This window comes from Amblyomma maculatum, chromosome 6, assembly GCF_055883805.1.
Source record: "Amblyomma maculatum isolate TAMU_Amacu chromosome 6, ASM5588380v1, whole genome shotgun sequence".
Classification (NCBI taxonomy): Eukaryota; Metazoa; Arthropoda; class Arachnida; order Ixodida; family Ixodidae; genus Amblyomma; species Amblyomma maculatum.
This window is the reverse complement of record NC_139349.1, coordinates 151,419,716-151,490,985: the sequence shown is the minus strand read 5'-3', so window position 1 is coordinate 151,490,985 and position 71,270 is coordinate 151,419,716. Positions and strand designations below refer to the sequence as shown.

The 71,270-nt window shown below is 46.9% G+C and overlaps 2 protein-coding genes and 3 long non-coding RNA genes across 13 annotated transcripts; 4 read left to right on the top strand and 1 right to left on the bottom strand.

Annotated features, from left to right (window-relative positions):
• The first annotated feature begins 19,630 nt into the window (after window positions 1–19,630).
• On the top strand, window positions 19,631–25,558 carry LOC146187059 (uncharacterized). The gene is made up of 9 exons (XM_084608171.1): window positions 19,631–19,866; window positions 23,044–23,242; window positions 23,917–23,991; window positions 24,053–24,173; window positions 24,231–24,259; window positions 24,795–24,830; window positions 24,905–24,952; window positions 25,050–25,082; window positions 25,515–25,558. The coding sequence occupies exons 2-9, from the start codon at window positions 23,047–23,049 to the stop codon at window positions 25,556–25,558; spliced, it is 582 nt and encodes a 193-aa protein (XP_084464297.1). The 5' UTR covers window positions 19,631–19,866; window positions 23,044–23,046.
• Window positions 25,559–25,617: 59 nt separating this feature from the next.
• LOC146187058 (uncharacterized) lies at window positions 25,618–26,391 on the top strand. The gene is made up of 4 exons (XR_014707899.1): window positions 25,618–25,646; window positions 26,041–26,085; window positions 26,196–26,228; window positions 26,349–26,391. It is a non-coding gene; the product is annotated as an uncharacterized LOC146187058 (long non-coding RNA).
• Window positions 26,392–33,083: 6,692 nt separating this feature from the next.
• LOC146187057 (uncharacterized) lies at window positions 33,084–35,582 on the top strand. Its single transcript, XR_014708223.1, has 6 exons — window positions 33,084–33,196; window positions 34,314–34,386; window positions 34,704–34,747; window positions 34,812–34,868; window positions 34,964–34,998; window positions 35,542–35,582. It is a non-coding gene; the product is annotated as an uncharacterized LOC146187057 (long non-coding RNA).
• Window positions 35,583–35,617: 35 nt separating this feature from the next.
• LOC146187056 (uncharacterized) lies at window positions 35,618–37,079 on the top strand. 9 transcript variants are annotated; one of them, XR_014708218.1, is made up of 7 exons: window positions 35,618–35,817; window positions 35,913–36,422; window positions 36,491–36,530; window positions 36,604–36,645; window positions 36,727–36,782; window positions 36,863–36,900; window positions 36,963–37,079. It is a non-coding gene; the product is annotated as an uncharacterized LOC146187056 (long non-coding RNA). The 9 variants fall into 9 exon arrangements; XR_014708214.1 differs by lacking the exon at window positions 36,491–36,530 and having other exon boundaries at window positions 35,913–35,947; window positions 36,016–36,055; window positions 36,604–36,782; XR_014708219.1 differs by having other exon boundaries at window positions 35,913–35,947; window positions 36,016–36,645.
• A 24,257-nt stretch (window positions 37,080–61,336) lies between these two features.
• On the bottom strand, window positions 61,337–62,860 carry LOC146187055 (uncharacterized). The gene has a single exon (XM_084605753.1). The coding sequence runs from the start codon at window positions 62,720–62,722 to the stop codon at window positions 61,463–61,465; it is 1,260 nt and encodes a 419-aa protein (XP_084461879.1). The 5' UTR covers window positions 62,723–62,860; the 3' UTR covers window positions 61,337–61,462.
• Window positions 62,861–71,270: the final 8,410 nt, after the last annotated feature.

Below are 71,270 nucleotides of genomic sequence, written 5' to 3'. Positions count from 1 at the left end.
AACAAAGGTAATAGGACGTTTTCTGAAAAGTTTGTAAGTTCGGCATTAATGAGATCGTAGTAAGCTCTGTTATAATCACGTATCTGTTTTCGCGTAACGCCAGTGAATGGAAGCGGAATATTAAGTGTTACTTGGAGTAACTTATGATCGCTAAGCCCATCGAAATAAGCAATGTTATAAACTGTATCAGGGGTGGTAGTAAAGATGAGGTCTAATATATTGGGACCGCGGGTGGGTTGGGTAACTACTTGAAATAGGTTGAAATCTAAAGCTAAGTTTATGAAGCTTGTTGAAGCAGAACAAGGGGATGAGAGCGCTTCCCAGTTAATTTGCGGAAAATTAAAATCGCCGAGTAAATAAGTGACGTCAGGATGGAAGAGCTCAAATGCCCTCGTAATGCTTTCACGCAGTTTATCTGAAAAAGAGTGGTCGGAGTTTGGCGCGCGGTAACAATTGCATATCGATAGTTTTGTGGAAGATGCAATGACTGGACAATATCTAGAAAAACAAATTTTCGCTGCGTGGTTATTACTTCATTGTTAGTATAGCTCTTATATTGGTATATAACTGTTTTATTCAATGACTTGCCCCGCCGCGGTGGCTCACGCGTTAGGAACTGTTGGTCATGGCAACGCGGGTTTGATCACGGCCGCCGCTCGCTGGAGGCATACTGCAAAGAGGCCTTTAGAAATATACGTTCCCGTTAAATAACCACGGAAGTGTGTGTGTGTGTGTGGGGGGGGGGGGGGGGGGGGGGGATTTTTACAGGTCTCCAATATAGCGCCCCTCGTAGCCTTGTCGCGCTGAGGTGTACGTTAAACACTACCAAACTAAACGAACATGTTCACTCAAATGTATCCTTGCTTACAGATCATTTTATATATCCTGCCTTGGAGCTTCAGTGTCTGCTTTCTAAAGAAGAAACAATTTGCGTCTGAGCATGAGTTGCGAGGCAGCATATCCTTGTTCTCTTTTGTTAGTTTTGCTCCTTATGTCGTGGGTTCGAAATGAACCAAACGGCCCGTCTCTGTTATGTGACATATTTCTTTGCAGCTAGCGTGGACATACCCTGAAAAGCGCCAGCTTGCGATTTCCCGTGCTAAGTGTACCTGCATGACAGGAATTCAGGGGCGCTGCAAGCATGTTGCTGCTGTGTGCCGTTTCATAAACTACCATGAAGATGACTCCTGCACAAGCCAGGTGCAACAATGGGGCAAAACCCAGCGGCAAAAATCCGAAGCTCCCTGCATCTGGGCCTTAATGAAATGGGTATAATAAAAATGAAATACTTGCCTCAAATCCCACGTCGTACACGATGTGGTCGCTCACCTGCGACACACACAAAGCCTTCACGATAACAGCGTTGTATCCTACAATTTGCTCAACAGAATGCACATGGCTGACTAACAGCTCTCCCTTTTTGACGTTTGCGCTGCGAAAATAGCCACCGCTGTCGACTATTTTCTGAAAACCCTATCGAAGCGTGTAAATTGCTGCACGCTCGCTTCAAACACCACTTCGTCCAAGCGCGAGTTTGAAAAGTAGAAGCAGAAGCGCGCGCGCGCAATACAGCTTTCTTTCAGCACGGAAATCCAAGCGCGCGCAAAGCGAGTAGACTGCGGTCAGGGCGCGCGCAAGCAGCTTTCAACAACGCGAGCGACAAAGAACGCGAGCTGCTTCCGCGTGCAGAAGCCGCAAAGACACAAAATTCTACAGGCGAGCTGTTGCGACAGCCAGAAACACAATAATACACTTCCCCACATTTCGATCGTCGCGGAACCACTCCTGCCATATTTTAAACTCAGCTGTGACACCTGTTTGCATGCCTGCGAAGCCACGGCGGCGGGCCGGTGCGAGAACTCAAACAGGGAGGTAACGCGAGCGACGAGGGCAGCACACGAAGCCGCCAGAACACGTTCGGTCAAGCTAAAACCCCTTGATACTTTGAAAGTTACGCCAACGATTGAACTTTGCCGCCGCCGCGCTACCTCCTCGCCTCCCCCTCGCCCCTTGCGCGCCCCTTCGCTGAAGGCCGGCTCTCCGCCCGATTTCCTGAGCGACGATTGGTCTCCCTGCCGTTGCCCTTGGAAACCGACGCGCGTCCGGCGTTTTCCTTGTGTTTTCTTTTTCCTTGGCGCCATTTTTCTTCTAGTCTCGGCGAGCGAATATTGCGCGCTGTGCTTTTATTGCAGCGTGCAAGCTCTATGCCGTGCTGTTGCGCGTACAACTGCAGCAAGCGGCCTGAAGATGGTTATGCGGTAATCATGATATCTCAAGGCAAGCGTGACGGCTTGCGCACGAGTCAATTGATTCACAAGATTAGTCGAAAGACGTTTATTCTTAGAAAGAACAGATTTGTTTGCGACGAAATGTGCCTTTCTCACTCCCCGTAATAACGCGTCACCTGACGCTGCGTTTTTTATTCCTGCTTGCTCCTCAATATTTTTGCGCCGGCAACATGTTCATTGTATAAAAATAAGATTGTCCTCTGCAGCATGCTGAATATTTTGCGAGGCTCCAAGGCTCCATCATTTACCACGCTTCGACTTCTGTACAGTCAGAAATAGGGCGCTATAATCTGCTTTTTGCTGTCAGAGATAACTGGAAAATTACAGTCTCTCGATTGCATTTGTCGCGATTATGCTAGGATCCCTGGCCTCCTTCACAAAAAATCAAAATTCGGGCTTGTAGAGGAGCTAGCCTTTCCAGCTTGTACATGCAGTGTGCGTCAGTTACTCGGGAGCAATGAATGCTGGCCCTGAGAAACTCTTTGGCAAGTAAACCCGGGGTATTGCGGGTAATCTGCACTAGTTTAGTTATGTCGTACGGCATGTTTTTTTTTCAATTCTTGAATGTGTCTTGCCATGCTTCGACGCACGCGTGGGTTAAAAAGTATGCGTTCGTTTTATCAGGGATACGGCCAATGTACAGGAGGTGTTCACATGATCACACACGCTTCACTTTGACCATGACTACTAGGCGTTGGCAGGCTACCTTCGCTTTGAAAGCTGGAGCTCTAAAACCGCGATTCCGCGTATTCATTTACTGCGAGAAAAGTTTTCCCATCGATTTCAAATCAGCCGGAATCATTGCATCAATTTTCTGTATATACGAAACTTAAACAATCAATAATGATTATAGTCATGATTGAAAAATAGGGGAACATTTTGCGAGCAACAATTCGTAGCACTGTGACATATTACTCATTTCAATTTTACGCAAGATTTTTTTTTCACCTAGCCTGAGTGATTAACTCATCGCTCAATGTTCTAGCTACGTTTCACTGAAGACCAGTTTGAGCCGCCAATATTACACGAACTCGAAAAAAAAACAGGCCCAACGCAGTTCCATCAATTTTCTCTCACCGACCTGTCCTGAAGTAGAGGAAGCCTCCTCGACAGAGACATGAACCTCGCGCTGATAGTAGTATGTTATTTTTATTGCTTGCTCTTTTCCCACCTCCATTTATGAAAAACAAGAAAGTATAAGAATTAAAAGTCAATGTATAGTTGTCTCGTCAGATATTATAATAGAGATATGACAGACAACGTAAGTCAATGAATGTACAATTAACCAATAATCCAATCTCATGGTTGATCACGTGACATATACTATGCTTAGAGAGATTGCTTGGCAGTAGCGAAATAGACTAGGTCCTGCTTTGGCCTTCTCTGATCTTGAAGTTCAAAGCACCAGCCTGGATCGTTTTCCGAAGTTTTACCGCGGTGACAGATTTCACGCTCTAAAAAAAAACACAGTCAGAGGCAGTACTAGATTAGGTGCACAAAGTAAAACCTTAATATGTGACTTAAAAAGTGCCTGTAGCACTGAACTCGCCTGAAAGCTTTGTTTATCAGTATTCCCCATTCAAACAGTTCTAAGAAGAAACCAATCAATTCATGAACTTTACTTTCGGCATTCTCAATGCTTTTCTCGCAATTTTTCAAAAATTTTGTGCACTCCTGGAGCGCAGACCTGGCCCAAAAGCTCGCGCTTCACTCACTGCTGCGGCCGGCCGGCGGGCGTCAAGGAGAAAAAGCGTGTCGTGCGCAGCGCTCGTCACCGCCGCGCGAGGAGAATCGAGGAGGAAAGCGCGGCGCGGAGGAGAGTGTCGCTACTTTCAAATTATCAAGGGAGGGGTTTTAGGTCAAGCGCCGCATCAGCGCCGCGCCCAACCAATGCTTCAAAATTTTGCCGCTTGGGGAGGAGCGCGCGCTGCAGTCGCGCAGCCAAACTTGAGGTTGGGTTCCGTATTAGAGCTGGTAGCCTCACTCTTTTTGGTATTAAGATGCATACGCTTAGAAAACCTGCAGTAGGGACAATTGCGAGCGAGCCATCTTTTATTACACTATAAATAAAATGAACGGGAGCAAGGAATGCGAAGTTGAGGCAAATACCTTTTATTTTCACTTCGTTGAAGTTATGCTCATTGCGTTTTATCTGACAGCGATAGTAATGGTAATAGTATATATATATATATATATATATATATATATATATATATATATATATATATATATATATATATATATATTGCCATCTGGTGCCCCTATGGTCTTGTGCCTGGAAGAAAAGGACACTGAAGTCGGCTCGCGCTCTGTGTTCGGAATGCTGCCAGCTCCTACAGCTTAGCCCTGTCGTTCACGTCTTGCCCTGTTGTCCGCGACATATTTTGGTGGAGGTGCTGGGTGTCGATCCCAGTATATGTCCCGCACTCCTCCGCACTCCCAGGATTCAGGTCATGTGCCAGTCGACACTCCTGTGCATCGCTCTAGCCGGAGGAACCTAGGCCTACCACCGGAGCACGGCCGTTGGAATTCACCACCGCAACCGCCCCTCGACCTGTCATGCAAGCTCCAACTTATTACACGCTACAGAACCCACGACTGCTTAAGCATTTCCACGGCAGTCAAAATGAAGACGTTTGAACATACTTCTATTTCACTGTGGTTTGAACGGAGGAGGAGGAATATGAGGAGGAAAGGCAGGAGGGCTAACCGGTAAAAGAAACCGGTTTGCTACCTTGCACTGGGGGAAAGGGGTGAGTGGATATAAAAGTTGTAAGAAAGGGATGGGTGAAGTTAGTGCAGTCACATCACAGACATATCACACCACATCACTTCACAGTCATATCACGGAACATAACAGCAAATTCAGTCTTTAGATTAGGCCTGTGCTTTTCATAAAGCGGAGCAGTGCCTGGGAGGCCTTCACCGCAGAAGATCGCCGTGGCCAGGGACCTAAAATCTTAATGTCAGTCAATGGGCGTCCATCTAGACGCTCCAGCGCATGGCATAGACACTGTCTTTCCTCACTGTATATATAGGGCACTTTCAAAGAATGTGGCCTATAGACTCGTCGCATCCACAGTTTGCACATGCAGGGCTGTTTGCCATGCCTATCATAAAAGAATACGAGTTTGTGAATGCTACACCAACCCACAGGCGGCACAGCAAAGTTTCTTCGCGTCGGGTTAGGCCAGGTGAAAGCCGGAGCTTCAGGTCAGGGTCCAGGGATTTTAAGCGGCAGTTCACAAACTGGCCAGAATTCCACAAGGAGAGTGTGTGTTTCCGCGCAAGTGCGCGAAGCCTGCCCGCTGCGTCTGCCCTGGAAAAGGGAATCAACACACAATCGCCGTCGTGGTGGGCTGTTCGTGCGACCTCGTCCGCCCGAAGATTGCCCGCTATGCCGCTGTGTCCTGAAAGCGATTGGAAGATAATGTTATGTCGTCCATTAATTGCACAGTTATGAATTTGCCGTATTTCTGCAACAAGTTGTTCATGGGCTCCACGGCGAAGAGCCGCTTTTAAGGCTTGCAGCTAGGGCTGCTTTTGAATCTGTGAAAATAGACCACCGCTGAGGGCTCTGCTGACTGATATGCCTAATTGCGACACAAAGAGCGGTTAGCTCTGCAGCTGTTGAAGAAGTCTGGTGAATTGTCCCAACTTTTATTTCTGTATTAATTGAGGGTATGACCATGGAGCCTGAAGAACTCACGGCATTCACTGAATCATCGGTGTAGACGTGCAAACGATTTGCATGGTGCTCATGGAAGTATTCGAGAGTTACTTGTTTTAGGTCTGTCGTCGATAGCTCGACTTTCTTCCTGATGCCGGGTATTGAAAGAAGCACGTGTGGTTTATGCAGGCTCCATAGTGGAGAGGACGGTCTAGATGCGGGTATAAACTGGGACGGCAAAATAGCGCGCGATGCGCATCAGCGGTCTCTGTAAACGATGTAAGCGGCCTGGTAATAGGAAGACTGGCTGGGTCGCCTCGTTTAATCAGTGGGACGACACCGCGAAGCTCAGGAACGTCTTCTTCAGCTTGGAAGATGGCGCTCGTACTTGGTACGAGAATCGCGAAGGCGCGCCCTAACATCGTGGCCCGATTTCTTCTGCTGCATCCTGCACACCTACGCCAGCCCGGATCGCCGCGAACGAGCGGAAAGGGCTTTGCACTCTCGCATGCAGATGCCCAACGAGACTATAACTATGTACGTGGAGAACATGGCCAGGCTGTTCCGACGATCTGACCCGGCCATGCCCGAAGAGAAAAAAGGTGCGCCATCTCATGCGCGGCGCTAGGGAGCCACTGTTCGCTAGCCTCGTGCGCAATCCGCCGACCACGATTGCCGAGTTTCTTACGGAGGTAATCACAATGGAAAGGGTGCTCCAGCAGCGGTCTATACGACCACATCAGGCCGGTACCCGCCGCTTCGCTCACAGAGCCGCTTTCGGCCTTCGGGGCTACTCCGGATATTCTTTGCGACATCATCCGTTCCATTTTGCGAGAAGATGCTTCAGACGTTTTTCGGTGCTTCCCAGCCGACGGTCGGCTTTGTCGCTAGTATTGTCCGAGAAGAGCTCCAGCAAGCATTTCGGCCTTCGGTACCATCTGCTAACCTGCCATCCTTTTCCACCGAGTCCTGTCGGCCAATGCATGCGGTAATAGTATACATACATACATACATACATACATACATACATACATACATACATACATACATACATACATACATACATACATACATACATACATACATACATACATACATACATACATACATACATACATACATACATACATACATACATACATGCATACATACATACATACATACATACATACATACATACATACATACATACATACATACATACATACATACATACATACATACATACATACATATATAGTTAGGCACCGCCACGACTGACTGAAGCGTAGTTTTCAGTATAAAAGCGAGAGGTAATAAAGGATATTTTCGGCTGTAAAATTTGAGACCGATACCTTGGCTAGCTTGGATAGACGATAAAAATGAAACGGCAGGTTAACTGTGGCCATTGGTGCTTTGAATTAAACGTTAGGCATGCGCTTAAACAGGCCAGAAATGTAATAAGAGAAAACATAACCAAGCACCTAGAAATAAGCAGCAGAAATAGATCGTCAACTTGAACTAATTTTGAGAGACCATGCAATTTTCAGCGTGGTAATGCTACATATTATGTCAGCGATATCCATTTGTGCTAATTTTGGGGCGGGCCATTGTAGATGCAAATGAGCAGGACCTATTACCACCGGGCCCCTCTATTATAGCGGTGTGTGGTGATGCAAACGACATCGCCGAATCAGTTTGGGTGCTTCTGAACTCGCGGCTTTTTTTTTTTCTCTCTTCTCACCTTCACTCTCACTTTCCTTCCTTCCCTTTTGGGGTAGGTCAGGCGTCCACAGAACAAGTGTGACAAATAGCCGCGCCTTTCCTTTCCTGTGAACCAACTATCGTTATCGTTATCGGCGGGAGCTTCGCGAGCCTTCTGCTCACTGGCATTCTTAACAAAGGCCGCTTTCGAGCAGAAAAAAAATTGATGAGCTGGAGGAAATGTGACGGCAAAAAGAGAAAATACAACTGTGCTAGCAAGGCGCTTTTACACTTCAGAGACTGGCGGCTACGGATGGTGCACGTGGCGTATGCACAGCTTCCGACACTACGGCGCAGTTTCGACGCGAGGCGCACCCTCAGAAACATTAAACAATGAACTGCTCAACCTAAGGAGACTATAAAAGTGTCTTTTACCTACCCCTACGCCGCCACGGCATGTAGGCGCCCGTGGTGCACAATGCGGGTGCATGCGTGGTGGCGTGCGCTTTTCACTTCTTATTGGGTTGATTTGTCGCTGGGCTTAGCCAGCTCCTCATACGCCAGTTTGCAAATTGCGAGCCAAGTTTGACAGGTGTGGTCGTAATGTGTCCGTGTTTTCATTGGTGATAACGGCTTATTAAAAAAATTGGAGGACGCTTAAGTTGAAAAAAAAAAAAAAAAAATTGGAGGACGCTTAAGCTTCGCACCCCGCCGGGGTGGCGCAGTGGTTACGGTGCTCGACTACTGTTCCCAAGGATGCGGGATCGAATCCCGGCCTCGGCGGCCGCTTTTCGATGGAGGCGAAAAGCAAAAGCGCCCGTGTGCTGTGCGATGTCAGTGCACGTTAAAGAACCCCAGGTGGTCGAAATTTCCGGAGTCCTCCACTACGGCGTCTCTCATAGCCTGAGTTGCTTTGGGACGTTAAACCCCACAAACCAACCAACCAACCTTAAGCTTCGCCTTCAAGAGTGGAACGCAATAGCGTTATTGCACCTCGTTCGCACCGCCCACTCATTCGCTCGGTATGCTCTTGAGTGATCTAAAGAAAGGAAGGACGCTTGATTCTACAACCTGTGAGGGTGCACGGCGAAACGTCAGTGGCGAGTGGCGCGCCACGTGTCGGGGCAGCGCCGCACATTGCGAGGAGGGGTTCTTCTGTGTTTGCCGCAAGATGGCTCTGCATGTGCGCAGAGCGCAGAAGAAATGTAGCGGAAACGTACTTCGCTACTCGTGTAACTGCGACTTCTGTAAGTAACATGCTCATAATTACCGATATACACCGCAGTATAAAGTTTTACGGCACGTTTCTAAGGCAACACCGCATTCACTAGAAGCGCTTTTGTACCGCTTTCAAGCATCGAACTCGTGGCTGAGTGCAGATTGTGGCTCGGGAAAACATCGACAATTGCCTTCCTTGCCACGCGTCAGCCTTTTCTATCTTTTGTATCTAAGATCTGGTATGTAATGAATGTGTTGGGTGCCATGAGGCTCAGTGTACAAAAAATTCATCGTGTTTTTGCTGTGGTCATTTGGGCTTCGACATGGGAGAGAACAAGTCGAACCAATCTTTTCCTTCCTGCCAAGAAGGGAGGACTAGGGCTTGTGCATTTATTTATGCTCCAGGTTGTATCGCGTTTTATTTATCTACGCGACCAAAACAATCCATTTCTCCGGACAGTGATTCAAGTCAGGCTCAGCAGACTCCTTCCAGGGTTCGTGGTGTCGTCATGTCAAAATATGTGCGGTGCCGTGACTGGATATCTGCGTGAAGTTATGCTTGCTTATAGGTTGTTAAATGTGCGTTTCTCTCATGAATATCTGTGCAATGTCACCAAGAAGAAACTCTATAGAGACCTCACTGACATCATGCTTCCCCCGCCATTGTACCGTTTGCCATACCGTGAAGGCCCCGAACAAGACGTTCTTAAAAGAGTTAAAAGAATGCCGGTAATATCTTCAGTCAAAACTATTTTCTTTAAATTGCACACTAACACGCTACCCGTTAAGACATGGATGGCTTCATAGCAAAGGCATCTTCATACCCTGGACTACCAATTGTTTTTTATGAAAAAAAACCTGAAACAATAGAGCATGTTTTTCTTGACTGCTGGGACCCAATATTTCACTGGGATGTTTTACAGCGCACGCTTAGAAACAGTTACCACTCGATCCATATGGAATAAGGTTCTTGCCGATAGAAACATCACAGGATATACCATATGATTTGATTATGCTTCTGGGCCTGCACTCAATATGGAAAACGAGGAAGCAATTTGAACATGCTGATCTTGTCGTGCGTCCTGTTCGGGAGCATTTTGTTGAAAGTGTCGTTTCACTAAGAGAGTGTTACCGAGCCCTCCCTGATCCACCAGAATGGATTACCTTGCTTGATGTTTTGGTGTCGCTGACAGAATTTTAATCCGTGTTTGCCGAAGCCTGGCTTATACGTTTTATGCACTGCATTTCTGATTTCACTTTCAAATGTCAAAGTCAGCAATAAAGAAAAAAAAAACTCGTGGCTGAGTGGTAGCCTCTCCGTCTCACACTCCGGAGACCCTGGTTCGATTCCCACCCAGCCCATCTTGGAAGTTGCGTTTTATTTATGAAGTGCATGCCGGGATTTATTGCTCACGGCCAACGCCGCCGACGACACCGGCTTTTCTGCGACACGAGCTCCTTAACGCTACCGCGTTAAAATGATAACAAATAAAGCAAAAAAAAATGCTGTCGGCCGCAGCAATTGCTATATAATATCTTAAGCACGCGAGCTCCGGCCGTCGGGAAGGGACGGGAAGGGGATAGCGAGCAGTAGAGATGAACGATGGCAACAAAGGACAGGGAGAGTAAGATTGCTGCAGTTACCAGATTTAATTGTTATAACCGATAATGCTCTATGAGAGCATCGTTACAAGCGGTATACAAAACAATACAAAGCTGACGATGCCGCGGAAGTCTATTGCTACCTCTGATATATTGTCAGGCATGCGAACAGAAGAGAACAAAGTGCAAAAAGAGGCTCTCCGGGATAGAAGTGGAAGAAGAGGAAGCTCACCATCTGTTGGTTAGCACAACAACAACAACACATCAGGCTAAGGTGCAGAACCATTCTGTAAATAAACCTTAACAGTGTGGTGGAAGGTGCTGAAAGATCACCACGGATACCTCTCTACCTCGTTCGAGCCGACGACTCGCTGGGCTCCCCCCTTTGACACCCACAATGATTCAAGACAGCGATGCACGGCAGCCAGGTCCAGCGGCACCCGCATGGCAGCATTATCTGGCATTACCGTGAGCCGCGGACCTTTTCTGGCAAGGCTGGCGAAGACGTGGACGACTGGCTCACCAATTACCAGCGGGTGAGCAAGTACAATCGCTGGGATGCCACTGTAATGCTGGCAAATGTTGTTTTTTTTCTTGGACTCCACAGCCCTGACATGGTTTGAGAACTATGAAGCGTCCTTAACGAGCTGGGAGCGTTTTCAAGAGGAGATTCGAAATTGTTTCGGGGATACCACGGCAAAACGGAAATGCGCTGAGCAGACTTTATTCCAGCGAGCCCAAGGGCCTGGTGAAACATGCACAATGTACACAGAAGAGGTCCTAAAACTCTGCAAAGCGGTGGATCCGAGCATGTCCGACGAAGACAGAGTTGGCCACCTCTTAAAGGGCATCGCGGTGGACGTATACAACTTTTTAATTACAAAAGAAAACTTGGATTCCCCACGGCCGTGATCAAGCACTGTCGTACATTCGAAACTTTAAAGCTGCGTCGCATAACCCCGAAATTCGGCCGTCTGCCTAACGTGACCACTGTTGCAAGCGTGGATTCTCACGAGCATTCACATGAGCCCCCGCATTTGGCCGACATGATTCGCCAAATTGTCCGTGATGAGCTCTCCCGCCATCATGATGTGAACTGCAGTGCAATCCCCTGCGATAGCTGCTCCCTGCAGGCAGCTCCCATCCAGCGCTCTTCTTGGCGTTCTACCGCTCCTCCTCTCGTCCGTAACCACCCAAACGACTCATATGGCCCTGCTCCCCCACCTCGTACCCACTACAGGGCGCCACCTCCTCCGCAACAACCCCAGCGGCTGGACTTTGTTGATCGCTTCGATCCTGTTACCGAGGACTATTATTTGGACCGTGCTCGTGAACCACCCGTCTGTTACCGCTGTGGTATGCTTGGCCACATATCCAGATTCTGCCGCCGCCGGAACCCGCCACCACGCTACCAGCGCCAATGGTGGAATCGCCGTTCTACCGTGAGTCCAGAAGTCCGTGACCCGACCTATCCCCCTCCTTCGGGTTCCTACCGTTACGTACCACCACGCAACGACTCACCAGTTTCTGATCGCAGCCTGACTTCTCCTGCCCGCCGCTCTCGACAATCGCCTTCTCCCCGCCGTTCTTCTCCGCCACCGGGAAACTAGCGTGTGCGGCCGATGGAGGTGCGGTCGCCAGGTCATCGATATTGCCAATTCCTCTACCGGTCTTTATGTTGAAGAACCGCTTGGAAGTGTTAGTGGATGGTGTTTGTGTTATGGCCTTACTGGATACGGGTGCTGCAGTTTCCGTGATGACCTTAGATTTTAAGAACCGTCTCGGCCGCAAAATTATGTTTGGTTGGGATAGAACTGTCATATTTCGAGGTGTAGGGGGAGAATCGTTGGTTCCACTTGGTATTTGTTATGTAAATGTAGCGATGGCTGGACACGAGTTTAGAACTGAATTTACGGTGCTCCCTCGCTCTACGCACGACGTTATTCTAGGAGTTGACTTTTTACAGCAGTGTGGCGCAACTCTCGACTTCAACAGTGGCGAGATATCAATAAGCCCCAGCCTTCGATCGGCCCTCATAGAAGACTCGCCGCGGGCTGTCCAAGTGTTTTCTGTCTTCGAGGATACCGTCGTTCCGGCGATGTCCGCCATCTTTGTCCCAGTTGTGTCTTCGGGCGCGGTTCCCAATGCCTTCGACGCTATGGTGAAACCCGCTTCCCTTTCCGGTGCTAAAAAGAGTGTGTTGGTGCTCCGCAGCGTTGTTCGAGTGAACGAGGGTCGTGCCACGCTTTGGACTGTCAACCATACCAATGAACCTGCCGTATTGCCGCGTGGCTTGAAACTCGCCGACTTTGAAGAACGCCTTTCTATGCATATCGCCGCGTTCAGTGACGGCGTTGCTCGTTCAACTAGACGTCCAGATCATGCTGATTCCCGGTTTCAGTCCATGATAAATCAATCGCTACCCACCAACGATCGTTGAATATTGATGGAGGTTCTTATGAAACATGCGGACGTGTTCGACTTTGCTCGAGATCAGCCACCACCGATTCCGCCTTCCCGCACCCATCACATGATCGACACTGGATCTGCACACCCGATTAGACAGACACCATACCGTGTTTCACCTTCAGAACGTAAGATAATTGACGAACAGGTCCGTGATATGATGCAAAGAGGAATCATTCAGGAATCATCTAGCCCATGGGCCGCCCCTGTGATTCTCGTGAAAAAGAAAGATGGCACCTGGCGATTTTGTGTCGACTATCGCCGCCTCAATACTGTCACCAAGAAGGATGTTTACCCGCTCCCGCGTGTTGATGATGCCATTGACTGCCTCCATTCAGCTTCCTACTTTTCATCTGTTGATTTACGGTCCGGATATTGGCAGATACCGATGCATCCGAAAGACAAGGAGAAGACGGCATTCGTGACTCCTGATGGGTTGTATGAATTTAACGTGATGCCTTTCGGCCTATGCAATGCTCCGGCTACCTTCGAAAGATTTATGGACACTCTTTTGCGTGGACTGAAGTGGCAAATTTGCATGTGTTACCTAGATGACGTAGTGATCTTCGGGAGGACCTTCGCCGAGCTGTGGTCCTTAACTGCATGGAGGAAGCGGGTCTTGTGCTGAACTCTAAGAAGTGCCGCTTCGGTGAACGACAGATCGTTGTGCTTGGGCATTTGGTTGACAAAGACGGTGTTAGGCCTGACCCACAGAAGATTGAAGCTGTCAGTTGCGTCAAAGAGCCCAAGTCTGTGAAAAAACTCAGGAGCTTCCTGGGACTTTGCTCTTACTTTCGACGCTTCACCCCTAAGTTTGCTGAAGTAGCCTACCCCCTCACACGCCTCTTGCAGAAGGATATTCCTTTCAAATGGACTCCTGAATGTGATTCTGCGTTTCGCCAGCTCAAGTTTCTTCTTACCTCACGGCCCATACTGCGTCATTTCAGCCCGACAGCTCCCACTGAACTCCACACTGACGCAAGTGGCATCGGCGTGGGTGCTGTGCTCATACAACGGCATGACGGAAACCAACACGTCGCTTACGCAAGTCGCACCCTTAGCAAGTCTGAACGCAACTATACCGTGACGGAGCAAGAGTGCCTTGCCGTCGTTTTTGGCGTACAGCGGTTTCGCTCGTATTATGGACGTTCCTTTAGAGTCATCACCGATCACCATTCGCTTTGCTGGCTGGTGAATCTACGCGACCCCTGCGGTCGGCTGGCCCGCTGGGCATTACGCCTTCAGGAGTTCAACTTTACAGTGTCTTACAAAAGTGGCCGCCAACACGCTGACGCTGACTGCCTCTCGCGGCTGCCTCTCGCAACTACCCTCTGCGATGACAACTTTGACGACTATCTTGCCGCCGTTTCAGTACAATTTCCGGATCTTGCCACTTTCCAGCGAGAACAACGAAAAGATCAAGACTTGGTATCACTTTTTGAAAAAGCTCATGATCCGGCACCTGCGAACCCTTTCTGCATTCGCGATGGTTTGCTGTATCGAAAAAATTACTCGTCTGGCGGTGCACGCTTTCTGCTAGTCGTTCCGGCTAGCCTCTACTCCTCTGTTCTACACTCTATGCACGATGACGTTACAGCTGGGCACGTGGGGTTTGCCAGGACTCTTACGCGCATTAAGGAACGTTTCTACTGGCCAAATATGCGTCGAACGACTCAGCGTTACGTGAACTCCTGCGTGCAGTGCCAGCGGTTCAAGCTTCCCACCACTTCTCCGCCGGGCCACTTACATCCGGTGACACCACCGACCACACCATATGAGCAAGTAGGTGTTGACCTCATAGGCCCGTTTCCCCGCTCATCCAAAGGCAATCGCTGGGTCATCGTGTGCGTTGATCATCTCACACGTTACTGTGAAACTGCCGCCATCCCTTCCGCCACCGCCGCTGACGTCTCGTTCTTTCTTCTTCACGCTGTCGTCCTCCGTCATGGGCCTCCTCGTGTAATTATCAGTGACCGAGGCCGCCAGTTTCGGCAGATGTTGTGGAACAGCTTCTGCGCTATTGTACTTGCCAGTTGCGTCACTCTACGCCGTACCATCCTCAGACAAATGGCCTCGTCGAACGTACAAACCGGACACTGACGAACATGCTTGCGATGTATGTTGACTCGCGGCACAAGAACTGGGATGACGTGCTTCCTTAACACCTCGAAGCATGAGACAACTTCCTATAGTCCATTTTTCCTCCTCTACGCCCGTCCGCCTCGACGTTCTCTTGACACCATTTTGCCGTTCTCGCTCGACACTGAGCCGTCTGTTTCGAGCACCCTCTGCCGCGCTGAAGAGGCTCGTCGGGTAGCCCGATTACGCACTCTGGCCTCGCAGGACCGCTCTAAGCAGCGCTACGATCGTCGGCATCAAGATGTCTCCTATCTTCCCGGCGACTTAGTGTGGCTCTGGACACCTCTCCGCAAGCGTGGTTTGTCCCAGAAGCTGTTGTCGCACTACACAGGCCCATTTATTGTGCTCAAACGCATCAATGACTTGAACTACGTCGTGTCTCGCCAATGTTCCCAAGGTCGCCCCTCTCGGAAAACACAGGTAGTTCATGTCGCAAGAATGAAGCGCTGCCACTCTCGCTCGGGACTCTGACTGACAGCCCAGGGGCTTCGCCTGCGAAGGGGGAAATGTCAGGCATGCGAACAGAAGAGAACAAAGTGCAAAGAGAGGCTCTCCGGGATAGAAGTGGAAGAAGAGGAAGCTCACCATCTGTTGGTTAGCACATCAGGCTAAGGTGCAGAACCATTCTGTAAATAAACCTTCACAATATTATTCTAACTGATACTGTTGTGAGTTTGACTGTATTTCGGTTTTCTGCATGTCCGTAATCTATAGGGCCTTAAGGGTTCCGTTCCGCGAAAAAAAAAAACAGTATTGTTGTGACAATCGGCGTTGTCGGAAAAAATTATTTGTCGAGAGGTTCGTGAGCGCCACGTCATGTGACGCTAATCGATTAAAACACTAAATAAAGTGTGATTACAAGGTAGCAACACGACTTACACGTCATTATAACATGTAAGAGCGTAAATTGATTGCGCTGAAAAGAAAGCTTGAGAAAGATGGGAACTGAACATGTGACCCTTGAGTAACAAGTCAGAAAAGTTCCTTCTAGACCAGGGGTTTTCAAACTGGGTTCTGCGGTCCGGGGGCTGCTTCTGTAGGTTCCTTGAGCTCCCACGAAACTGCCTCATTTTTTTTTTTTTCAAGTGTTCATCGTAACACCCGTATATGCAGATCCTCCTTTAGTACGCTCGTTGTACGCAGTTTGTTTTCAAAAACGTTCCACATTGGTTTCTGTGGCCGCCTGGACGGTGCGAGCACATACATGAAAAAAAAAAAAAAGAAAGAGAGATTTTACTACGCATCATCAGATTATAGGTTATATCTTCGTAAAAGCGTCATCCAGTGTACCACACGCACTTAAATGAGATGTCCAAGACATTTCAAGTTGCTCATTTCCCTTTCCATGGAAACATATCAGTGGGCTTTCGCAAAGCACAGGCTTTTCCATGTGTCCAAAAATGTCCCGTGGTCTCACTTTTCCTTTCAATAGCGATGCTCTCAGACTTCTAAGTTACTGAGCAACTTTTACCCTATGTCGAAGGGTCATGAATTCCTGAGCTAAATTTCTGCTTCAGGGGATATGTTTGCTCTGGTTTTGCTATTTTCGACTACTTTTAAACCTTGGTGGTAATACTTAACTGTTTTCCTAGATAATTCTGCTATTTTTGTACCGCTCTTTTTAGGTTAAGGCCTGCAACTCTGTCCGCAGCCTCTGGCGGTTATCTCAGAGTCACAACAACGCAGTTTTGTTGTTTGCCTGTGGAGGATCTGCATTGCTTTACCCAAGCACACATGAGAATGCTGTATAATCGCAGCTTATTCTGAGGCACGGACCTCGTTGTGACGTGGTAATGTTCAAACTCCGTCGGCCTTCACTTCTGCCGAATAAAAAGGGTTACGCTAAGCTATATCGCCAAAAATACGCAAGTCGTATCATTTTCGCGGAGCTCAGCAACTTTCGTTATCGCACCTGATCATTTAGAGCAATAATTGAAAAGTTTATTCAATGCAGACTTTTTATTCAAGAAGAATTTATACCAACAAGTATTTTTCATGACTCTCAACCACAATCACTTGATCTCAATTCGGAAGAACGCTGTTTTTATAAACCTTGGTTTATCCCGATTCAGACACCCGTGTCTGTGTAAGCATGCACATAGATAATGGATGTATGATATCTACAGCACATACTGTTAGCGGCTGACTTATTGCGCCGGGAATTCCCGACACCGACCAGCAGTGCGCGGTGCGTCGACAATGAGAGCGGGCGCGTGAGTGAGTGAAAAAACTTTATTGAATTAAGACAAAAACAAAGGTAACGCGTGAAGAATTTGCGAAGGAGTTAGCGGTGCGTCAGCACCGAGAGCGGACGTTTGAAAACTGTGTGCGAACGTGCGTGTGCGAAACGAAAAAGTGTATTTGTAATCCAGTTGTTAATTGTTAATATACCCATTTTACTTTTCCGTATTTTATTTGTGTGCCAAGTCTTTTCTTTCACATCTTTTTTTTTTCTCGTTCTAATGCTAACAATACACAATATGTATAGGTATAAGTATAGCTACAACGCACTTGTAAACGCTATTCTGCGTACTTTGAAAACGATGTAGTCAAATTTGCGCTTATCTGAAACGATAACTTTCTGAAACTTGTAATTCGCGCCCAAATCTGAAATCACTTTCTATTTGATTGAACGCAAATTTGTCTAACCACCAGCATTTTGTATGTACGAATGACTTCAGGCGTTGTGCAAGATACTATTTTAGGGACGCTGTTTAATCTAATTTAACGATCACCCGTATATCCTATTTTTACTGTTATTTCACTCTGTGGCGACTGCGTCATCTATTTCAGTATCACAATAATACGGACTCGAAACATTTTTAGTGTGCCTTAGATCTTGTGGAAAATCGGGTGGCGAATGTATTTCAACGGTAATAAAAACTTTTATCGTCGAAAGCACATCCTACTCCCACCTTGGAATCTTGAACCACCCATGTTAAGAACTCAAGCAACGAAGCTAAGCGTGTTCTTGGTTATTCGTAACCTACTATTCCAAAGGCACAGAGCGCAAAAGACAGAACCACAGCACGAGGTTCACTCCGACTGCATTGATTTGTAACAGCACAAGGACGCATTTGCGTTTGCGGTCGTGATTTGAACCCGTTTCCTCGGGATCACCAGCCGAACGCCGTCACCGAGGGGCGAGGCAGTTACTGTCGCCCGTCGTGGAACTTGCTTTCTACGCTGACCGTGGCTTGTGTCTTGCAAGCATCCAAGCCGCCCCTTCGACGACTGCCTGGCGCCCGATGGCGGGAGAAGCGGGGGAACTGCTTCCAGGTACGAAGCATGGCGCTGCGTGTCCCGAAAACTAGGGCTGTAGCGTTGCTGGGAAAACAATTGGCCGCAGGGGACGGCATCCGTGGGTTGCGGAGGCTGAGCGCTGGAACATAACACGAGAAGTGGCGTTCAGTAGGCTACCCACCCCTCCCGTTCTTCGCCAGAGCAGAAGAAACGCATACACGAACAAGCGCCTCTATGGCGCTGGGCACAAGGCACGGGAACGAAATGAGATGTGCGTATCTGTTTTCCATTTTTTTTTTCACGCTCATCTTCCCCGAGCAAAACAGCGCAAACTTCACAATGGACAGAGAAGGGCAGACGAGACACAGACCACGAAACACAAAACGTCTTAATGACATCTTGACACAGCTCCAAACGTCCACCAATGTCTTGTGCTAGATGAATACGTTGTAAAAACGTCTCCGGGAAGAAGTTTATTAAAAAACTTTTAAACGACGTCTCCAACAAGAAGTCAGTTCAGAAACGTTGAAGGGACATTTCGAGCAAGATGCATGCTCATAAATATATATATTTCAGTATAATGATAGTCAGAACGAGGTGTAGAAAATCCCATTGCATGTTCACGTACCATACCTCAACACCGGCATTAGAGAGCTATTTAACGCGCGGAATGAACGCGATCACGACAAGCATTATTTAGTAACCTTTAAAATTGCTGTCATTGTTTTGAACATGCAGGTACATACGTATACTCGTGCGCTTAATTCTGTGCGAAGGGGTGATATACCGAGCACGATTGACATCCGTCCGACTGTACAATGCATGCTTGCTATGCTCCTTTCTTCCGATGCCTCTTTCATCTCACAGTTGTTCAAAGCGGGGTGGAATTAAGCTACGCGAACGCAAGGCAACGACTACTGAAAGTAATGTTCCCACGCGCTCGCGATCCAACAATTAAGCCCAATATCCGTCACTTCGTGCTCGCAATTCCGCTCCACAGTAAACGATTAACGAGATGCTTTTAACTCACATCTAACGACGCGTTTTCGAAGTTAAATCTTCAACCAAGCTTGTATATTGCATCAATGCAAAAGTTCGTATGCCTCTATTCTGCATAAATGCCAAAAGTTGAAACTATAAACGCCTAGCAGCATCATAAACAAAGCAGCATCTTGGCAGCCATGTTGGCAGCATACTGTGCCTTGACTTGGCTGCATATGGCTGCCTAAGTCGAGTATCTTTTTCTAAATCCTCCTCACACAAAGTTTGAAAATAAAATGCCTATCTACAAGTGTTTTAATTAAAACCAACTATTCGAAAGTTTTTTTGAAGTTTAATTTGTTAACAATTGTTTTTTAGCAATTTTGTCACTTGCCAGTTTACCGGTTTACCCGCATAGCGGTGTTGCTATCGCGTTGTTGGATTTGGCGCCTTTTGTATGCCTTTTGTTCTGGTTGTCTGGCTGGCTAGCCTCGCTTTGGCAACACCTGCTGCTATCGTCTGAAAACGGCGAAAACGGGAAGTGTAGTGCCGTATGGGAACCGTCATCCTGCAAAAGTAAGTGCTGTTATACTTGACTTGCTTTTGTGAGGCCATGAAAATACGGCGATGGAAAGAAAGAAGAAAGCCCTAAGCGCCCTGTCACGCCGGCAAAAGCACCGACGACTAGATGCAGCTGTAGAGCCACTAATGCGCAGCATAGAAGGAGAGAGTGCTCTACAAAACGAACCGTGTTTCAGTGCATCAACTGAACAAAGCCTGGTAGGTTGTGGCCGACCCTCAGCGAGTGACATCGGCCGTGCAGCGTCAACTGAACAATGTGTAGTTGATATTCGCGGTTGCGAACCTTCAACTAGTGGCTTCGGCCATACTGGCGCAGAAAGCACCTCTCGTGGTTCTTTTGAGAGCACATCAAATGAGCAGAACATTGGTGTTAATTTTATTTCCGCGGTGGGTGATGTCGGCGAGCATAATATGGAAGACATAGGTTCCACAATTATGCCTTCATTCTCAGCTACTCATGAATCGGAGCTAGCAATTGGTGACTACAGCGAACGAAGTGTTAGTGACCCTAGCTCTGAGAGCTCGGTTGGTTGTTTAGATGATCTGCTCCAAATAGCCCAGAAACTAGCGAACTGGGCGTGCGCGGAAAACGTTTCACTAAAGGCGCTTTCTTCGCTGCTCAAGTTGTTGAAGACGCACACGTGCTTCGCAGAGCTGCCTTCCGATGCACGAACTCTGCTTAAAACGCCGCGTTCTGCTGAGATAAAAAGTTGTGCTGGGGAATCGTACGTCCACTTCGAAATCGCGGAGAGCTTGAAAAGCATCTTGGGTAAATTGCCTGACAGAGCATTACTCCCGCAGAGCATCGGACTAATGTTTTTTATTGATGGCCTTCCACTCGCTAAAAGCTCCCAAAGTCAGTTTTGGCCGATCCTTGCCAGAGCAGATGACCTCCCAGGTACTGGTGTTTTCCTTGTAGGATGCTATCATGGCTACAAGAAACCTGCATCCTTAAATGATTACCTTGGCCCATTAGTCTCTGACTTACTAGAACTTTTGAATGAAGGCATTCAAGTTGGCGACAGGACATATTCAGTAACTATCAAGGGATTTTTGTGTGACGCCCCAGCGCGAGCTTTCATTTTAGGCACTAAGCTACACTCAGGTTATTATGGCTGTGGGAAGTGCCAGCAGAAAGGGGAGTATGTGGATGGGAGAGTGGTGTTCCTAGAGACAGAGGCGCCATTGCGTACTGACAGTGACTTTGCCCAAAAAAATCAGGAAGAACACCACGTTGCAGATACCCCTCTCTCTGCATTGCCAATTGGCTTAGTTTCACAATTTCCATTGGACTACATGCATTTGGTTTGTATTGGAGTGACAAAAAAATTGATATTAATGTGGATGCGAGGTTCATTGGCACATCGTTTGCCTTCTTCTTCAGTTGACAAAATCTCACAACAGCTGCTTGTGCTGGCAGGCACCCAGTGCGAGGAGTTTGCTCGTAAAGCACGATCCTTAAGGGATATTGACAGGTGGAAAGCAACTGAATTGCGTTGCTTTCTTCTCTACTTTGGCCCTTCAGTACTCCATGATGTGTTGCCCAGAAAGCTGTACTCTCATTTCCTAATTTTACATGTTTCAATAACTATTCTTTCATGCACTGACATGTGTCGTCAGTATTGTAACTATGCAAAAGACCTCCTTGTTTGCTTTGTTACGCAATTCAAGGCATTGTATGGAAAGCAGAACCTTTCATACAATGTTCATTCATTGGTGCATTTGTGTGATGATGTTGTCAACTATGGTGCACTTGACAATTTTAGTGCATTTCCTGCCGAGGATTACATGCGTCACCTGAAGAAGTTAGTTAAACACTCTAAGAGGCCACAAGAGCAGCTTGGTAATCGCATTGCTGAACGTATGGCTACTGGAACCTTCTTTAGTGTAAAGGAGCAATCTCAGCAAGAAGTAAAATACTCTCAGACACACAGCAACGGCCCACTGGTAGAACACTGCTTTGGTCCACAGTTTCATGTTGCAACTCTGCCAGACTTCACTTTGAGGACATCACTGGGCAACAACATTTGCATTGTGGCTGATTCAACTGTGGTCATGATCGTAAACTTTGCTCATGATGATCATGGGCACAAAGTGATAATTGGAAAGAAGCTGAAGGTTCTTGGTGATTTGTACACAATTCCCTGTGCATCATCCAAATTGGGAATTTTCATTGTCAGAGAAACTGACAGGCCTCTTCAGTCATGGAAGGTCACTGACATCAAAACAAAGTGTGTCCTGATACCTTTTGGAGAGTCTAAGTCTGACTATGCCATTTTTCCACTTATTCATTTAATCAGCACTTGAATGGATCCTACAAGCACTGAATGGGCAGTTGTTTACTTTGAGTGTAATTGTGCATGAAACTGCTTTACTCTTTCAGATCTTGATATTATGTGCCTGTGATGTAGGTGCATTTAATTTGATATTTGCCTTGTGTGCATGCGGCAGGCTGTATGTCTCCTTTATCAAAAACCTTTGTGAATGTTCACCTGTTGGCATGGTGTGAATTATGTGCTGCTGCTTTGTAGAATGCTTGCCATCCTGTTACCTTGTATTGCTACATGTGGCAAATTATTTGTACTGTGGTCTGCCTACTGCATTGACATGTTTTTTTGTGTGTGTGTATGTGTGTGTGTGTGTCCATGTGCCTTTAAATGGCACTAGTAGGACCCCTCTCAATGCAGTGTATGTACACATGTGGAATGGTTAGATGTGAAATGTACATAAATTAACAGAAATGCTGTTCTGGTATGTGTAGGCAGTTCATTTCAGTGGTTATTATGTAAGTCTTTTATCTGTACATTTGTGATGTTGGCACACATCTAAGATATGTGCCTATGTGTTGTACATATTCTGTGGCATCTTTTTGTGTGTTCATTTATGGTTGCTGGTATACCAGACTGAAGTCGGTTGTATCTCATTTAATTGTGTTTTTGCTCAGCTTGCAAGGATATAAGGGTATCTGTGACATTTTACTTGTGACTTTTCCTCCTGTTCCTAGTGCAGTGACAGCACACAGACATATCCATGTGCTATGTGATCTTGTGATGTTAGTGCATGTTCTGCGCCAGAATTTTTAATTTCATCTCTGGGTGTGAAAAGTGCCCTTTCTTCAGGAAGCCAACTTGATTAGCAGTAATTTTGTTTGATGTATCTATCTCTTAATAGGATATGTATGCTATAGTGCATTTTGTGGAAGGAAACAGTGTGGCTGTGGTGGCATCCAACTGGCTTGTAGAAAATGGCACAAAATGCCTTTGGCCCACAACAAAAAATACTGCACTTATCCAAAAGCTCGTGAAGACACGACTGGAGCTTGACGTCAATTCTTCTGAAGTGTATGATGTCAAGGCGATCAGGAAAACAGGTACGACACAGACAGCATTGAAAACTAATCTTCGTAAATTGTGACCTTCTATTGTTCTTGAATACGTGAAGTTATAGCAAATGTAATGTGCCATTGGGACTATATAATTAGGACTTCCTTCCTCCTCATGGTTTTGCAGAATATTCTTGTTCTTAAGACTGATATGCTATAGTTTGATACAACTCAAGAAAAAAAAGTGGCAGGTGCCACTCAAAGGAGGCCGTTCAGCAATGACGTGTACTGGTTTTTTGAAATTGTTACGGTTAATCCTTCGATTGTCTTGTACTGAGCTCTTGTTTTCCTCAATTGGCTGTTGTCCTCAACTGCTTGGCACTGTGTGTTACTGCACTCCAAGGCAGACAAAGGTCCGCCTCCTTCCCTTTCACTTCTAGCCTTTGCTGTGGAGCCATAAAAGCTGTCTATGAATATAACACCTCTAAGTGGAGCCTTGTTTAATGATTTTAGGAGCAAGACCCAGTGTTTTCTTGAGTTATATCTGACTATGCAGTTGAACAATTTGTTAGTAAATGTATGCCATAAATTTAATTGTTGCAATTCTTTATACTTCTACAAATAGCATAAAAATATAAAATTACATTAATGAGGAAAGCAGCACATATTTGACATTGCCAAGCTTTGGCTTTATTATTTATAAGTGTCACTCTCTATTTCAGCATCGTATGATGAAGCAAGGCGAAAACTGCCAAGAGCAGAATACACTGATGATGAGAGTGCAACAACGGATCAAGGTGAGTGTGTCTTTAATTGTGCTAAAGATACCTTTGTCTAACATTTTAATGGTTTTCACAGAGAAAGGAAGAGGCAAGCGGCGAAGGATAATTTTGAAACCATACTCATCTGACGAGTCGGATCAGTCAGAAGTGGGAGCAGAGGAACTTGATGTACCAGAGGCACCACTTCAGTTGCGAAGGTAGTCAGTTATGTATAATGTAATGTGGCTGATTTTTACATTTGGTATCTTTAACAGGAATGCTCTGATAAGAGAGGAGAAGAATGGTAAGTTTATTTGCATTTGACATACGTTGCTACTTTGTTGGAGGCAAGTCTGAAACTTGAGACTCATAAGTAGGGAATAATTTGAATGTTCTGTGTTAACAGAGGAGGGCTATTAAAGTGTTCTAGACCTTTGGTTTTGCTTAGATATGTTACCTCAGTATTCACAAACTTTAAAGCCTTTAAACTTCAGGATTGGATACCACGGTACGGTGACCTTTGGCACATTTTTTTTTCCAAACTCATGCAAACATGTTTACTTTCCTCCATTACTCTTCAAATAGTGTTCATTTGCTTTTCAAGGTTAGTAGTGAAAGGCTTGCTGGGCTGCAGTGCACGCAGACATGGATGAAAGACAGAAGCCCACATAAATAAGTATTTTCCTTTAGTTCTCGTCCATGTACACTGCAGTGTAAGAATGAAGCCACACTGTCTTGCCCTCTGAGCATCCTCTTGAAACTTCATTTGCTTATGGACAATGATGGAACTGACAACCAAACTATATACACGTCTTTTGGTTTCCCAATACCCAATATAGGAAACAAGCTATGTGCAGCATCTTCCTCTAATCCTGGTAAGAAGTTAACTGCAGGTACTGTTTTGAGAGGCCTCATAATCAAGATATACATTTTATGTCAAAATGTGCAGGAGAAAGTCATTTAGCATTGGCTGCATCACCTGAGCCACACCGTACTGGTGAGGGATGCCCATTTTGCATAATACTGTTTGGTAGATATTGTAAATATTGGTAATTTTTTTACTTCAAGCTTTTTCTTGTTTTATTTTCTTGCAGATTCACTACAGCATGCAGCATTTCATTTTGAAGGTAATAGAAAATGGTCTCGTGGCATACTTTTTGACTGATACTGGTGATATGGGCATCTCTTTTTATGCTTTCGACATGATAGTGAAGAAAGCTACTTGCATGCTATTCTTTTGTCTGAGCCTTGCCATAAAGGTAAAATATTAATTTTGCGTGACGCTGTCTTAAACTGTTGTATACGTGTAATTTCATATATTATTTTTGTTTTCATGCGAATTAGTTGCTGCAGCTTGTGTATGACTGTTTCAATGGCTATAAGTGATGTCTGCAATATGCTGCTGAGCTGTCTTTGTTCGAATTATATCTTTTGTTCATAGTGTATCTGATTTATGAAGTAATTAGATAGTTAACCTGTAGGGTGTTATATAGTAGTAATAGAGGCATCACAAACACTAATCAGTGTTTGTAACTGTATTTGCTTTTCTTGCTTCTCAGGTACAAGCACATTTGTGAGCGGCATTTTGAGGTTCTGCTGCTGACTTATTTTTTTTTTCCTTTGTCATCTCTTTTTTTTCTTTTGTTTGTTCCTCACAGACTCGCCACAAGGACTTCGGTTCAGTCGACAAGGTGAGCAATAGGCTGTCATGCATCCTCAGATATATGTGTAATAGTGCCTCTCTAGGTGGCTGCCAATAACTACTTGCTTGCAGATTCACCCGTATATTGATGAAGGCCAGTAGCACAAATTTAGTGTCCTTCAGTGTAATGTGCCTCACAGCAAGCAGTGCAGATTTTGTAATTGAAATTCATTTATCATCTGTTTAACCAGATATTGCTACTGATCCTCATAAAGAGCATTGCAATAATAGCACCAAATTTGCTTGCCGATAACTGAACCAAATATCTTTCAATATCAGCAAATAATACTGCAGTCAGATTTGATGCACTAATTTCATGCTCTTTGAACTGGCAGTAGTCATCATAACTATCTGTGGACTGAAGTATGAGTTTGTTCTTTCAGGTGAAATGAGCAGAGCTCGATCAGTCAACCTCACACGGGAAGAAGGTATCTGAGAGGAATCTTATGTTCATTTCTTTCTGAAATCTTGCAAACATTAATTTTTTTTCATGAAAGGTCTTATCAGTAGTACATAAAGCATAAATATTTTTGTGCAGAGCCTTGGGTGTCACAAACAGAAAGTTGCCGTGGTGAGTCAGAACGGCTCATACTTGCATGCTGCAGCTTGCATGTATGCATTCTGTATGCAAAAGGACTGAGCCACTACGCAAAGACTGCAAGTAACATTAATTTTTGCTTTTAACATTTAGGAAATGAAGAAAGTTCGGAGTCCTTTGGGAAAAGGGAGATGGCTTGTAAGTGCTCTTGAAATGATGCTTGTTTTCTGCTTATTTTGTGCCAAATTTTGCATATAAATGTAGTACTGTGTTTGTGTCTGTTGAACCATTATTTAGCTCTATTTGCTTCCTGCTTTATTTTTGCTCTCGCCCAGTGCATAATTTTTTCAGCTTTATTTTATTTCACTCGTTTAACCTGGTGGCATCTGCAAAAACACCAGCAGTTTTACAGTTTTCCATCTGGCCAGCTTTTGCTTTATATTCATTGTTAGGGAAACAATGCCAATTGGTATATGAAAGAATGAAGAAATATTTACAGGACAGCTTTTCATGCATTGTGTGCATACTTATTTTTAGTACAGTCACTTTGTATCCTTTCCCCGCAGGGGGCACCTGTTAAAGCAGGTGTTTGTGTGTTTTGTGCGACACCACGGACCCCGAGCACCCACGTTTAGCCATGCGTGGCATCGTCGTGTCTGGGGAAAAGGGGATCCTGGTGGTTGAGCCGATGCCGAGTGTTTGGACCTTTAAGGCCCCTCGGCGGAGGCAACACACCACTTTGGCCCACGCTTCCCATAGACGGCACCTCCGGGCTGACCCACCCGGGGGGAACCGGCAGTCGCCTTTTCCTATCCTCCCCTCCATCTTTCACTTTCCTATCTTCTATCCTACAGCTCTCCTGTCTTCTTCTCTCTTCTTGGATTCTTCCTTCTTCCGGGCGGCTAGGGTTAACCGTGTGTGGTGTAACTACCCTGGGTTACCCATATTAGGTTATAGTTACTGTGTACAGCTGGCGAGGGTAGGACTTATTTAACTCCTGCCCCGTCCCCTTGTTGGGCTCGATGGTGGGTGGCTGGCACTGTGACCGAACAGCATACTTACTTTATGGCTTCTTCAAGACAAAATGATCGCCAAACAAAGAAAAGGCGGACCGAAGTAACCTCTCAATTCTTTAATGAAAAACTAGAAATATTCCCCAAGTTCCACGTTATCCACAGTGAAAAACCAGAAAAGCCAGCCCGCATGGTGTCTCCCTTCATCGTGTCCAAGTCTCTCACACAAGCCCTGGGTCCAGGATACAAAGTATCCAAGCTGGGCAGTGGGGACCTCCTGCTTGAAGTCAAAGACAAAACTCAATATGACAACATTCCAAAGCTTGAGTCGTTTGGGGACATCCCAATTGTAGTGTCTATGCACACATCATTGAATACTGTCCGTGGCGTGATATCTGAGAGCGATTTCTTGAACCTCACAGAAGAAGAAATGCTTGAGGGGCTTAAAGAACAGCATGTAACCAATGTCCACAGAATAAAAATAAGAAAAGATGACAAAGAAATACCCACTAAGCACCTTGTCCTAACTTTTGCCACCTCCACACTCCCCGAATCTATTGAAGTAGGATATATCAAAGTGACTGTGCGACATTATATCCCCAACCCCAGACGCTGTTTCAATTGTCAACGCTTCGGTCATGGCTCACAGAGCTGCCGTGGCCGTCCAAAATGTGCAAGATGTGCTGGAAATGACCACACCTCTGAAAACTGTGCAGCTGTGCCACGTTGCGCCAACTGCGATGGGGAGCACCCTGCCTACTCCAGATCATGCCAAACTTGGAAAAATGAAAAGGAAATCATAGCCATAAAAACAATAGAAAACATCAGCTTCAAAGAAGCGCGCGAAAAACTGAAAAAGAAAAACCCATTCGTTTTTACAGCGAAGGCAGACTACTCCAAGGTGGCGCGTGGGGGCGACACGCCACGCTTTAATCTGGCTCCTGTCCAGGCAATGCCTCAGACAGGACCACCCCCGCCCCAGGCAGGGACAGCGAAAGCTTCCTTGCCATCTGCAAAACAGGGCCTACCGGTCTCACAACCGCCAGCCCAAAAGGCTTCCCTTCAGAAGAAGCCTGAAACACAAGCACCCGCAGCTGACCAGCGGACGTCCAGCGCCTCCGAGGAAGCGATGGACACTAGTCTTAGTTCGCCGCCGCTTCTGCGCCGGCACAACTCCCTTGAAAAGAAAAAAAGGGACAAACCCCGAATAACGGGCCCTGAGAGACCCGAAACCTAAATTTTTAACTCTCAACAAAATCCACCTAATATGGCGTTCCTCATTCACTGGAACTGTCGAGGTCTAATTAACAACTATAGTGATGTAAAAGATCTCTTAAACACGTTCTCTCCATTCGTCATCTGTTTACAAGAAACAAACCTAGGACCTGAATATAAAAACATCCTAAAAAATTATAAAGTCTTTCGTGGTGACCGGGAGCAGTCTGGTAGATTATCAGGAGGTGTCGCTATTGTTATCCAGAGTGGTGTCGCAACCAGACAAATCAAGCTCAAAACTAAATACGAAGCCGTAGCTGTTACCACTTTGCTTTTTAAAACGATAACGATATGCTGCTTATATCTTCAACCTCATTCACCAGTAAACCTCCATGACTTAGAGGAGCTTTTAGACCAGCTGCCAGAGCCTTATCTGGTAGTTGGTGATTTTAATGCCCATTCATCTTTTTGGGGCAGTGAATTAACAGATACTAGAGGCCGCATATTAGATTTTATATTATGTAACAACATATGTTTGCTGAACACCGGAAAGCAAACATACTGCTCACCAAGGTCTGGAAAAATGAGCTGTTTAGATCTATCCCTCTGCTCGCCATCGATTTTTAATTATTTTAAATGGGACGTGATAGACATGCCCGTATGGAAGTGATCATCTACCTGTTTTTATTGAGCTTTTATCTTCTCCATCAATCATCCCTTCTAAACCACGTCGCTGGAAGCTTCACCTAGCCGACTGGTCATTGTTGAAATCAGAAGCCAATTTAGAAAACATTTTTTCAGACAGCCTCAGTGCAGATGAATTAAATGAGCTTTTCACGACCCGTATCCTTGCTGCTGCTCACCTTGCTATCCCCCAGTCCTCGGGCAAAATACAACCAAATCATAAAATGTGGTACACACAGGAATGTAAGGAAGCAAAAAAACAACAAAATAAAGCCTGGGGTGTCTTTCGCAGGTACCCAACGCACGAGAACCTATTGAACTTTAAGAAAGCAAGAGCAAAAGCAAGATATATTCGTCGCAGCGCAGAGAAAACATCTTGGAAAAACTATGTTTCATCTATAAACAGTTCCATCACATCCAAAAGGGTATGGGAACAAGTTCGCAAACTAGATGGTACCTACTCCCCCTACACAGTCCCTCTCCTAACCCCTACAGGTGTGCAAACTAGCTTGCAGGAGCAGGCAGATATACTCGGTGAGCATTTCTGCAGAGTGTCTAGCTCTAACCACTACACAGAATCATTCTTAAGATATAAAATCACAGATGAAAAACAGAAACTCCCAACTAGCGGTGGCAGCAACGAACTGATTAACAGTTTAATCACATTACAAGAAATTCATAGAGTTCTATCTACTGGCAAAAAGACTGCCCCAGGCCCCGACGAGATACATTATGAAATGTTGTCCCACCTCTCTGAGCCATCTGTAGAAGCCCTTCTAAAGTTTTTCAACAAGATATGGGTAGTAGGACAGATACCGGAGGCGTGGAAAAAAGCTCTTGTTGTACCGTTTTTGAAGCATGGCAAACCACCAACTTCGTCCAGCAGTTATAGGCCAATATCATTAACTAGCTGTCTAGCAAAATCATTTGAGAGTATTCTTAATATTAGATTAATGTTTATCCTAGAATCCCAAGAGCTTCTCGATATTCATCAGTGTGGTTTTAAGAAGGCATGTTGTACAACTGACCATCTTGTCCGTCTGGAAAATACCGTCAGAGAAGCATTCATACACAGACAGCACTGTCTAGCGGTCTTCTTCGATCTTGAAAAGGCATACGACACAACATGGAGGTTCGGAATATTGCGTGACCTTGCAGACTTGGGCATCCGTGGGAGAATGCTAAACATCTTGCGTGATTTCCTCTCTAACCGCTCATTTAAGGTTCGTCTAGGCACAACTATGTCAAAAACATTTATCCAAGAGAATGGCGTACCACAGGGATGTATTTTAAGTACTACATTGTTTGTTGTAAAAATGAATAGTATAAGTAAAGCAATCCCAGAGTCTGTTATGTATTCACTCTACGTTGATGATTTGCAAATTGCCTGTACATCATCCAACATATCATCCTGTGAGAGGCAAATACAGATAACATTGAATAAGTTAGCTACATGGGCAGACAGGAATGGGTTTAAATTCTCCCCTCAAAAAACAGTAGCTGTTCTTTTTTCACTGAAGAGAGGCCTACAGACAGATCCAACTTTATACCTAAATGAAGCTGTACTGCCAGTAAAAAATAAACACAAATTTTTAGGTATAACTTTTGATAAAAAATTAACATTCCTGCCTCACATAACTAACCTTAAGAAGAAAGCTTCTAAGTCCCTCAACATACTCAAAGTTCTCTCAAAGAAGCACTGGGGATCCGATCGAACATGCCTTTTACACATTTACCGCTCTCTTGTACGCTCCAGTTTAGATTACGGTTGTATTGTGTATGGCTCCGCGAGGTCATCATATCTAAAGCGATTAGACCCAATACATAACCTCGGCTTACGTCTTTCTAGTGGTGCATACAGAACATCCCCCATTAAAAGCATCTATGTAGAAACAAATGAACCACCCCTTGCCGACAGGAGGAGCATGCTTACATGTGAATACATACTCAGGATAAGATCTTTACCAAAACATCTCTGTTTCCCCTTAGTTACAAAGTGCCCTTCCAGAACACTGTTCATAAACAAACCCCATGCTATCAGGCCTTTACTACTCCGCTTTGAAGAAATATGCAAAGATTTAGGAATACTGGATGCACTTCCAACTGTAGCCCAGAGACAGTATCCATTTCCGCCCTGGTACAGCCTTCCCTCTACATGTGACCTCACACTGACAGCCTTCCGAAAAAATCAAACAGCACACGAACACATATTACAGGAATACCTAGCACTACGAGAGAAGTATATGAACTTCACAGAATTTTTCACAGATGGATCAAAAACAGCAAATTATGTTGGATGTGCTGTCGTGCAAGGCAACAGAGAAAAAGTTGTAAGGCTACCTAACAGTGCCTCAATATTTACTGCAGAATGTTACGCTGTCTATGTAGCTGTAAATAAAATTATGCAACAGGACTGTGAAAAGAGCATGACCTATACCGATTCTTTAAGTGTGCTTACGGCATTACATTCCAAAAATGCAGTTGAGCCTAGAGTAGGGAACATCATTCACGGCATAGAAAAAATCACAACGCAAGGCCAAACCATAATCTTTTGCTGGGTTCCTAGCCATGTTGGGATAGATGGTAACGAAGTAGCCGACTCATGTGCTGCACAAGCTCGAACTAAGAAAATAAAGAAAATACCAATTCCCTACAAGGATTGTATTAAGTTAGTAAAAAGAAGCCTGATAGATAAATGGCAGAAAAAATGGAATAACGAAGAGCAAAATAAACTACACACAGTAAAACCCATAGTAGGAGAATGGAAATCATGTACACAGAACAAACGCTTCAGTGAGGTGATTTTGTGCCGTCTTCGAATCGGACATACACACTTGACACACAATTTCTTACTGAGAAAAGAGCAAAAACCATTATGCAAAGAATGTGGAGGTGAGCTCACCGTGAACCACATTTTGATCACGTGCACAGAACTTGAACAGTTAAGGAAAAAATATTTTACTCCATTCTATAATGAACGCATCCCATTCCACCCCTGTTTACTATTAGGAGACAACCCGCTTGTTGAAATTTCATCTGTTTTTAGTTTTCTTAACGAGTTAGGGATCCTAAATCAGCTGTAATTTTCTAAACTTTTCATTTTCACTGATAAAGAAGCTCAGCAACCTAGTGTTTGGCGCATGATGGCCATAGTAGCCTATGTGCCAAAAAACCCAACCCAACCCAACCCAACTTTGTATCCTTCGTCAGTGGTTGCTTTATCATATTGCTTTGTTACATTCAGTGCTTTACTTTTCATGTTTCAGTGACTACAAAGACCAAACTGAAAGAACTCGCATTTATCGAAGAACAGAATAACCAGATTCTGAAAGCTCTGTGCCAGCGGCGCGTAGACACTGAGATTGGGGAGCCACTGCTCGAACGTGTTTTTCCTTTGGTCGCTCTCGTTGGCGTGGATGAACTTGAAGACAACATCAAAAACTCGCGGCTAGCTCGCAAGGAACTGGTGAGTGCTTTTAATTTATAGTCGGCTAACCATAATTTGTGCCGATTTTTTAATAGTGCAAGAAACTATCCCTTATTGGTGGTACCACGACGGCAAACATTATGAAATACCTGTTTCATGACTGCGTTGGTATCCTGTTCAGTCTTTATGGACAGAAGGGGAAGAGGCGTCTGCTTGACACTGAGCTGTATCAAGTAATAGTGGGTAAGTGAATCCTGCATTTGTGTTTTGCATTTATTAGGCTTTGCCCTAGTAGTCTGCCTGCTATCAATTCACTTGTTTATTTTAGATTTTTAAATAAACATTTGAAACATAATACCACATAGCCCAGTATGGTAGTTCATTGATGAGGTAAAAATTGAAGACTACTGGCACCAAGTTTTGTGCATGCCAAAGTGTGTTGTTACATTTTGGACAACTTAGCTGTGTGCTTGCACTTCTGTGAATACTTCAGTTATCAGTAGAATTTACTCGGTGCTGTTTATCACCCCGCTTGACTTGTGTTCTACAGAGTCTATTCGAAAACATCCCACTACTTCTTTGGCATCTGACACAGACATTCGTGCTGGGATAATGGCCTGGCTAAAAAACTGCCAGGCTCGCCTGAACACTGCAGAAAAAAGGTGCGCATTTTTGTATATATTGTTTGAAGATGACTTTTTGTTCTGTGCAGCTTTTTTGCCTACAGCAAAGTGGACATGTGCAATATAGAGCTTAATGATTAGATAAATGATTATCTAAAAGCTATTAGTGAACATTGCTGATTACTTATTACCATGTCATTTCTCACAAGCTTTTTCTGCAGAGATAGCATTGTCGGTGCCTATAAATTGGAAATTAAACTTTCGTATAGCTAGTTTATGATCAGACGTGAAAATCTGCAATATTCTAATTCTGTACTTGTCATATAGCACATCTTTTAGTTTCAAAAGGTGCTGTAAATATTTCATTGAGTAATGTGCTGTAATTAATATTTTACAGTCGCCGACTGCAACACCGCATGTTTCACTGCAACATGCTTCATACAACTAATGTATATGAACTCCTGAAATTTCGGTTGCATCATCGCAACAGATTGCTCGATTTTTCATACTTCATTCGCATTCCCTGCGGCACCACTGCTAATTGCCATGCCTCCATATAATATGTATTGTGGAGGGTCATTATTCCAGGCTTCAAGGGGGTCAAAAATGTGATTATATAAAAAAAGTTTTAAGCTAGAAATATGGGGCCCTGTATGCAGTGTGACGCAGTAGCTGCACATATCGGCTCAACGAACCGGCAGTGGCAGGTTTGTTTTCATGTCTAGACTGTCTAAGCCACCGTGTTGGCCCTCGAGGTGCCGACAGCAGTACAGCCATCGAATGCTGGTTACCGCCTGTCTGTGTAAGCATTGTGCAGCATGACCGTCAAGCATCAGACTGGGCTTGTGACCCGTTCCTCCATCATAGTGGAAATCAGAAGCTTATGTTAAGTGATTTCTTATACAAAATTTCATTTTTTGTTCGTTTCGACATGCCCTACAGAGGCCGAAAAGTCGGATTGACGACCATATATTATTATTATTTAGGGCCTATTTTCAGCACTTTACTGAAACATGGAGGAAATACTTCATTTTATGTAACATAAGCATGTAAGGGAACTCATTTGTAATGTGACTTGTGACTGCTTTAAGTTGTTTTATGCCATTTTGTACTGTTTTGCTTCCTTGAGCTTGTCTGAACATCTATTCTGCATCAGGTCTGGTGCCATTCCAAACAGTGAATGATGTGTTCGAAAATGCCTTAGTGTGGCTGAGCTTGTCACGTTTATGGTAAGTTTATGCATTGGCATTTGCGCATTCTGCTAAATGTTTCAGTTCAGTGCAGACTTTATTGCATCTACGGTTAGCTGTAAGCCATTTTTTTATGCAGGACTACCCGTGTGGATGGTTCTGTTTGCATGTACGGTATGCCAGTGCATTTTGATTAGGCGTCGGTGGCCTCGGCTCTCATAAAGGCTTTTTTTGCTTGTGCAGGTTGATTTAAATTTGCTTTCAAAGCACTCTGGAAGACTTAAGTTGTCGCACAGAGCTTAGACTCCAAACTTCGTGATGCAAGTTGCCAAATTTTTTTTTTTTTTTTCATGCAGGACCAATTGTGCGGAATAGCTTTTTTGGATTTACTGAGTTGATGGTAGGTCGGTGCGTTTTAAAGTGATGCCAGTCACCTGAACTCATTATTTTTTTTATCTCTGCAGGTCAATTAATATTTTTGTCTCCAACGCCGCCAGGGAAGGCAGCTCTTAATGTTTATGGTACGTCAGTGCACTTAGCTCAAATGCCACTACTTGCAGCTCACTTCATAATTTTGTGTATCTTTGCAAGCCGTGGAATTTTTTTTTTCTTGCAGGACCCCCTGTGTGGATGGTTCTGTTCGCATTTATGGTAAGCCCGTGCATTTTGATTAGGCGTCTGTGGCCTCGGCTCTCTTAAAGGTTGTTTTGTTTGTGCAGGTTAAATTGAAATTTATTTTCAAAGCACTCTGGAAGATGTGGTAAGTCGTCGCACACAGCTTAGACTGCACACTTCATGATGCAAGTAGCCAAAAATGTTTTCTTTCCATGCAGGACCAATTGTGCGGAATAGCTTTTTTGGATTTACTGAGTTGATGGTAGGTCGGTGCATTTTAAAGTGATGCCAGTCACCTGAACTCATTATTTTGTATCTGTGCAGGTCAAATAATATTTTTGTCTCCAACGCCACCAGGGAAGGGAGCTCGTAATGTTTATGGTAAGTCAGTGCACTTATCTCAAATGCCACTACTTGCAGCTCACTTCATAATTTTGTGTATCTTTGCAAGCCGTGGAATTTTTTTTTTCTTGCAGGACCGCCTGTGTGGATGGTTCTGTTTGCATTTATGGTAAGCCCGTGCATTTTGATTAGGCGTCTGTGGCCTCGGCTCTCTTAAAGTTTGTTTTGTTTGTGCAGGTTGATTGAAATTTGTTTTCAAAGCACTCTGGAAGACGTGGTAAGTCGTCGCACACAGCTTAGACTGCACACTTCATGATGCAAGTTGCCAAAAATGTCTTCTTTCCATGCAGGACCAATTGTGTGGAATAGCTTTTTTGGATTTACTGAGTTGATGGTAGGTCGGTGCGTTTTAAATTGATACCAGTCACCTGAACTCATTATTTTGTATCTGTGCAGGTCAAATAATATTTTTGTCTCCAACGCCGTCAGGGAAGACAGCTCTTAATGTTTATGGTAAGTCAGTGCACTTAGCTCAAATGCCACTACTTGCAGCTCACTTCATAATTTTGTATATCTTTGCAAGCCGTGGAATTTTTTTTTTCTTGCAGGACCCCCTGTGTGGATGGTTCTGTTCGCATTTATGGTAAGCCCGTGCATTTTGATTAGGCGTCTGTGGCCTCGGCTCTCTTAAGGTTTGTTTTGTTTGTGCAGGTTGATTGAAATTTGTTTTCAAAGCACTCTGGAAGACGTGGTAAGTCATCGCACACAGCTTAGACTGCACACTTCATGATGCAAGTAGCCAAAAATGTTTTCTTTCCATGCAGGACCAATTGTGTGGAATAGCTTTTTTGGATTTACTGAGTTGATGGTAGGTCGGTGCGTTTTAAATTGATGCCAGTCACCTGAACTCAGTATTTTGTACCTGTGCAGGTCAATTAATATTTTTGTCTCCAACGCCGCCAGGGAAAGGAGCTCGTAATGTTTATGGTAAGTCAGTGCACTTATCTCAAATGCCACTACTTGCAGCTTACTTCATAATTTTGTGTATCGTTGCAAGCTGTGAAATTTTTTTTCTTCTTGCAGGACCCCCTGTGTGGATGGTTCTGTTTGCATTTATGGTAAGCCCGTGCATTTTGATTAGGCGTCGTTGGCCTCGGCTCTCTTAAAGGTTGTTTTGTTTGTGCAGGTTGATTGAAATTTGTTTTCAAAGCACTCTGGAAGACGTGGTAAGTCGTCGCACACAGCTTAGACTCCACACTTCGTGGTACAAGCTGCAAAAATTATTTTCTTTTCATGCAGGACCCATCGTGTGGAGTGGCTTTCGGCTTTACTGAGTTGACGGTGGGTCGCTGTGTTTTACCGTCGGTGTATTTTAAACTGATGCCAATCGCCTCAACTTATTTTGATATTTTCAATCTGCAGGTCAATTAAAATTTTGTTTCCAGGACCACCAGGAAAGGCAGGTACTAATGTTTACGGTAAGCTTAGCTACCACTACCTTCAGCTCACTTCATAGTTGTGTATCTCTGCAAGTTGCGGGAGTTTTGTTTTCATGCAGGACCTCCTCAGTGGACGGGTCTGATTGATTTTACTCCGGTAAGCCAGCGCACTGTGCAGAGATGCCTATGACCTGAAGTTTCTTTTTTGTGCCTGTGCAGGTCATTTGGCTTTTTTGCTTCTGCAGAAGATGCTCAGCTGCTGCAAGAGTCTATATAGTGTTAATTGATTTGACAGTTGCTTTTTGTACATTCAGTACAATAAAAAAGTTATGCAGATTGAAGAAGCATGTGTTCTTGGTGCACTAGCATGTGTGTTCACATTGAGTGTAGAATTGTAGCCCTCAGTTCCTCATGTGAAGTCACATGTACAGCGCATTGCTTGACGAACAAGTTTTTTCTCAATTTATTTTAAAGTATTTAAGCTACAAAAATTGGAAAAATATGGGTGAATTGCTAAAGGTTTGAATCTTGAGCAGCGGACAGGCACAGCAGGAGATGGCACAATATCGATAGATGGTATAGACGCACCAATAAAATTTGCAAGATTATTTAAAGACGTCTACTAGCACAGCTATAGTATAGCTAGAGCTAGAAGCAATGAAACAGGTATAGAAAATTTCTAGGTGAGAAGTTCTCCAGACTTCTACTAGCGTAGCGTTAGCACAGCTATTCCGGAGCTACAGGAAGGCTTGTAGCCTTGGGGTCTAAAGAACGTCTCAACTGGAACTTCTTTTAGAAGTGCCCATTTCTTGGCTTAGACATTTACTAGATGTCAATTAGCCCCTTTTGTGTTTCGTGGGAGGCGCTGACTAACAACTGAAGGTTTATTGTTCTGACACCTCGGTATATATACAGCAAGCATCAAAAACAAGAACAACAAAGCCTGATAGACACTCATCTCAGCCAGACATCAAGCAGGAGCACCAAGATCATCCAACACCCGATAAGAAAAGCAACTCCTTATCTAGAAGGGTTATGGAGGGAATGCTTACACAGCTGTCTTTTAGGTTTGCAATTTTTTCGGCCTCGATTATTTCTCGCGTGTTCTTGTCACCGCACCTGCGCAGCACGCTCGTGTTACGCAAATCAAGTGTGCATTTACAATCTCGGCAGTGCACACCCAGATGGCCCGAGATCCGCTCTGTCACATTGTAGTTGTGCTCCAATAATCTTTTATTAAGACATCTGCCGGTTTGGCCTACGTACGCATGGCCACAAGACAAAGGGATCGAATAAACGATGCCTTCCGCACACGAGACAAATCGGTCGCGGTGGTTTGTGGTGCAGCCGATGTGTTTTCTACCCATCCCATTCACTCGCTTGCAAAGACTTGACAAGCGGTCCGGAGCCGAAAAAACATCTACTCCAACCCTTCTTCCTATCTTTCTCAAGTTATGTGAAATCCCGTGCGCGTAGGGAATGACTGCAATCTTCTTATCCCTGTCTCTACTGACTGTTTCTTTAGTTTTTAACATAGCCTCCGCTACTGAGGATAATAGCGCCGGTGGATAACCAGCCTGAACTAGTCGGCGCGTCTGGTTTAAAAAGCTATCTTCCAGCTTGTGGTTGCACGATTTCATGACTGAATTGTAGAAGCAAGAATTGATGATGCTGCGCTTAACCAAATTCGAGTGCGCTGAAGTAAATGGCAGAAGGGGTTTGTTGGCGCGAGGCTCAAAGGCCCAGCACACATGATTGGGGTTGAAATATAGTCCTAGTTCTAAAAACCGTATGAACCCATTAGTAGGCAGTTCGTGCGTGACAATTAAAGGGCTCAGAATGCTTGAAAAACTACGAACATTGGCAGCTTCGGACAAGAGGGCGTCCTGTTCGCACTCTAGGAACACGATAATCGTCGACAGCTTTTTAAACCAGACGCGCCGACTAGTTCAGGCTGGTTATCCACCGGCGCTATTATCCTCAGTAGCGGAAACTAAAGAAACAGTCAGTAGAGACAGGGATAAGAAGATTGCAGTCATTCCCTACGTGCACGGGATTTCACATAACTTGAGAAAGATAGGAAGAAGGGTTGGAGTAGATGTTGTTTTTTCGGCTCCGGACCGCTTGTCAAGTCTTTGCAAGCGAGTGAATGGGATGGGTAGAAAACACATCGGCTGCACCACAAACCATCGCGACCGATTTGTCTCGTGTGCGGAAGGCATCGTTTATTCGATCCCTTTGTCTTGTGGCCATGCGTACGAAGGCCAAACCGGCAGATGTCTTAATAAAAGATTATTGGAGCACAACTACAATGTGACAGAGCGGATCTCGCGCCATCTGGGTGTGCACTGCCGAGATTATTAATGCACACCTGATTTGCGTAACACGAGCGTGCTGCGCAGGTGCGGTGACAAGACCACGCGAGAAATAATCGAGGCCGAAAAAATTGCAAACCTAAAAGACAGCTGTGTAAGCATTCCCTCCATAACCCTTCTAGATAAGGAGTTGCTTTTCCTATCGGGTGTTGGATGATCTTGGTGCTCCTGCTTGATGTCTGGCTAAGATGAGTGTCTATCAGGCTTTGTTGTTGTTCTTGTTTTTGATGCTTGCTGTATATATACCGAGGTGTCAGAACAATAAACCTTCAGTTGTTAGTCAGCGCCTGTGTCTCGTCTGCCCTTCTCTGTCCATTGTGAAGTTTGCGCTGTTTTGCTCTGTGATGAACCTACTAGCTCGAGATGTTTTCTTCAAGCTCATCTTCCCCACCGCTTCTCCCGTATCGCCCGCCTTTCCACTTGCGTCGCATTGCTGAGCCATGGCTTCCTTATCCGGCCTTGAATGAGGTCTTTCTTTCTTTCTTTCTTTCTTTCTTTCTTTCTTTCTTTCTTTCTTTCTTTCTTTCTTTCTTTCTTTCTTTCTTTCTTTCTTTCTTTCCATGTGTTTAGCGGCGCCCGAAACGAAACACTAGTGAGAGAGCGTGTATCGCCGTTTTCGCGCTCGTTTTGCCCGTCACTTGTGATCAGTTCGATCCTCGTACTCTATTGAGACCATACTCATGTGTCGACGGTCTCGAGGCCAGGAAGCGGCCACGAGTAGGTAAGTCTCCATAAACTTCTTTTCACGATTAGGGTGTTTTTGAATGTAACGGTTTGAGGCGTGTTGAAAAGAAGTGAGTGCGTTTCATCCCCCCGTATTCTTTGGTTGCTTAGCTCGAAATCGCTTTGAATGTGTTATTACGCAGACGTTTTAGACAATTTCTGCGAAAAAATATTTTAACGCGTTCTTTTTTTTTCGCGTATTGTTAGCACCACGATAGCACTCAATACATCTGCAAATCTTCCACCAGCATGATTTTGCTATTAATTTTCAAAGAAACTTGCCACATTCGTTTTTTTTATGGAAATGGGACATTTGTTCTCAGCGCAAGATGGACTTCAGAAGCAAAATTGAGGAGCGCATCGGAAGCTTAGATAGTTATGTATGAAGTATATTATCACAATTCCAGGCTCGCCCTAAAGGAACTAAAAAAAAAAGCAGCCCATTGAATGTCTGACAGTTTTAACTACGTGCCGCGAGTATACTGGAGAATCTGGGAAGCTTAGAACCCTCCCCCCCCCCCTTTTTTTTGCACGAAATGTTCGCGCCTAAAAAAATACAGGCATGCGACACAGAGCAAAAGGTGCGCCAGTTATTTTGTAGCGCAGTGCTTACAGCGCGAGGATATTACCATAGGTGTTTGCAGTGCTAAGCGTCATTTCCCTACCGTGATTGCTCAAGCATCCAAGCTGCATATTAACATTGACTCGCATCTAACTCGAACATGTGGAATTCATTTTCGTACCATATAAAAAGTTTGGAGCGTGTATATTCTACCGTAAGCCATGATTATCGGCTGAAATTCTCCCGGCCTTGGTCTCTGATTATACATTTCAGGTGCCGTACGTGAGAACAGTTTTTCTGTCTTTTTCACGGGTCCGATTCTACCGGCACAGTTCACTTTCAGCCCTGCTGGGAGGCTTGCGCATCACATACGCTTTCCTGCTGGCAGCTAGACCTCGAAAGATATTTTTCGTTGCTGCTTGACTGATAAAAATTCTCTGGTATCATTTAGCTTGTTGAAATATAAATGTTTCTGGTAATTAGTTACGCCAGCGTATACAAAAATACTTATACTGGGTATAAAATTCGTTCTAATAATGCGGTCTCAATTTCACTTCCGCATCCTTTCCAAATTTAAGCTCTCTGCTCACATTAGCTCGAATACTTTGCATGTACAGGGTCGTCCACTTCTAGCTAGAACACGGTCACTGCTTTTAAAGCAACATTGTATCTGACGCAGGCAGATATCGATGCAAAGCGATGCAAGCACACAGAGACACGGATGTGCTGCTACACATGGCCAGCCACTTTAGATTACTGCGTGGCCGGGTCGGATGCAATGACACCTTGAAAGCAGTGACCGTGTTCTAGCTAGAAGTGGACGAGGCTGTACAACCGGCGATAAAATAAGTCTGGGCACGCAACAGGAGGCAAATATATCTGTATCGCCGCGCCGTCTGACGTTGCACTTCTGGTGTCAAGACATACTGCAGTGCGCATGCGCACCTTTTCATGCTCGCAGCCGTGTGTTTTCGCGAGCTGATTACGTACAGCGTTGACGCTTTGTTTTATTCACTATGCCATGCACGCATTTCGGCGCAGGATGGCGAAGCGTGCCCTGATAAGAGAGTGCGCATTGCTGCGATGTTTCTCTGCTTGTTTTTTGAGCATGCTATTCTTTTTCGCCTCTGGCACGGGGCATTGTTATTTTCTGTAACCATCGTGGGCGTTGTTATTGCCTGTAAAAACAAAGAACTCAACAAAATTTCGCAATTCGTAAATGGGGATAAATAAATGCAACGAAGGGAAGAAATTCTGCGCGCTTGTTTGTCACCGAGACAATATGTTAGCTGTCTTATCAGGGCCAAACGAGCAGCGAAGGCTTCACCCTCTCTGTGCCCCGCTAAACATCGCGCGCGGCATGTAGTGAAAAAAGAACGCGATCGACCCCTGGCACAAAGCACTGCTAGTAATAAGCTCGTATGCTGCAGGTCAGGAAAAAGAGAAGGCCGAGAAAACGAAAGGACACGCATGCGCACTGTTATGTCTTGACACCAGAAGTACAACGTCAGACGGCACGTTGGGGCAGTTTCATTAGATCTTTGCCGCCTAGCTGTCGCGTGCATCGACTTGTTTTGCCGCTGGTTGTACAACCAGTAGAGCAAGCTTTTTCTGAGGTTGAACTTTATAACCCAACTGCAATTTTCTTTATTTTATTTCAGATATACTTTCAGATCTAGACCGCGAAATATAAGCAGATTCCATAGAGATTAGGTGGAACATTGCCTAGGCTGCGCTTTGAACTAAATGTCGCATGGTTTTCGCTCTCAAGTTAGGTATGCAAGACAGGTGTATACAAGATGTCCCAGGTAATTTTAGCCACGATTAAAAAATAAAACATTTCTGGTAAACCAGGTAAACTATGCACTTGCAAGAGTTCCCACAAGTTCTGACCGCCTCAGTCAAGTTTTTGTTGTACAGTTAATGAATATAATCAAGATATTTATTTTCTAAATTACTCAACGTTCACTTTACATAATGAATGTGGTTTGCAGAGTTGGAAAGCACCTTCCAAAACCGCCATTCTATTTATTTTCAATGAAGACAGCATCATATACGTGTGTTGTTTTTGCAAGCTCTAAAGAAAGGCCGCGAAGTACAAAAATAAAATATACCACGCCACCATAGTGCTGCTCTCAGCCTGGATTTCAGTGAACGAAATCAGCTGCGGCCTTGGCTCCACGACCCCGTTGCAGCGGTAGGACGATATGTCTGCGGTGGTTTCTTAATTCGCTCGCTTCAGGCAGTCTGCGCACGTGGCGGTGCAAGCTGCAGCGAGCGCGGCCAGCTCGCTGCAACCATCACCAACATATTTGCGTACCGCTGGAACTGTGCCGACGAGTAACGGCTGCAGCTGATTTCGTGCGCTCAAATCACGATTACGAGTAGCACAATCATCGCATGCGAATGCGCAAGTCACGTGATTATATATATATATATATATATATAATTTTGTTTTTTGTAATTCGCGGGTTTTCTTTGGTGCCCGGAGAAAGGCACACGTGAGGAATTCTGAAAGTGTTCTCCAACTTTGAAAATAACATTTACTGTCTGAAGTCAATGCTTCGTAATGTAGAAAAAAATTATCTTAATTACTGATTCATTAATCTCAAAACAAGAAAGTGTCTTTAGTGCGTAAGATGGCTGGCAGTTGTATGCAAGCGGTTTTCCTAGCTCACCTCACACGTTCAATTTTTTTAATCATTGCCTAAAGCTATAGCTTGGAAACTCTGTATACCTTTTGCCCATAATGAAGGTTGATGCCTTCTCTATATCTTCCTTAAACTCTCATACTACTATAGTCAATCAAAAATGCGACTTCGTAGACGCCTCATTAAAATTGGTATATTTGACCCAAACTGGGGCACAAGGGTGCAGATTGAACTACTTCTTATTCCAGATTAATATTACATAAAATTTATTAAAACAAAGTATCTGAGTTGATTTCTGTAGCATGCTTGCATAAACTGACCCGCAATTACTTTGTTTGCAGAATGGCAGTGTCCCCATCCCCAGACACACCCAGGTAAAGTGCCATGGAGAAATTCCTGAAGTTCAAACGCCGTCGTGAGCTTAGGCTTCTAAAAAGTACTACATGCCAGTGCTCTTTGGAAGTTGCAGAAAATTCCAGGACAGACACAAACGTATTTTGCTAGGACTGTTTACGTGCCATCTGCGGGTACTAGTTCACCAGTGGTCAGCGAGGATGCTGAAGTTTCTATTGCTTGCCAAGAAAGCACGAACCCTATGCATACAGCCATCCGCCCCAACCAGGAAAACATCAGTTATGAGCATTCCCAATCTTGAGTATTTACCAATGAGCATTCTATCAGGCACTTCTTGTAGGCTTGGGCAGTTCGGAACAACATGAAAAAATCTGCTCTTGATAGTCTGCTTGAGATCCTAAAGCCTTATTTCCCAGAGCTCCCAAGAAGCCATCAAACGTTGCTTCAAACTCCAGATAAAGCTCCAATAGTTTCAATGAACGGCGGGGAATATGTGCATTTTGGATTACAGAGTGGTTTGCTTCGGGCACTAGATGCATGGCAGAATATCGATGGTGAAGCTGTCCTTCAATATCGATGGCCTCCCTCTGTTCAAGAGTAGCCTCCAACAAGTTTGGCCAGTCCTTGCCCAAGCTCATCATCCCGGCGACAAAAAGTTAGGGTATTTTCTGTAGGAATATACCGCGGCACATCTAAGCAACATTCTTTAGATGAGTATCTTGAGCCATTCCTTCGAGAAACCATGCCCTTGCTCAAGGATGGATTCACTTACCGTAACAGGCACTACAGCGTAATGATTAAAGCTGTGCTGTCTGACGCGCCAGCCAAAACTTTTGTCAAAGCTACGAAGTCTTTTTCTGGTTACTACGGCTGTAACAAATGTTGTGCTAGAGGAAAATACCTTGGGCGAATGATATTTCAAGATATGGACAGCACTCTACGAACAGACGAGTCGTTCAGATCCCCAGGCAGCACAAGACAGCGGCCCAATATTAGAGGTGCACTGGCAATCAGTGGTCCAACAAAGGCCCTGCATTCCCGGCGTCCTCCCAACATAGGCTAGGCCTATCAGTAACACATCCAACAATGGACCAAGCTGACCAATGGTTTCCCGATGTAGGTGGAGCCATTCTCTAACGATGGCTACATAGGACCAATATATCCGGCTGCTCGCCCATATTGGTTAGACCATTACTGACGGCCTCCTACATTGGACCAATCTGTCATAGCGGTACACCAATATTGGCCGCTCCAGTCGTTAACGTGCCCTACATTGGCCCACTATAGCTCGTTATGACCCAATATTGGGCACACCAGTCTTAAGAACTAGCTATGTTGGACCAATCCAACCTAGTGGTTCTCCAATATTAAATAAGCCATCCGTTAAATTGGCCAACATTGGACTAATTTCTCTTACATTCTCCCAATATTGTTCATGCCATTCTGGAAAACCAACTACATGGGACCAGTCTAACATATTGGCTCTCCAATATTACATGTGCCAGTTCTGAGAATTGGCTAGCATGGACCAATATAACCTAGTGGCCCTCCAATATTGGGCGCGCCATATCTGAAAACTACCTGGATTGGACCACTCTAACCTAGTGGCCCACCTTTAATGGGCGCGCTGTTTTTGAAAACTGGCTATATTGGATTAATTTTCTTCTGTTCTCCCAATACTGGATGAGCCATGGTTGATAACAAATTTTGTTGGACCTATCTAACCTAATGGTCTTCCAATATCAGATGCACCGTTTCTGAAACCTGGCTACATTGGACCAATTTGTAGTGTGTTCTTCCACTATTGGACCCGCCATTGTTAAAGCTGCCCATGTTGGACCAAGTTGTCTTGTTTTTCCCAGTATCAGTGATGCAATTTTTTACAACTGGATGCATTGGACCAATTTGTCTTGTTTTCTTCCAATATTCTTCCCGCCATATTTTAAAATTGGCTGCAATGGAACTACTGATGGGGGATCAGTTGCTCCATTCCAAAGAGGGGGCTCTTTCCATATTGACAACACTGCATTTAAAGCATGGCTACAGTTCTTTGGAAAATCACAATCTTGCATTGGTTATGCAGATATATAGACAGCTTTTCCATATTGTTACCGGGAAACGCGAGACCAAAGTGATGTGCTCACTGACAAAGACGACGATCAAGGAACGCAGGCACGACGAAGCGTTGAAAAAGGGAACGACGCTGAGAGAGCGGATTCTGCACGGCTACCGAAGTCGCGTCCAGTTCAGCCCATCGCAGTGCCGTCACATTAAGTACATCCCCGTAACATCTTGGTGGAGGTCGCGGGTTCGACACAATCTGACGCTGGATCTCCGCAGTGGCCGTCACATCGGAACCGTTACGATGACAACCGACGCGGCTCCATCAACCTCCGCAACTCCAACTGTCGTCGTAGCCCACCCCCGTGACCCTGGCACATTCTGCGGTACAGATGAGGTAGACGTCGAGGACTGGCTTTCGCTTTATGAGCGTGTTAGCCAGCACAACAGGTGGGACGCCACGCTGATGCTGGCCAATGCCATCTTCTACCTTACCGGAACGGCACGCGTGTGGTTCGAAACACACGAAGCAGATATACCCTCTTGGGATGTTTGCAAACAAAAACTCCGTGACCTGTTCGGAAAACCGGTTGGCCGTCAATTCGCCGCCAAGAGGAACCTCGCCACACGTGCCCAGACATCTACCGAGCCTTATATTACGTATATACAAGACGTTCTGGCCCTCTGCAGAAAAGTCGACAAAGACATGACAGAACCTGATAAGGTGGGGCACATCCTCAAAGGCATAGCCGACGATGCCTTCAATCTTCTACTCTGTCGGGACTGCTCTATGGTTGACTCCTTTCTGCAAGTTTGTCGACATTTCGAGCAGGCCAAACACAAACGCATTGCACATCGCTTCAATCGGCTCCCCAACACTGCCCCTAGCTCCACGTGCGAGGATCTGCCGACCCTAAGGCAGCCTTCCAACACTGAAAATGTGACCCGCATCGTGCGTCGTGAACTGGAAGCGCTCGCTCCTGCTGCATCCAACCCGCCCTCTTCGGACAGTAACCTAGCGACGATATCCCTCATTCAAGCCGTCGTTCGTCAAGAGGTTGCTAACTTGGGCGTCCCCTATAGCCACAACGTGGAACCCCCCAGTTCCCATCCCCCCATCCCTCCCATGGTCGCCCACGCTGCGCCCCGCAACACCTACACGCCACGCTACCGATACCGCAATCCTGAGGAGTGGCGCACCCCTGACGACAGGCCGATCTGTTTCACGTGCTCACGTGTTGGCCACATCTCTCGCCACTGCCGCAGCCGCTGGACATCACCACCTCGACATTTCCCTTACGTTGACCGCTACTCCGATTACGGTCACCGCCGTTTCACGCCTCGTTATGAGCCGCCCCGCACCGATAACACTCCGCCTCCTCCTGTGTCCAGTCGCTCTCCTTCGCCGCCAGCCCGCCGTTCCCGTTCACCTCTTCCTAACCGCAGTTCCTCGCCGTCCTCTGCCGGCCGCTTCACGGGAAACGAGCCGATGCAGCTCCCGGAGGTGACGCTGCATTGGTACCCCGACCTGGAAATCCTCTGCCCATTTCTTCGCCCTGTAACCTCCTCTCCCTGCTCGTGGATGGTGTTCCCGTCTCTGCCCTCATTGACACTGGTGCCCAAGTCTCGATCATGAGCTCATCATTTTGCCGCCGCCTCAAGAAAGTCAGACCCCCGCCGCTTCGCCCACCGTTCGTGTTGCCGATGGCAGTACTGCTGCCGTCACTGGGCTGTGCACTGCCCGAGTCAGCCTTGCCGGTCATCACATCCCTGTTTTGTTCACCGTCCTCAACCAGTGCCCTCACAATGTGATCCTCGGCCTTGACTTTTTAACGGCCCACTCTGCCCTTATCGACTGTTCCAGCGGCATTCTTCGTTTGGACTTACCTGTCTGCTCAGAACATCCTCCATCTACACCCCGCCTTCGCTCCACCGAGTTCGCTCGCCTGCCCCCTGACTCTGCTGTTTACCTACCTCTGTCACCTTTCCCGCCTGTGCCTGACGGTGGCTATGTTGCTTGCCCTATCACCGAGGTCTTTCTTGACCGCAACGTCGTTCTTCCTCATCTCATCGTACGCGTTACACAGAACAACACCTACCTTCCTATCCTGAACTTCAGTCTGTCACCCCAAGTTCTCCCCGAAGGAATATCCCTTGCTACCTTGTCTCCTCTCACAGACTGCACCATTTGTGCACTCCCTCCTGGCCCACATTCAAGCGTCCTTCCAACACCCGTACTCCCCACCACAATTACCGACCCTATTTCCGCAATGATTGCCTCTGACCTCAGCCCCGAACGCGCTCAGGACCTGCACAACCTTTTGTTATCCTTCTCCGACATTTTTGACTTTGCTGCCGGTTCTCTGGGCCAAACATCAGTTGTGACTCACCGCATTGACACCGGCGATTCAAAACCTGTACATCGGAGGCCTTATCGTGTGTCCATTTCTGAGCGCCAAGTCATCCAGCAGGAGGTCGACAAGATGTTGGCCAACGATATCATCGAACCTTCGAACAGCCCCTGGGCTTCTCCTGTCGTGCTCGTTAGAAAAAAAGACAACAGTTGGCGCTTTTGCGTCGACTATCGACATCTGAACACGATTACAAGGAAAGATGTTTACCCGCTGCCGCGAATAGACGATGCCTTGGACTGTTTACATGGAGCCCGCTACTTTTCCTCTATCGACCTTCGTAGCGGCTACTGGCAGATTTCTGTTGACGAACAAGACCGCGAGAAGACAGCTTTTGTCACACCCGATGGTCTTTACCAATTTAAGGTTATGCCTTTCGGACTTTGCAACGCCCCTGCTACGTTTGAACGAATGATGGACTCCTTACTCCGCGGCTTCAAATGGACGACTTGTCTATGTTACTTGGATGACGTCATGGTCTTCTCGCCCTCGTTCGAAAGCCATCTTCGTCGCCTTTCTTCCATCTTGGCACTTTTCCGCCGTGCCGGACTTCAACTGAACTCAAAGAAGTGCAGTTTTGGTCGCCGCGAACTTAAAGTGCTTGGCCATTTGGTGAATTCCACCGGCGTGCAACCCGATCCTGACAAAATTCGTGCTGTCAGTGCTTTTCCATCTCCCCGTTCACCCCGTGATGTCCGCAGCTTTATAGGACTGTGCTCTTATTTTCGCCGGTTCGTTCCAAACTTTGCCGCTGTTGCTCGTCCTCTCACCAATCTCCTGAAGAAAGGCGTTCCTTTCTCATGGGGACCAGAGCAGGCTAACGCATTCTCCACCCTCATCGCTGTTCTCACCAATCCTCCTGTGTTGGCCCATTTCGACCCGTCTGCCCCGACGGAACTTCGCACCGACGCCAGTGGCCACGGGATTGGTGCCATTCTTGCACAGCGACAACGCGGCCAACACTGCGTGATTGCCTACGCCAGTCGTCTCCTGTCATCAGCGGAACAGAACTATTCGATTACGGAACGGGAGTGCCTGGCTCTCGTCTGGGCCGTTGGAAAATTCAGACCCTACTTGTTTGGCCGACCATTCACTGTAATTACCGATCACCACGCCCTATGTTGGCTCTCTTCCCTCAAGGATCCTGCTGGCCGCCTCGGCCGCTGGGCACTGCGCTTGCAGGAGTATACCTTTTCCGTTGTATACAAATCAGGCCGGCTCCACCAGGATGCAGACTGTCTGTCCCGTTATCCCGTCGATCCCCCTTCCTCTACTGACCACGAGTCGGACCCCTGTGTGTTCTCTATATCGGACCTTTCTCACATAGCCGACGAACAGCGCTTGGACCCAACCCTCAGTTCTCTTATCGACCGCCTCCGCACACACAGCCGTGACTCTTCCCTCGCCCTGTTCTTCCTTCATGGGAATACGCTATACCGCCGCAACATGCGACCTGATGGTGCTGAGCACTTGCTCGTCGTTCCCCAACACCTACGCTCTGCCGTTCTAGAACAAATGCACGACGCCCCTACAGCTGGTCATCTTGGCCTCTCACGCACATACGATCGCGTGCGCCGGCGTTTCTTCTGGCCTGGACTCTACCGCTCTGTCCAACGTTATGTAGCCGCTTGCGACCTCTGTCAACGCCGGAAGAAACCCCCTGTGCTGCCACCTGGACACCTGCAGCCGATTGCTATCCCGACTGAGCCATTTTCTCGTGTTGGCCTTGACCTCCTAGGGCCCTTCCCCGAGTCCTTATCAGGAAACAAATGGATCGCTGTGGCCACCGATTACGCCACGCGGTACGTGATCACTCGCGCCATTCCAACCAGCTGCGCCACAGACGTTGCTGACTTCCTTTTGTACGACGTCATACTACACCATGGTGCTCCCCGTCAACTACTTACCGACCGTGGCCGCTGTTTCCTTTCCCGAGTTGTTGAGGAAATACTTCGTTCTTGCTCCGTTCGGCACAAGTTCACCACTGCGTACCACCCTCAGACGAACGGCCTTACGGAGCGTATTAACTGCACACTCACCGACATGCTCGCAATGTACGTATCCGACAGTCATCGCGACTGGGACATTAGTCTGCCATTTGTCACCTTTGCATTTAACTCTTCGCGTCATGACACTGCTGGGTACTCTCCATTCTATCTTCTCTTTGGACGAGACCCCTTACTGCCCTTCGACACTTTGCTTCCCGCCGCTGGCCCCGTCACCACCTATGCCCGCGATACCATCGCCCGAGCCGACGCTGCTCGCCACATTGCTCGTCACAATCTCACCGTCTCTCAAGAAGCTCAAAAACGCCGCTACGACGCTCACCACCGCGATGTGCACTATCCTCCCGGATCTCTGGTGTTGCTCTGGCTTCCGTGCCGTCGTGTGGGGTTGTGTCAGAAACTTCTGCCTCACTACACGGGTCCTTACCGTGTACTTACGCCCTGTGACCGACGTGACCTATGAGATTGCACCGCTCCACCCAAAGTCACCGACTGCTAAACCCACTTCCGAAATTGTACATGTCGCCCGCCTCAAGCCATATTACTCCCCCTCCACACCGCACGACTAATACGCACCGGGACGGTGCCTTTTGCCGAGGGGGGTAGTGTTACCGGGAAACGCGAGACCAAAGTGATGTGCTCACTGACAAAGACGACGATCAAGGAACGCAGGCACGACGAAGCGTTGAAAAAGAGAACGACGCTGAGAGAGCGGATTCTGCACGGCTACCGAAGTCTTGCGTCCAGTTCAGCCCATCGCAGTGCCGTCACATTAAGTACATCCTTGTAACAATATATAATGCATGATTGCCATTTGATGTTTCTGACAATGAGATTTGAGTGAAACGCGCATCCACAGAGCACTTCAGTCACGTTTGCCTGTCCGCTCGATGTAATGCAAACCGCGCTATGATTAAAGTACACTTTTTGTATAGCGGTGGCCAGTTAAGTTGCAATTGCATGTATAGATAATTTTTGGATCTACAAGCCTATTCCCTCGGGAACAATTATGAAATAATGGGCTTATGACGCGCTGAGCTGCAGAGGGCCGGAGTTTTTTTCACTACAGCCGTTCATGTGATACGCGTATGGCAAGGTATTCAGCGCAGCTTTGCACTGCGAAAGCTTGAAACGATAAAAAGATTCATCTGTCTCTTAATCGTTCAAACATTTAATTTGTGCGTCGGCCTCAACCAGCATCCACTCAAAAGCTAAGAAATTGAAACATATCTTTCTACTCAGTATAGAGATTATAAATTTGCTTATAAAAACACATCTTTGTCAAAAGTATAGGGCCCAAGGATTTTTGTTCTAAGCCCAGTTACGAGGCTCGTAAAGCAACTCTAGCATTCGAAATCTCGTAAATGACAAATAGATCTCGCCCTCATTCTCTTCTAGCTTGCATTCTATATTCCAGTATTGCTGCTAGCAGCCGCGTTACAGGGCTTAGAAGCGACCCTCTCTTGGGCCATATATACTTTTGACATAATTCTACATTCTCCGGACAGCGAGCTACATAAATAGCGAGGCGTAAATACGTTGAAAATTATGGCGCCCGACATACAGTAATTTGGGTCACCCATAACAGCCGGGGAAGCACAACACCGCACAATAATACGACAGCTTTTTTTTTTGTTATGGTGACGCTTTTATTGCTGATCGCTGGCTGCCAGTATCGAATTCCGTCGATGTGTGCGGCCTCAATAGCTGCACTCCTGTGGGCACTATCAGGATATACTATACAAATGTCATATGTTCACGTGCATTTCAGCAGTCACCAGCAATAAACGTTTGCATGTCTCAATCGACATCCGTAACGCGAGTACGGACAATAGCATAGCGATTTCGGCGAGTGTGGAGAGTGAATGCACAAGTTTGAGGAAATGCAAATGGTCGAGTGTAGCATTGGCGAAAATGAAGTGAAATCGACGACTGCTCAGATGCCAAGATGGGCATACAATGAGCGCCAAACACCGATATCACCGACATATGTCGAGTTATGTTTTAATCAACCGGCAGCAGTCGTGGGCTTCGCTTGAGGATAACGAGTATGCTAGCAGTTTCATAAATTGAAAAAGGCTACTGAACATATCTTTTGGTGAAGTAATATTCATATAAATTGTTTGTCACGAGCGGGAAGTGTGCCGATCATATGCGAGATGTCAACAATCGAGCAATCGGGCAATCAAGCACTTATTTCCCAACCGATCGATCTCATTAATTCATTGGCGCTTGTTGAAGATATTTTGGTCTGTGGACAACACTAAATTTGCAATGAAATCATGCAGTATATAACAATACTTGACATAAAGAAGCTCAGCTTACGTTTTGTGCTATGCAAATCAGCATGTATTTATGTGCACAGATATATATAGTTGATGATGGACTGATTTTTTATGGCGCAAGGGCATCTTTGGCCAAAGAGCGCCAAAACACAAGGTGAAGTCACAACTGAATTTAATAAAATGTCCGAGGTGAGGTGTTTAATGAAGTACTTAAATACGATGGTGTATAGGGCCTAAAAGTTTTTCCGGAGTGTGTAGTATAAAAGCAGTGGTGTATAGGGCCTAAAAACATTGAGTTATGGTGTTTAGTGGTCTGAGTAAAACTGAAAGGGTGAAATGTACGTGTTAAAAGAATAAGTTGCCTCAGCAACAATTTCTTTAAAAGAAAGACATTTAATTAAAAGAAATGGGCTGACGCCCATGTTGATAAATGACTCCGTATAAAAAGCCTACTTTTAATAAATATTTAAAAAGTCTTTCTAAAGGGAACATTGGATAGTCGCCAAGAAAGATGGATGGATGTGGCGGTATTTGCTTCGTGTATAATTCAGGGAAGTGACGTCTCCTATGCTGTTCCAGTCTTTGACATTCTATTAAAATATGGAGTACTGTGAGCCGGCAACCACATCTCGAACAACGTGGTGCAGGAGAGTTCGTTAAAAGATATGAATGTGTTGTGTATGTGTGACCTATTTTCATCCTGCACAGAGCTACTTCTTTGAATCTGTTTTGTTTTTCTGTAGTGTATCTGCCTATTCTTGGTTTTATTGTGTGTAGTTTATTCTCCGTTGCCATGTCCCACTCCTCTTGCCATTGTTGTCTGATCGTGTTTTTGATGCGAGGCTTGAGATCCTGATATGATATGTTGTCAGTGTCTGTAGTGTTTCGAAGGGCAGCTGATGCAGCAAGCCTATCTGCTGCCTCGTTTCCTGGTATACAGCGGTGGCCTGGCACCCAACACAGTGTAATATTAAGTTCTAGTTTATGGGCAGACATAAGGGAGTTATAAAGGGAATTCAGGACTGGGTTCTTATTGTGCCACTTTCGAAAGGATAGGGACATTAAAACACTGAGGGAGTCTGTGTAGATGATCGATGTCTGTATTTTCTTTTCTATAATGTGTCTCACAGCTAGCAGGATTCCATGGCATTCAGCGGTAAATATACTTGTATGTCTGTTCAGTGTTTTTGAAAGTGAAAAGTGTGGTCCATGTGCTGCACAGGACACTTGAGCAGACTTCGAAGCATCGGTGTAATATTCATCACAAGTGTACTTCGCCTGAAGTAACATGAAGTGCCGCTGTATGGCAATAGAGGATGCGTGCTTCCCCACTGCAAGAAACGACAGGTCACAATTAACAGCATGCATTTCCCAACGGGCAATTAAGTCTTTTGGTGAAGTTGTATGAAAGCTGTTAATCGGAATGTCCAGTTGTTCAATATGCGTGGCAACTCTGACTGGATATGGCGGTGTTAGAGATGGTTTTCTTGAGAAGAGTGCTGTGCTAGTTTTGTCGAGCAGGAGGCGGCGACATGGATGGTTCAGTTGGCATAGTACCTTCATAGCATAAGTTACACAAGAAAATTCTCTCCTTCGTTGCAGTGACCATCGGTTCGCCTCGACATAAAGGCTAGCAATTGGGCTAGTTCGAAAAGCGCCCGTAGCGAGGCGAAGGCCGAGGTGGTGCACGGGGTCGAGTAATTTTAGTGCAGAGGATGATGCTGACCCATAGACCATCGAGCCATAGTCTATGCGTGATAGAACTACACTATTCAGAAGGCTCAGAAGGCAGTCGCGATCTGTACCCCATGACCGGTGAGAGAGAATTTTTAGCAGATTCATTGCTTTGAGACACTTCAGTCGCAACTGTTTTATGTGGGCAATGAAGGAGAGTTTTTCGTCAACAACTACGCCAAGAAATTTATGTTCCTTTTTAAAGGCAAGGCTCTGACCATTCAGTGTAATGTTGGGGTCAGGTCTGACGCCACGCTGCTTAGAGAAAAGTACACAAACACTTTTTTCAGAGTTAAATTTAAACCCATTGTCATCAGCCCACCTGGACAGTTTGTTAACACCTAGCTGAATCTGTCTTTCACAGATGGCCAAGTTGCAAGATTTGAAACTTATCTGGATGTCATCAACATATACAGAGCAAGAAATGGGTTTTTGGCAACACACTTTTTAAAGAGTTAATTTTGACTATGAAAAGTGTGCAGCTGAGAACACCACCTTGAGGGACACCATTTTCCTGTATGTACTGCTTTGAGTATGCATTGCCAGCACGAACTTTGAAGGCCCGCTCAGACAAGTAACTTCGAATTGTATTCAACATGTTCCCTGTGATGCCAAGAGAGAAGAGGTCGCGGATGATACCATAGCGCCAAGTGGTATCATATGCTTTTTCGAGATCGAAAAAGACAGATAAACAATGCTGTTTATGTACAAAAGCATCCCTTGCATAAGACTCGAATGCAATGAGCTGATCAGCAGTTGACCGCCCAGCTCTAAAACGAGCTTGGTTTGGATGAAGAAGACCATTGTATTCAAGGAAATGTAGGAGGCGGCGATTTACCATTTTTTCAAAAAGCTTGCATAAGCAGCTGGTTAGAGCAATAGGCCGATAACTGGCAGCAAGAGTGGGTTCTTTTCCGGGTTTTAATATCGGGATAATGATCGCTTCCTTCCATGCTTTAGGAAAACGTCCTGTGGCCCATATTTTATTATACAGGCAAAGTAGGGTTTCAAGCGTGCCCGTATGCAGGTGTTTGAGCATTCCATATGTGACCCTGTCAGGACCTGGTGCTGTGTTCCCACATGTGCCAAGTGCAATCTTCAGCTCCTGCATGGTGAAAGGGCTATTGTACCCTCCTGTGCACGGTCTTTTATCACATATAGGCTTCCTCTCCTCAGTTACCTTGTGCCGCAAAAAAGAATCTGTATAGTGCGCTGAGCTGAATACATATTCGAAGTGTTGCCCTAGTGTGTCTGCTTGGTGTTCAAGAGAGTCACCACTAGTGCTGACAAGGGGTGTTGGGAGAGTGTTATTTCCTTTGAGTGCTCTTATTCTGTTGTATACTTTGTGAGAATCAGAATAAGAGTTCACAGAAGAAAGAAATGATGACCAGCTTTCTCGCTTGGAGATGCGTCGAACACGTTTGCCATTTGCCTTTGCGCGCTTAAATTCTATTAGGTTTTCAGCCGTGGGGTATCGGCGTAACTTCGACCATGCCTTGTTTTGTGTTTCACGGGCAGTTTTACATTCTGCATTCCACCACGGCCTTCGTTTGTTTCGTGGCTTACTTGATGTTTGTGGAATGTGTTTTTCTGCAGCATCTATAATGTGCAGCGTGATCAAGAGTTGAGATTCGTCAACGCCTAAGCCAGTAACTGATGAAGAGGGCAGAGCTGAGTGCTCCCTGAACATCTCCCAGTTGGCCACATATTCTTTAAATTTCCTGGGACTAGATGCATTTACATTTTTATTGCCTGTGTACTTCACAGAGATGGGAAAATGGTCGCTTCCATATAGATTGTCAATAACAACCCACTCTGTAGCTGCCAAGAGCATCGGAGAGCCAATGGCTAAGTCAATGGCTGTGTACGTATTATGGGCTGAGCTGTAGTATGTTGGCTGTTTTGAGTTGAGTAAACATGATCCTGAGGACAACAAGAACTTTTCAATTAGTGCACCTCGGAAGTCTGTTCTTGTACATCCCCATAATGGGTGGTGGGCATTAAAGTCTCCGACCAGCAGCCATGGTTCTGGGAGTTGGTCAATCAGCTTTTCAAAATTTTTGTTGCATAGCCTATGATCTGGCGGAATATACAGCGAACATACCGTTGTTATTTTACCGAATATTAAGGCTTGTTTTGCCACTGCCTCTAAGTCTGTGTTAATCGAGATGTTTCGACAAGCGATTGACTTTTGTGTTATAATGGCAACGCCACCGGAGGGGTGAGTACTGCCTTGCCTATCTTTCCTGAAAATACGATACTGCTTGAGAAAACTTGTGTCTGTTGGTTTCAGATGCGTTTCTTGCAGACAAACTATGTTTGGTTGGTGTTCGGCGAGGATTTCATATACGTCGTCCAGATTTTTTAGGAGTCCTCGACAGTTCCAATAAATGATACTCTCGGTAGCCATTTTGGTAGGTGTGGAAGGAATATAGAGTAGGGTTAGGACTCGCCGCCCTTATCAGGGGGCTTAACTGGTGTATGTTTTTTTGATTTGAGACGGTCCAGCAGGCCCCGCCTCTCATTGGCGGACTCCCTAGGCGCCGCTGACGCTGCGGAGTCCGTGCTCACCTCCATCGCCTCTGGTGAAGGCATGAAGGCAGGAGGTTTTTCAAGAGGAACAAAGTCCCTCTCAGATGTATTTGGTGTCCCGGACGTCTGGGGGAAAGTGACCTCCGGGATTGCAAAGATTGGTGCAGCCGGTGGCTGCTTAGTGAGGAGCCGTGGTGGGAGCACGTCAGCAGCATTGCACTGCGTGCCCACCGTTACTAGACGCGGCCTGGCCCCTCTGCGGGCTGCGTTAGCATAGGGAGCTGAGGAAAGCATTCTGTGCTTTTTTCGGGCCTCTCCGTATGTTATCTTCTCAGTTATCTGTATATTGATTACTTCTTTTTCAGCCTGAAAGGCTGCACAGGACCGTGAGTATGCAGGGTGGGTGCCCTCACAGTTCACACATTTGTAGTCAGTTGCACCGCATTTATCGGTTGCATGGTCATGCGCGCTGCATTTTGCACAGGTAAGGCGTCCTCGACATGTCTGGCTACCATGCCCGTACCGCTGACACTTGAAGCACCTGCGGGGGCTTGGTATGTACGGGCTAACTTTGCATCGGATAAATTCCACATTGACAAATTCAGGAAGTGTGCTCTGGTTGAAGGTGAGAACAATATGTTTCGTTTTTATTTCTTCGTTCTTTCGCCTGATTGTTATTCTTCGTACTGCTGTTACACCTTGGTTCTGTAGGCCCTCAAGGAGATCTGATTCTGTTTCGTTTAGGAGGTCTCGCACAGAGACAACTCCCTGGCAGCTGTTAAGACTGCGGTGGGGTGATACCTGAACGTCAAGGTGAGCAAACGTTTTTGTTATGAGAAGGTTGTCAGATTGACTTTTGTCTGATACCTCTATTAGCAGGTCACCAGATCCTAGTTTTTTCGCTTTGTAGCTTGCCCCAATGATGGCCTTCAGAGAGTTGGCAATCAGAAAGACTGACAGTTCATTTACTGGTTGAGATTCGGTTACAGAGTGCAAGACAAGAAACTTTGGAAAGTTCTCAGTTGGTGTACTGATTTTTTGCGTCACTTCGGTGCGACTCCTCTTCGGGGGTCGATCAGGTTTTTTTAAAGGTAGTTTTTCCATGCAGTATGGATTGTTTTAAGGGGTCCTAATATATGTCGCCTCTGGTTCACCCTTATACGCAGAGGAAGGTCCCGGAGCCCCTCGCCTGGTGGACAGGCGAGGAGCCCATCGGCCGAGGCTTGACCACGGCCTCGACCGCCACCGTTCAAGGTTTCTTCCCTTCACCTCTCAACCTATCGCCACGGTACGGATTACAGCTTCGGTATGGGGGCTCAGGGTCCGTGGTGGCACCAAGCACCAACACCTAGTTTACACAAGGTGCCCTTGCGGGACACAGATATATATAGTAAACATGCAGTTATTTACGGCAATGAAATCAGTGCCATATCCATATTCCCTGCAAATTTCGCACTTGCATGTCATGTTGAATGGTGTTATATTGTTGCAGCACTTACATATATTTAGCCAGTACACATATTATCATTTGCTGAACAAGTAGCAGCATATCAAAATCACGTACAGCACACAATTGAGATTCAAACTGTCGATCGGATGTCACCGCGCGGGGCTTCGTCGATTACATTGACATATGACTGAATGCATGTAGCAGCACAAGAATAGCCATTGAGTTGATCATGACATTCGGTTCCACGACATATATATGAAACGGTGAATGTTTCATTTTAAATGGTGTCCTGAATAATGATGTAACAAATCATTCTTTATTCAGCCCCCTGCAGGTATATGCGCCGGTTTCGACATTTGAGGATAAACTGAAAAAAAGCAACTAGTATACACGGAAGCAATCTGTCTGAGCTGTGGTAAAGTTTCAATCTCTCAGATGGGGCACTGCCTAACGACAGATTAAGGGAGCATGACAATTCCCTAGATAATGGCTATGACTGGAATCTCCTTCCCCCCTTATAAAGGCTGCAAATGCCACCCTCTGATATGCTAGCATCAAGGAATGCACTAACATAAGTTATTCAGTGGCAAATGTCATTCAGAGCAACTGATAGCATGCCTGCCCTCAGACATATATGTGACCCAGAAAGGTGCTTTTTTGCCATTACCTAATCATCCTCCCCCCTTTTCCAGCATCACTCTTGACCTTTAAGTTCCAAATCGAGTGCAGTAACGAATATGGAGGCTTCTGCATGCACAAATGTCCTGCTAGAAATTGTGTGCATTTATAAATATTTTGTTGGAATTTAATACTCATGGTGTTCACCTCTTCACTGTTGTCCTTGCATCTTCGCACTTCCACACTTCATAATCTACTAGCAAGCTCAAATTGCTATTATTCTTGTGCCCTGCTGCAGCACTTCTGAAAGAAATGCTGAAAAAGTCTACTTATTCGAATGAAATATGCCTTGTAGAAATGCTGACACCAAATTTGTTTTGCCTTCTTTGTAGTAAGTAATGCTCTAGCAAGCATTGATCACAAAGTAGTACTTCACCAGTGGCTGCACAATAATTTGAGCGATTTTTTCCTCACACTGTTTTGGTTTCACCATGCACTAGTTAAGTCGAGTTAAGTATTTATTACATACAGTGGACTAAACATAGCCCAACGACAAACTTTGCTATATCACTTCAGTGTAGGCCGCATAGAAGTACAAAGTGCACTAATTGCTGACTCTATCATTAGCTCTTCAGGAACAGTGGTCCTAGCATTGTGTTGAATTAACTATGAAATTATATTCCAATCAATAAGTCAAGTGATCTATGCTGAACTCTCAGCTGGGGAACAGGTTGATGTAACTGAAATTGGCATGAGAAAGCAACTACTATAAATGCAGAAGTTGCTAGGAAGTATGAGTTAGTAATTTATGTTTGATAATGTACTACTCATCATTACAAAGAACACAAGCAATTAAGTACTTCCATACCTCTGCCAATGCCAAGAAAAATATATTAGCTATCCTAGCATGCTTAATTGTCATATTTCTTATATTTTGCGACTATAATGCAAATGTGTACCATAAAAAATCCTAGTTGTTATACCCATTAATCAAACTGTGATATCTAATAAAAATTTAACGCACCTTCATGCTTCTATAGCCTTACATGCAATACACCTCTCTGCATACTAATCTGCATTTTCATATCCCCTACATTTTTCTTGGCCTCGCTGATCGTTGATGCCTTTCATTCATGTCTACTGAGTTGAGAGCATTTGTGAGAGAGGAACAAGTGGCCCTTCGGGGTGCATTCGCGACCCTGCCAGCATAATTGGGTAGCCCTGAAAAGGGCTGTTGTCTTCAAAGATGAAACTTTCTTGAGTAAGGATCCTAAATGCAGCAATGCTCGGTTGTCATGCTGTAGAGAGGAGAGGCAGATTGCAGTGAGGCAGTGAGTGAGGCGTCGTCTGGAAAGGCCATCTTCAGGTGGTCGACAGAAATGCTGTCAGGGCTTCCATGAATGCCGATAATGGAGAACTTTGTTCCGTTTGAGTATACAGAATTAAAAATTAAGCCACTGTAGGGGCACTGAAGCAACTTGCAGACAGAGCCGTGCCAAACAAAGAGGCGAGTGCAGTTCAGATGGAACGTGTGAACAGTCGTGCAGAGGGTGTGGCACTCAGAGATGGTGGGAAAATTCATTGAGCTGCATCATGTAATTCATATGGTCGGGGCTTCTAGACAGATGAGTGGATTCAAAGAATTCAGCTGAAAGGAGCTGCACGGGTGAGCCAAAGGTAAATTCTTCCAGAGTACAGCGCACGGAGCATGCAGCACGGAGGCTGAGTAGAACCAGTGAGGAGGCAATCCAGAGGATAGTCAAGCTGGGCTTTAAGGGATGTCCTTAGCGAACGATGGAATCGTTTGGTCATGCCACTGGCAATGGGATGGCTCAGTTCAGTTCAGTCGTGTCCGACTCTTCGTGACCCTATGGACCATGTCACGCCACGCTTTCCGGTCTTTCACCATCTTCCTAACATCACATAACTTCATCTGCAGTGCCTCGAGGATGCCATCTAACCATCGCGTTCGCTGCCTACCCCTTCTCCGGCGACCCTCAACCTTTCCCAACATCAAATCTTTCTCCAGCGACTCCTCTCTTCTCATCAGATGACCAAAGTAGCTGAGCTTTAACTTTAGAATTTGACCCTCCAATGAGCAGTCAGGGTTTATGGTCGACAATATCGACTGATTTGATCTTCTGGAAGTCCAAGGAACTCTCAAGAGTCTTTGCCAGCACCACAATTCAAATGCGTCAATTCTTCGGCGGTCAGCCTTTTTCACAGTCCAACTCTCGCATCCATACATCACAGCTGGAAAGACCATAGCACGAGTTATACGGATCTTGGTTGGCAGACTAATGTCTCTGCTCTTTGCTAGGCGGTCAAGGCTAACCATTGCTCTCTTTCCCAGAATCAGGCGTCTCCTAATTTCATGGCTGCAGTCTCCTTCCGAGGTAATCTTGGAGCCCAAGAAGAGAAAATCTGTCAGAGCTTCCACTTCTTGTCCATTGATGCTCCAGGACTTGATAGGGCAAGACGCCATGATCTTTGTCTTTTTAATGTTCAGTTTAAGCCCAAACTTCTCACTCTCTTCTTGTACGCGCATCAGAAGTCTCTTGAGTTCCACTTCACTTTCTGCCATTAAAGTGGTATCATCCGCATATCTAAGGTTGTTGATACGTTTTCCAGCAATCTTCACTCCAGGTGAAGACTCGTCCAGACCGGCCTTCCTCATGATGCACTCTGCATATAGGTTAAATAGGCAGGGCGACAGTATGCAGCCTTGCCTCACTCCTTTCTCGATTGGAAACCAATCAGTAAGACCATGCCCAGTTCTGACTGTGGCCTCTTGCCCTTCATACAGGTTCCTTAGGGGACAGATGAGGTGAGGCAGCTCGAATATCAGAAAGTTCCAAGTAGAATCGTAAGGCTCCAAAGAGAGAAGATTCTGGGCGTCACGGTCAGTTGTTACTGTCCCACTGAGAAACACTTCGTGGGTATTCAGTATTAATTTTTCAGCAAAGGTGCAGAAATGGTAGAACCACATGACCCTGCTTGTATCCCAGCTTCAGGCACTGGACCTTGTCCTTGAAGTATGTGAGAGGCCATAACTTAGTTTCAGAGCCAACAATACCACAGCGCCGAATGCCTAGCCTTGAAGATTCTATTGGAATTTTGAAAAAATTCCTGGATTTGAGCAAGGGACTAGTTTTTACCCTTTCTTCACTCACTTCAATGACAACGACAGGGAGGTTGTCAACAAGAAAACAGTCGCCGACTTTCACATCCTGTTGCACTTGTTTGGCAGAGATGTGAGCACAGTGCCGCACCTCAGACATCCTTCTGCTAAGCTGTGCGAGTGGTCTGTTTGTTGATCGAAGCATTTTTTTTACCTTTCCGAGGTAGTTCTCAAAGGGAAAGGCACTGAACTCGTCAAGAGTGCCATGCTGTAGGCACTGCTCTGCCAAATGGGAAAGGGTGTGCACATTATATACAAGCTGTTTTGATCCGTAGAGCTTTCCAAATTCATGTACAAAATATATCAACAAACCCTTGGCAAACTCGTTCATGGTCACATGGTGCTCAGGAGAGGCAAGTACTCGGACAGCAACATGTAAAACCATGAAGTGCTTGTAAAGCGCTTCATCCAAAATGGGCTTGAGTGCTACAGGTCCCACGTATAGCAGAAATGTGCGGAACTCCGTAGTTTTCCATTGGTCAAGTTCTTCAGTTCCCCTGGGTTTCCGCTGAAAGCACCTCGGGAAGGCTGTGGCTGCTTCTCGAAGCCGATCATTCAACTCACTTCGCTGAACTCGGCCCAGTCTTGTGGCATATCCTGGGGAGACCCAGCTTCGAAGAAGTCGTCGCATCACCCCCAGGGATACGAGGTGCATATACTCCGTGGGAAAAGATCCCACCATGTCTATGTCTAAGGATATAAATGGTGAGATACCATTATGGTGCCGTTGATCTTCTTGGGCCCGAAATGATGTGTCAGTACGTTTTTCTGCGTTCAGGTCAGGGAATGTGAGCCTGTTTTCTACGTAGTGGCCTTTTTGGATGCACCGCTCGCAGCCATGGTACCCAGTGTGACCAGTTATCACCTTGACGAAACTCCTTGCTGGAGCATCACATATAACTGCTGTTAGGCTCACACTCACACAAACCCCTTTTATAACGAGTCCTCTGTCACTGAGGTTGCGGACTTCTACAAAAGGGGCAAGGAAGTCCTCAAGGCAGGGTGGGTTTCCTGTGCCACAGTACACGCTCACCATAAATGGTTCTAGCCCTTTCACATTTGTGATACGGCATAGTATTGGCCAAAGAGCAGTCTGCTTGCTCTTGTGCAGAGGAAGGCCGTCTATGTTTGCATGCAGCTTGATACATTCAGGCACTGGACCATGCTGAAGTGCCTGCTGAATGCACTCTTCAAGGCCGAAGTGCACAAATGAATTATCATTCTGCAAACTTGCTTTTCCCTGCGTCTGCATGACAGTTCTGGCGTTTTTTGGCAGCTCTGCAATCCCATGTCGACGGCAGAAACCAAGAACATCATTTAGGCATGCGTGAGTCATGTTGTGCCTGCGAGCTATAACAGCAAGCTCCTGTTCTATCGATAAGTGGTCCCCATCATGAGACTGGCTCACTTTCTCGTTCCCGAGAAATGAGTACTCCTTGCCTGAGGGAGAGTTACCTAAAAAACTGTCCTCACTGCCTGAGCTGCTCTCTGATGAATACCCTGGCTTGCTCAGGTCAGCCTCCACTATTTGGAGGGGCGAGTGTTCCCAGCTATCTGCTGATAGCGGTGGGGGCCTGTATCCGCTGCTGCTGGGGCCAGCCCCGTCGGCGCTGACCTGCAGCGGCGAAACTGGTCCGCTGTCATTGGAGCCAACCGCGCCAAAGCTGACTTGTAGCGGTGGACTTCGCACGCTGTCACTGGTGCAAGCGCCGTCGTCGATGCTCATCTCGACGCTTCTCGGTCGCTTGCTACGCCTAGCGGGAGATTCCGCTGGTGCTCGCTCGATGCCGAGCTCTGCCAAGGCTTCCTTGAACTGTTTTTTGACGACATAATACTTTCGAAACTTATCGCTCATTGTGGAGCGCGAAAGAGGCTGTTCAGCTCCGAAGTGCCAAAAAGTATGCCAGAAAGACAAACAAGAGACAAAGGCGATGGTCCCAGACTCCCAGATACCAAAATGGAAATTGTTCCGTAGCCCTCCACTACGGCTCCTCTTTCTCTCTTCCGACTTTCACTCCCACCTCCCTCCCTTCCCTTACGGCGCGGTTGAGGTGTCCACAGAAAACAAGTGAGACAGTTACTGCGCCTTTCCCTTCCTACAAATCAATCAATCAATCAATCAAAGGATTGGACTGGATTGGATTGATGTAGAACTTGTTGCTGGGCTAGCTGGTTCATGATCGTACGGGGAAAGTAAGCGCAAAAAAAAAGAGACAAACATAAGAGAGGATACAGGACAATGGGCTACTGTACAACTGTAGCGCGTTGTCCTGTATCCTCTCTCGTGTTTGTCTCTTTTTTTGCGCTTACTTTCCTCGTACGATCATGAGCCAACTAGCCCAGCAACAAGTTCTACATCAATCAATCAATCAACGCGCTACAGTTGTACAGTAGCCCGTTGTCCTGTCTCCTTTCTTGTGTTTGTCTTTTTTTGCGCTTACTTTCCCCGTACGATCGGATTGATTCTGAGGATTTTATCAAATCTCCTAGCCTTGTGTGTTTTCGAAATTTTTACTGAGTAAAAAATAAATAAATATTCACAACTTTTTTTATCAGGCACTCTTTTCCTATTTCGCTTCGTATCTGCGCTTGTGAGATCTGCCGTTCTTCAAATAGCGCGTCGTCATCACTTTGAAGAACGAAGCTCCCACCAGGGGGCCGCGTGAGCACGCGAGAAAATATTTGGCGCCGATTTTCCACCCTCCCTAGCCACGGCCGGTCTCGAGGGAGAGCGCGTTTCTCTTTTAGCGCGCGCTCTCTCCCTCGAGACCGGCCGTGCCCTAGCACGCTACTCCGAGAGGACCTCTCGCTTCGCTGGAGACTCGACTGTCAGCACCGTGTTTCTATCGCTCCTGTTATTATTATTATTATTCATTCTAGCTATTTCTTATCCCTTCCACACCTCTCCCATCCTAGTCCCTCTAATTTCTGCCCCACCATGGGGCTTTCTTTTTTATTTTTTAATCCGTCCTAAGAAGAAAAACCGTCTTCATGAGACGTGACCATGGAGGGCGAACTTCACCCTGCCGCCATCCGCGCCCGACTCTTCGGCCGCCACCGTCGTGCGGGCAGTTATGACTGCTCCCGCATGCTCCGCAAGCTCTGTGAGGAGGCCTCTAAGATCCTGGAAGCCCAGGAAGAAGCGAAAAAGTTTGTGGATGCCACCGAACGGTCTCCACCCTGGGAGGGGTTTCGTACCCCTCCGCAGCGACCCTCAAGTCCTGACCTGCTCGAGGATCTGGAGGAGCACACCATTGTGCGAACCCCTGAGCCGCCAACACTCCGACGCTTCGATGCCTCCTGGGTGGCAACACTGATTACAGCAGCCCACGATTCCGCAGCTGAAGCGGACGCACATGACCCATCCCTCGCGAACGGCGAGGCGGCCGACGCAGCGCAGCTTCAGGCTGCCTGCGCTGAGGAGGACGCACCTGACCCACCCCTGGCGACTGGCGAAGCAGCCGGCGCGGCGCAGCTTCAGGCTTCCCGCGCCGAGGAGGGCGCCGGCGATGTAGCCCACGTGGCGCAGCTTCAAACTGCTCGCGCTGAGGAGGGCGCGCATGACCCACACCTGGCGACTGGGGATGTAGCCGGCGTGGTGGCGCAACTTCAAACAGCCGGCGCTGAGGAAGGCGCACATGTCCCACCCCTGGCGACTGGTGATGTGGCCGAAGTGGCGCAACTCCAAACTGCCCGCGCTGAGGGCACTGACCTCCCGCTTTCGAGCGATGGATACACAGCTCCGAGAGGCCCCCCCATCTGAGGCCTTGGACACCCTCTCAGATGTACAGGATGCCTTCACAGAGGAGAGCTGCCTGGACCGGACAGACTGGTCTTCTGCACAAAGGCAATCCTCAGCTGCCCACAGCCCTGCTGTTGATGCCCGTCCAGGGACCCAGACCAGCGCAAGCGCTCGGCGCCGCTCCCTATCGCTACAGTGACCAGTACTATCGCCACCCGCCGAGCGAGCACACCTCCTTCCACAACCGAAAGATGGCGGCACCAGCGGCGCGTCAGCTCACCGGCAGCAGCACACCGGCAGGCAGCCCTCGCAGCCCAAGCGCCGCCGCCCTCGCTTTCGGCCTCTCTCCCCCCAGGGAGATCCCCCTCGCGGCTCTGCGTCGTCTGCTAGCCGAAACGACAACACACGGTCCGCGGCAGCAACAACAAAGGTGGGCCCTGCAGCTCGCTTTTCCCAATCACTTATGCCTGAACCAAAGCATGCCTGTGACACTGTCTTGTATCGCCCAGTAGGCAAAAAGAACAATTTTCTTGCCCACCCTGGAGACAAAATTGCTGCTGAGCTCTGTAAACATAAGGATGTTAAAGCCGTCCGTGTTAACCACAGACGCAATGTGGTAGCCGTTGATCTGTGCCCGAATGCCGATCTCGCTCCCCTCCTCGCTATCGAGGCCATCTGCGGCGTCGCAGTCAGAGCTAAAGAGGCGAACACAAATTCCTGCGCTGGCCTCCTCTTCGGAGTTTCGGGCGACTTCACCGATGACGAGATCGCCGCGGGGATTGAAAGTCGAGCTCCCGTCCTAGGCTGCTCTAGAAGAGGGAAAACAGTCCTCATCAGGTTCGCTGGTCTCGCCCCTCCCGATGAGGTCGCTCTCTTCAAACTCCGCTGACCAGTCCGCCCATGCAGGCCACGCCCTGTACAATGCCTTAGGTGCGGCACCCTTGGCCACGCCACCGCCGCCTGCACGCGTGATGGACGCTGTTTGCGCTGTGGGGCATCGCATGACACGCAATCCTGCGACGCAGAGAGAGCTCGCTGTATCAACTGTGGGGGACAACACGCAGCCACCGAGCCCCGTTGTCCTCGCTGGCAGGAAGAGCGTCAGGTTGCAACTACTCTGCGCGCCTCACAACAACCCCTAACTCGCCGTGCCGCGCTGTCGCAAATTCGACAGAAGAATAACACCAGCGAGCCCCCCCCCCCCCCCCCCCTTCAGCACCGCATCAGATCCTTCCGCCTCAGAGCGCAACCAAACTCAAAACGACCGTTCAGCTCGCTCGTATAGTGCAGCTACCCGCAGCCGAACACTGACCTCTCGCCCAGACTCGCGATGCAGTCATCACCGCCCTGTCCACGGCTGTACAGGCACTCATGGAGCATCTCCCACCCGATTCTCCAGCGCGTCAGCTCTGTTGCTGCGGCGCTTGCTGCTCAACATGCCATAACCAATCATGGATAATCGCTTCCCGGTGCTTCGGCCGCGTATTTTGGAATGGAATTGCAATTCCCTGCGCCGCCGCCAAGCTGAACTGGCAGAACATCTCCCAAACCACCCTTTCGATGTCCTAGCCTTCCAAGAAGCATATGCCTATGCTGAGGACATCCGCCTACCTGACTTCATTGGGTATAGCAGCCCCTCGGACTGTGGTGCCAGTGCATGTATAGAACACCCTTGTCGTAACACGACACACCCTCCTGGCCGCCCTCGTGCTGTGCTTTATGTCCGCGCTGACACCGCTCATGTAATCCATGACACAAGTGATATGGTGAATGCTGCTTTTGAGTGTGTAGCCGCTACCATCCGCATCCGCGGCACTGACACTTCTGTAGTCAACGTTTATGTGCGCCCATCTGTCGCCTGGGACCCTTCATCTCTAACCCCATTGCTCCGACGCCTCGCACGTGATGTGATTGTGTGCGGAGACTTTAACGCGCATCACACAGTGTGGGGCTCACAGCGCTGTGACCGCCGCGGAAAAGATCTCCCCACTGTCTCCTTATCCGCCGGACTTCTCTGCATTAATTAAGGCCTCCCCACCTTTGCCAACTCCAGTGGCGCACTAACGGCTATTGATGTAGCCTTCGCCTCACAGTCATGTGCGCCTGACTATGAGTGGCGACGCGCACCTGACACACACGGGTCAGATCACTTTCCAATCTCAATCTGCCCGTCGCGCTCTCGCCCGCGCACCCGCAATTACCCCGTTGTCAGGTGGGCAAAATTCCGTGAACTCTGCTCCGAGCCCCCAGAGGGAGTCAGCTTTCTCCAGCATATCGCTGAGTGTGCTAAACAATCAACTGTTTGCACTGTACCCATCGGCGCTCCCGTTCCTGACATAAAGCTGCTCAATCTTCGGGCCTCTCGGAGACTCGCCCAGAGACGCGCTATTCGCTCACGGACAAAGATGGACAGTTTACAACAGAATAGATGCTGTCTGCCGGCGACACGCTAAACGCCGTCGCAGGCAAAGCTGGGCTAGTCTGTGTACCACCCTGGACAAACCCCGCAATCAAGCGCGGGCATGGCTCATTGCGCGCGCACTTTTGTGGCCACGCCTCCCTACCTGCCCTGTCCTCGCGGTGGCCATACACCTGGGCATCTCAACAGAACAGTTGGTTGAGCAGCTTGCTGAGCGCTTCGCACCTGCTGCCCCTCCTGCTCTCCCAGCAAGCCACACTGCTACTCGCCCTGCTCTCCAACAATCCGAGCAAAATCGTGCCTTGTGCGATTCTCCCTTCACCCCCCATGAGCTCCTGTTGTCGCTCCTCTCTCGAAAGCGCAAATCGGCCCCTGGAGGAGACGGTATCACGTACCAAATGTTGCGCAACCTAAACGATGAGCAGCAAGCCCTCCTTCTACGAACATACAATGACATCTTTGAAACCGGTCTGGTTGCGGAGAGCTGGCGTTGCGCCATCATAGTGCCCATTTTAAAGAGAGGCAAGCCTCAGCGCTCCCTTTCTTCATATCGCCCCATTTCCCTCACATCATCTGCGGGGAAAATCATGGAGCATATGTCACTCCACAGACTGTGGCTTGCTACGGAAAGCGGGTCCTTGGCGCCTCAGCAGAGCAACTGCTGACTGCATTACGGATGTTGTCAGCACCCTTGAACACGCCCGCAACACCAGCCAAATGGGATACCTCATCCTGCTCGACATCAGAAGCGCCTTCGATTCTCTTCCTCACTGGGCAGTGATCGACGCGCTAAAAAACATTGGTGCGACCGGCCGCCTCCTAAACTTTGTCAGTGCGTTCCTCTGCGAGCGAACACTCTCCGTGAAGGTGGGCAACACCTGTAGTGCCCCCCGTCCAGTGCCATGTGGTGTCCCTCAGGGAAGTGTGCTCAGCCCTTTCCTATTCAACATCGTGCTGGCCCAACTACCCTTGTGTCTCCCCCGTGCTGTGCGCGAGTTTGTGCGCGTGTGTGTGTATGCGGACGACGTTGCCCTGTTCGCCTCATCAACAAACAGCAACGCCTCATCGCTTCGCGACCTTCAGCGTGCGCTCGATGCTGTCACCGCGTTTATCCGCAGTGTCGGCCTCGCAGTGTCGGCCGAAAAAACTGAAGCCCTGCTCTACCATCCCCGTGGTGCTGCAGCCCGCAACAAAACACGCCCTCTTCGCCTGGACGGAACCCCCCTGCCTTGGCGCACAACGGTTGTTTACCTCGGTCTCAAAATTGATGCCCGCATCACCTGGCGCCCTGCGGTGGATAAAGTGTGTGCAGACACCAAGCGCATAGGTAATCTAGCGCTTCGTCTCCTTGCCAAAGGCGAAGGAGCCTCTCCCCCGCTCTGTGCAAGAATCCATGAAGCGATCGCCTCAGCCAGAGCATTGTATGCCCTTCCCCTGCTCAGCCTCAGCCCACTCCAATGGAAAAGGCTAGACACATGCCATTGGAACGCCATACCGGATCTCAGGTGGCAGCGACCTATGGAGAAACCCGCACCATCCCCCTCTCACTAAGAGCACACAAAACTGCCCTCAACCACATCGAGCGGCTTCACCGAGCACAAGATATTGGCTCTGAACTTCTTCGCAGAATTTCAGCCAAACCCAACACACGCATCGGTCGTGTCATGTGCCTCTTCCGTGAGATACTGGGCCCCCCTCCACCGCCCCTTGCTGCTCCACAACCCCCACATGAAATCTGTCCGCCCCGCATCTATCAGGGTCTCCCAGGGGTGAAGAGCAAACGAAACGCCCGTGTGCGCCCTTCAGCAAGAGACCGCATCCAAAATTCACACGGATTTTCGTCACCGGACTCTCATCTTTACTGATGGGTCAGTCCGTCAGCAAGAAAAATCCGCAGCTGCCGCATGTGTGATTCCCGACTTGGACACCTCTAAATTAGGCAGGCTACACTTCCCTTCCTCCTCACAAACAGCTGAGATAGCTGCACTCAATCTGGCAGCCACTCTTCTCCTGGAAAGCCCTGAAATTAAAAATGCTGCCATTCTCACCGATTCGAGGGCAGCGCTTCAGGCCCTTGCGCAGCCTAGCAAAGGACCTCGCCTACTGCAAGTATGCGCACGCAACTTCCAACGCCTCGCCGAATCCGGCTGCGACATAGTCCTACAATGGATCCCATCGCACTGTGGGATAGGGGGCAACGAACTTGCTGATGAGCTCGCTCGATCAGCCCACCACCCGTCCGTTCCCATGTGCGCGGACAACACCACATATGACTGTGCTCGTCTTGCAATCGCGCGACACACCATTTCCCACCACCCTGACCCTCGCATCGCCAGCGGCCACCCCTTCCGTGCAGTTAATACTCGCCTCTTCGCCCGGAGAGACTATGTTCTGCTGTTGCGCTTCTGCATCGGATGTGTTTGGACCGGTGTGCGCGCTAGCCGACTACGAGGAATGTCTCCCCTGTGTGCGTCGTGCGGTGACGCAGAAACACTCGAACACGTTTTGTGTATGTGCCCTGCGTACTCGCAACCGCGACACCTCCTACGGGAAGGTTACCGAAATCTTGGACTTCCCTGTGCTAACACATGTGAGATCCTTCACCCGTCTGGCCCTCCCCACAGAGTGCAAAGTGCCCTCAAAGTGCTCCTGTTATTCCTACGGGACAGTGGACTAAGTGCAAAACTGTGAACACTTTCCATCTTCCTCTAGTGCGCAAATTACTGCCAGCAACTCGCACCAATTCAGTGTGCACTCCCGCGCCATTCCCCGCATAACATCAGTTCCATTTTGTGTGTGTGTGTGTGTGTGTGTGTGTGTGTGTGTGTGTGTGTGTGTGTGTGTGTGTGTGTGTGTGTGTGTGTGTGTGTGTGTGTGTGTGTGTGTGTGTGTGTGTGTGTGTGTGTGTGTGTGTGTGTGTGTGTGTGTGTGTGTGTGTGTGTGTGTGTGTGTGTGTGTGTGTGTGTGTGTGTTCTTTTTTTTTTTTTTAAGTCCTATAAGGCCCTTTTTGCGCAAGGACCTTCTCTCACTCCTGCACGCAACCAACTGCCCGCAAACCGCGTAGTCTCTACGCGTCTAACTTTTATCTGTAGCAATTCATATAATGCGCACAGAATCCTTTTTTTTCCCTCTTCTTCTTATTTTTTTTTCTGTGTGTTTATTATCATCAATTCTTCCGTTATATATTCCATAAGGTCCCATGCACCTTCTGCAAAGGCCCTTCCTTCCTAGCCTATCTCTTGCATTTCAAATAATGCCCTCAGACTACTTTTTTTTCTCCCCTCTTCTTCTTTTTTTTGTGTTTAGTATCATCAATTCTTCCTTTATATATTCCATAAGGTCCCATGCACCTTCTGCAAAGGCCCTTCCTTCCCAGCCTATCTCTTGCATTTCAAATAATCCCCTCAGACTACCTTTTTTTTT

What these genes read in the sequence shown, in the direction of transcription:
- LOC146187059 (XM_084608171.1), top strand. Translation starts at nt 23,047, where the DNA reads ATGTATGCTATAGTGCATTTTGTGGAAGGAAACAGTGTGGCTGTGGTG. An exon ending in CAAGGCGATCAGGAAAACAG is followed by an intron (nt 23,243 to 23,916) that starts GTACGACACAGA and finishes TCTCTATTTCAG; the next exon opens with CATCGTATGATGAAGCAAGG. An exon ending in TGCAGCATTTCATTTTGAAG is followed by an intron (nt 25,083 to 25,514) that starts GTAATAGAAAAT and finishes CTTGCTTCTCAG; the next exon opens with GTACAAGCACATTTGTGAGC.
- LOC146187055 (XM_084605753.1), bottom strand. Translation starts at nt 62,722, where the DNA reads ATGGTGAGCGTGTACTGTGGCACAGGAAACCCACCCTGCCTTGAGGAC.